The sequence below is a fragment of the Astatotilapia calliptera genome, chromosome 4 (assembly GCF_964374335.1).
Source record: "Astatotilapia calliptera chromosome 4, fAstCal68.1, whole genome shotgun sequence".
NCBI lineage: Eukaryota > Metazoa > Chordata > Actinopteri > Cichliformes > Cichlidae > Astatotilapia > Astatotilapia calliptera.
In genome coordinates this window covers 971,962-1,035,570 of record NC_137425.1, presented here as the reverse complement: position 1 = coordinate 1,035,570, position 63,609 = coordinate 971,962, and the positions used below count along the sequence as shown (strand labels likewise).

The 63,609-nt window shown below is 45.8% G+C and overlaps 4 protein-coding genes across 6 annotated transcripts; 2 read left to right on the top strand and 2 right to left on the bottom strand.

Annotated features, from left to right (window-relative positions):
- Positions 1–5,673: 5,673 nt before the first annotated feature.
- prf1.3 (perforin 1.3) lies at positions 5,674–21,149 on the bottom strand. Its single transcript, XM_080300658.1, has 9 exons — positions 21,082–21,149; positions 20,895–20,983; positions 13,162–13,400; positions 13,029–13,070; positions 11,166–11,258; positions 9,949–10,085; positions 9,311–9,809; positions 8,250–8,620; positions 5,674–7,969 (listed from the first exon to the last, which is right to left on the bottom strand). The coding sequence occupies exons 1-9, from the start codon at positions 21,147–21,149 to the stop codon at positions 7,723–7,725; spliced, it is 1,785 nt and encodes a 594-aa protein (XP_080156784.1). The 3' UTR covers positions 5,674–7,722.
- Positions 21,150–23,235: 2,086 nt separating this feature from the next.
- Positions 23,236–34,900, top strand: LOC113020136 (uncharacterized). 2 transcript variants are annotated; one of them, XM_026163852.2, is made up of 5 exons: positions 23,236–24,669; positions 27,380–27,676; positions 27,872–28,231; positions 28,741–28,958; positions 29,048–34,900. In XM_026163852.2, the coding sequence occupies exons 1-5, from the start codon at positions 24,426–24,428 to the stop codon at positions 29,285–29,287; spliced, it is 1,359 nt and encodes a 452-aa protein (XP_026019637.1). In that variant the 5' UTR covers positions 23,236–24,425; the 3' UTR covers positions 29,288–34,900. The 2 variants fall into 2 exon arrangements, with proteins under 2 accessions (XP_026019637.1, XP_026019636.1); XM_026163851.2 differs by having other exon boundaries at positions 23,237–24,798.
- A 1,767-nt stretch (positions 34,901–36,667) lies between these two features.
- Positions 36,668–49,305, top strand: LOC113020135 (uncharacterized). Of its 2 annotated transcripts, none has more exons than XM_026163849.2 (3): positions 36,668–36,876; positions 38,190–38,894; positions 45,213–49,305. In XM_026163849.2, the coding sequence occupies exons 2-3, from the start codon at positions 38,430–38,432 to the stop codon at positions 46,335–46,337; spliced, it is 1,590 nt and encodes a 529-aa protein (XP_026019634.1). In that variant the 5' UTR covers positions 36,668–36,876; positions 38,190–38,429; the 3' UTR covers positions 46,338–49,305. The 2 variants fall into 2 exon arrangements, with proteins under 2 accessions (XP_026019634.1, XP_026019635.1); XM_026163850.2 differs by lacking the exon at positions 36,668–36,876 and adding an exon at positions 36,998–37,488.
- A 580-nt stretch (positions 49,306–49,885) lies between these two features.
- Positions 49,886–54,627, bottom strand: LOC113020137 (keratin, type I cytoskeletal 13-like). The gene is made up of 8 exons (XM_026163854.2): positions 54,035–54,627; positions 53,205–53,287; positions 52,087–52,243; positions 51,854–52,015; positions 51,649–51,774; positions 51,032–51,106; positions 50,801–50,946; positions 49,886–50,233 (listed from the first exon to the last, which is right to left on the bottom strand). The coding sequence occupies exons 1-8, from the start codon at positions 54,497–54,499 to the stop codon at positions 50,161–50,163; spliced, it is 1,287 nt and encodes a 428-aa protein (XP_026019639.2). The 5' UTR covers positions 54,500–54,627; the 3' UTR covers positions 49,886–50,160.
- Positions 54,628–63,609: the final 8,982 nt, after the last annotated feature.

Sequence of the window (63,609 nt, the reverse complement as noted above, 5' to 3'; positions counted from 1 at the left end):
TCCTCACTTGTCAAATCGTTATTTAAATGTTCGGTGCTCAATGGGAAAAAGGAGCTCTTTGTGTGATCGGAGAGGAGGAGGAGGGAGGTCTGTTTGACATGATGGTAAAAGGACTCTGGTGTCATCACAGATTCACCTTGCCGTCTCGCCCGCCCCGCAGGTGAACAGTGTGACCCATTATTGAATCAGCCTGACCTCAGTAACACTGCTGATCAGTTTCTGGGCTCAGTCACTCATGTCGGGTCACAGTGAATGAAAATAAAAGTCATCTGTACAAATCATTGGAAGATTACCCAGGATACGCTCACTGATGGGTGACTGCAGGCAATGAGGGTGTCGTTCCACAGCGAGCCCTCACTCGCCACAGCCTCAAAGCACCGAGGCGGCATCGGCCAGAATATTCACATCCATGCTTCAAAATTTGACTTGAAGTGAGGTGACATCACAGCGGCATAGCTGGACTGGCCATCGGGCATACTGGGCAAATGCTATGATAGTGAACTTTATTTTACTCATAAGGTTAGTTAGTAGAGTTGCCAACCGTCCCCTAAAAAACGGAATTGTCTCGTATTTCATTCAGAGAAAATATTACGCGTTTCTTATTGAGGTGAAAAGGAACAGTTTGTCCCGGACTTCAGCTACAATGGAAAAGACACAAAGCTGGAGTTATTCTGTGTCTTTGCTGCACAGCTGCCTCTTCTTCTCTCATTCTCCCCCCTCTCTCTCCTGTTTCTACTTCAATCATGAAACTGATCAATGATCAGCTGATCGGCTTTTCTCTCTTGTTTGTTTATCGCTCACTTTGCGCCAGAAAGAGGAAACCAGCAGATGTCGAGCTAAACAACAGCAGCACGTTTAAGCTTGATCAGCTGTTGTTAGAATTTATTTAATATTAATTTCTAGTATCAGCTGATGTTTGCTGGAGCCACAGCTGTAAAGCTGCTGGTCATGATGTCGGTTTGGATATGTGGTGAGAGGGAAACATGAAGATGAAACCAGGAGATGTCCTTACTGAACCATCAGAGCTGAGATGGAGAAACAGGTTTACCTTTTAGGTGACATGGATGAGTTGAAGTTATGAACTGTTTCTGAGAGACAAATAACACCAGGATCCTTTTCTAAGTAGCTGACAGCTGGTAACTGTGCAGGGGCGGGTCTAGCAAAGTGCTGCCAGGGGGGCATGTAGGGCATTAACAGGGAGAGGGGGGCACAAAGAAATACTTTTCTTTCTTATTCTCATTTAAACTGCTTTTAACAAATAATTATCTGAATCTTTTATCTGATGTACAACGTATAGAAATCATACATATACCAACAAGACAGTACATCACTGTCACAACAGCGTTTGTTTTCATTCAAAGGCTTTTCCTGTAATACCTGGGGGGCCGGTCTCTAGTCAAAATGCCTGGGCCGATTTTCTGTCCCAGTCCAGCCCTGCACAGCGGCCAGCGGGACACTGGTGTGGCTCGGCCATCGCCAAATCCCTCGCTGTGGCTGCTGATGTCTCCAGATTTCTGAAGCAGACAGTTTGCGGTTTGCTTCCTCTACCTTGAGCCTTTGTTGGAAAATAATTTCAAAATAAAAGCTGATCAGAATGTTTGAATGCTTTTAAAGGTTCTTCTTCCCCTCAGTAGCTTTTCCTTCTCACTGTGTCTTTTATTATTATTTTTATTCTTTATCATTGTTACTTCTTTTATACTAACCATATATTTAATTGTTAGATTGCTTTTACGTCAGCTGTGTTTAAATGTGCTACAGAAATGATCTGAGCTCACCGACTCCTTCATGAACTTTGCTGGTCGTCCAGCTTTCATTTGGATTTAAAGCTGTTTTGTTGCTTCTCTTAAAATTTTACATCTTTTGATATTTTAATCTTGTGACAAAGTGGATGAGCAGCTGCAATGCTCTCCATTTGTCCCATATGTGTTTACCTTTTATTTGCACATTATACACATTATTCTGTTTCTATGTATTTGCTATGATTTGCTATTTGTCATGTAACATTGCTGCACTCACTATCCCGGGTTTGTTTGCGGAAGCATTCTGTTGCCGGCAAATTAAACATTCGGCAAATTAAGGTAAATACTCAGTTACACGCTTCTTTATATTTTATTGTGTTACAGATTAAGTCATTTGTTCATACTTTGTTCTGTCTTCTCAGTCTTCACGTGGGTCAGGTGTGGGGAAACGCCTGCTTAGCATTTCCTCATTTTAAAGTCCTGATGATGTCACACATGACATCAGCAGGTCAAACCAAGTGGAGATGCTTCCTTTTGTTTGTGTCCAGGTCTGAAGGGATTTGTTGAATCTTTTTCTTTTCATTAATACTGCCATTTAGTTGTGTAAACGTGAATATTAGAAGTGTGAGGTTTTGTGTCTTTTTTAATCATCTGTGTAGAGTTTTAGATCCCTCAGTGTGAGTGAGGGGTACTGGCTGGAAATTGATGGCCCTATTTAAAGCCAGTCTCTACCAGACTCAGATGAGAGAGGAGAGGTGAGCTGTGTTAACAGAGCCATGGTCTGTTGAGTTTTGTTAATTAAGTTACTTTGGGGGGAAGTTTTGTTAAGTTGCACATTAAATTGAGTTCACTGTAAATAAATTGCTCACCTCTGGAAACCTGAAATGTCTGCTAGTCTGCTTTCCTACCACCTTCCTTGACGTTCGAGTCTGACTACTTCACAAATCTACTTCTGAACTTTTTCAGTAACCACTGTCCAAAGTGGAGTTTGTATATTTTAAAAGCATGAACAAAAGAAAAAGGATGAAAAATATAAAAAGTCAGGGAGGAGCTGCATTAAATGTGGTTTTCAGGGAAATCTGTGAAACAATAGTAGAAAAGCAGTGATGCGAACCCTGCAGCCCATTCAGAATGTATTAAATCAAGACTACGACAACTTCTAACCTGAGGATGTCCTTCTCTACCTCTGAAGCAGGCCTTCCTCATCCTCCCAGCTGCCTCTTGAGCCTTCAGATATCTACAGTTTTAATAATGCCCTGTAACTGTAAACATCTGAAACAGGGTCATTGCTGTGAGGCAGGAGAGGGCATGCAGACGTGTTCTAACGACGAAGATCTCAGACGTCTGACGTACGTTCACTCGCACCACCGTTAAATGTAAACGAGGGTCTCTGAACCTCCTGACTCAGTCGGCCAGAGGTCAACGCTGTGAGTCAGAGCTGAGTCACGAGTCCATGCCGCTCTGACCAATCAGAGCACAGAGAGACGGAGCTGGAGGGCCTTACAGAGCTGATGGTAAAAACCAGCTGGGGTCTTCTAAAAGATAACCGAACATTTGGAGGTCTGCCAGTTTAAAGTCTTTTAAAATGAATCGAGCTTCTCAGACGCATGATACTCAATCTGTCCATGTTAGCATGCATGCAACTGCTAGCTAACATTAGCTGAGGGTTGGATTTGAACCTCCAAATCAAAGAACTCCTTCACGAATCAAATGTTCACAAAAATCAAATCTGATGGTCTTTGTTTGAGAAAACTGTCTTTGTTCTGGCTAATGTTGGCTAACAGAGTACTTAATACCCAAGATAGCAGCTAGCTGGCTAATACTGTCTCTGTGTGAAGCTACATCAGTGTTAGCGTTTGTCTAAATTTTTCAGGGGTTGGGTCTATAACCTGGTGTTTTGAGTTTATTTTGTATTTTTGTTTTTCTTATGTTAGATTGCTTTAATGTTAAGTTTTTGTGTTATTTAGTTAGGGTTTATTCAAGCGATTTATTCTAGTTTGTGTTTCTTCCATGTCTCATGTTTATGAGTCTTTTCCTGTCTTCTGTGTAAGTCTCTCGTGTCCTCTGTGTTTAATGTTTAATTATGCTGTCGTCTCCCTTATCTGTCCCCATGTCTCTCCTTGTGTTTCTCCCCAGTCTGTCATGTCTGCGTGTTTCCATGTTCTACTGTCAAGCTTGTGTTGTCATGTCTACGTTTCATAATGTTTCCTGTTTTATTTTGAAAGTCCTGTGTTTCCATGTTCAGCATGTTTAGTTTTACTTCCCTTGTGGCATCAGGTTCATTTGTGCCAGCTGTGTTTCCCAGGTGTTTCCCTCATCACCCTTCTGTGTATTTAAGTCCGCTGTCTCCCTCTGTTCGGCGTCGGGTCGTTTGTTTTTCTAGCCTCGTGTACTTCGAGTCACAGGATTATTGTCGAGCTTGGGTTCAGGTTCACATTTTTCATGGTTAATCGTGGCTTCCTCAGTTTAGGTTATAATGTAGTTTGGACGTTGCCTTTTGTTTCTACGTTCCTCTATCAGCCGTAGTTCTGCCCGTCGTGTTTTCCTGCTTTTGGGTCAGCACCACAAGCACAGTTTATGTTTATGTTGTCAATTTGTGATTAGTAAACTGTATTTTGTCATGAAAGGACCAAAGATTTTCAGGGCACAAAAACAAATTTAATACCACAGTAAACATGTTCAGTTGCCGTGGTTTTCCATCGCTCGGGCAACGTTGCTTCCCCAGAAAGGAAAACGACTCTGAAAGTTTACTTTGTCTTTATAATCGAGATTAAAATCTGAGCACTTAATAAATCTTAGATCATCTTTGCTGATGAAACACTGACACTGGAGTCACACTGATTCATACCTGTTTTGATCATAATTGATTGATCATCTATTAACTGTTGAACCAGTGATGGCAATGAGGCTGAAAAGACGATAATATACATTTGACCGTGCAGGTCAACTGTATATGCAGGCCTCCATGCAGGTCTGGTGTTTATGACGGAGGTTTGTCTCTGTCATCACTGTGGAGGGGTTTTGGTTCACTCGTCCATGCTGCGTTGCTTCAGCTTATTCAGCTTTGCAGCATTCGTGTACGCACAGCCTCTCGCCAGGTTGCATGCAGTTCATGGACCTCTGTCTTGCTGATGACCCAGTTTTCTCCAAGTTCTCTCAGTGACTGCAAGACGCCCAAACCCTGATCCCTCCACCGCCGTGCTGACAGCTATTGTGAGGTGTTTGGTTTCCTCCAAACGTGGTGCTGTGCATTATAAACAAACAGCTCCACTTTGGTCTCATTTCTTCTTCCTTCAGGTGCAGCTCTGCAAAGTGAAGCCGTAATTTTTTTTTTTGCTTTCTCCTGCAACCCAAACAGTCCATCCTCGTTCAGCCTTAGTCTAATTGTGCTGTCATGAACTTTAACCTGCTGACTGTAGAGTCTGGTTTTGGGGTTTTCTGCACACTTAGGAAGATTGTGGAATTGTGTTTACACACCTGAATGTTCCAGACCTTCAAAATGCCAAAAATTTCAGCTTTTACAGAGACGATCACACTGATGGTGATCAGTTAATCAATGCAATTGATTAGCAGCACCTGGCTGCTGCTCATCCTCTTAATTCTTGTGGAAGCAGTAAGGATGGACGCTTTCACAGGACTGCGCAGGCAGTCAGCAGGTCCCTCGGGTCAGGAGAGGTGGGGCCGGTTATTCTCAGTTTCTGTTTCATTTTGCAGTTTTCTCTGGTCTGAGTTTCAGCTCTGTAAATAAGCGACTCACCTGGCAGAGTCACCTCACCTGCCTGACTTCCCTTCACTGATATTTGACTAAGACTACATAAAGCAAGTCGCCTTTCATGGTTTTAAATTAATACGTAACACAGTTTCACAATGAAATGCAGAAATTTCCTTCAGCAACACTGGAAATGATGAGTCAGAAACCAGAATTCAAACAGGATTAATCTGCTTGGAAATTTAATACGAGCTCAGCAAAAACAAATAAATGTCCTGCTCAAGGTCAAATATCAGGACTTACAGAAGACTAAAATAGTTAAAAATGGCAGCCAACAGAAAAAAGCAGAAATAAAGTTTCTCCTAATCTGTAGTTCTGATGCTTATCAGATAAAGACGGACTGAAAGCTTCCGTCAGCACTGGGAAGTCTGAGGGATCTTCCAGGAAGGGGGACGCTACTTTCCAGACATCTGATTGGCCAGTGGGTATAGGTTTTGTTCCTGCAGGTCTCTAATCTCAAGCATAACCGACAAACAGACTTCTAAATTCATAACATGACAGGTTGGTGTAATTTCAGCTGATCAGTTATTGTCATTTATTGGTGACGTACTACACTGTCATTGCAAACATGTTGGATTTGTGTTTGTTCCTGTTCTGCTGAGGAGTCTTCAGCAGTGAGTAAGCGACAGTTTACCGCAGCCTGTGTGTCACACTGTCAGCAGTGTGTGTTCGGACTGTTTAACAGTCAGGACTGCTGACAGCGGCTGAAATATTCACCATTTCATTACATCTGTCATCACTGTTTGAGCTCTGTGAGCTTTAAAGTGGAGTTAACACTCTGTAAAATACTCCATCCTGTACTTCTGTCAGTCATTCAGAGGATAAAAAACTTTCTGCACATTTAGAAGGTTTTACTTATGCAGCTGATTCATAAAACCAATTACAACCAAAGGAAATCCACCAAATATCAGCCTGAAGCTCCAACCGTGGGAAGCTTCCCAGCAAACATGGTAGGAACAGCGATGGTATCGTCCCAGTAAAAACTGGTCTCTGTATCACTGCGAGAACCGAAGCACAGATGAATGATTGTGATCAGAACCTGTTTTTATATTTGAACCACACTTTGAGGCCATTAAGCTTACCTTACATCTAAATTCTATCCTACTTGTTGCCATGGTAAACTGACCATGTCTGGACTGTCACAGGTCAAAGGTTATTTGATGTCCAGCAGATGGTGAAATTCCTTCTTTGTCATCAGCACATTTTTCATTTTGGAACCTTTTTCAACCCTGACTGGACAGCAAGAGAAGCTGGGCAGCTGTTCATCGATGTGTTTGCTGGGTTGTATCGATGAAGCTCATTTGGATTTGAAGTTTTGTTGGTGTTCGGGTCATTTTACAACAACCTGCTGGTGAGTTTCCATGATGTGAGCTCATTCTGCTTTGGAGACTTTTGAGAAGTTTAACATCTGGATGCTACGCAGAGGAATAGCTGAAGATTCCCAAACAGCAAACGTTTTGAAGTTCAGTAACCATCAGCTGATCTTTTCTCTGTGTCTGATGTTGGTTCCAAAAGGAAAACTGGGCAGATGTTGAAGATGTTACGTCCTGGACATCTTAGTTGAATGTCCACCTTGAACATAGCTTGATGTCCTTCAGGAATGTTGCTATAGGTTTTTCTCGAGTGCCTTCTGGACATCCTTCTCTGCCTTCGGATTCTGATCTGATATCTTTATTTAATGTCTGCTGAATGTCCTTCTTGGACTTTCTAACAACAGGAAATCTGTGTTAAGTTGTTGTTTTTTAATTTAAACCTTCTTGATTGAGAGAATTGAGCAAAATTCCAACCTTTGGGGATGTTTGTCCCCCCACTGATCTGACAGACTACACACTGCTTAGGTCATATAACAGGTTTCATATCAATGATATCGGGGACAGAGGATGATTCCTGTGACAGTCCAGATATGTTAAATTCACCATACAAATGAGACATTTTACTCATACATCACCATAACTGGTTTCAGTCTTTTCCTCTGGTGATACTGGTCTGCCTGAGATGGCTTTTTGTGGCCAAATTACTCATCAATCAAATTGTATTGGGTTTAAAGAGACAGAAACATGCATTTTATTTCTACATTACAATGAACAAATCAAAGGTTTTGTCCCATCTGTGGGTTGGTGTTGGCGACCGGTATTGAGATAACATCAACATTTCATGCTTGCTTGGATTTTCTTAAATTATTTTGTAATCCATGCACTGCTTTTTCCTCCAGTTTCAGTAACCCTGGTGGTTCTTTGCATATCCCATCACGTCCTGGTAGGTAGGCGAGGGGATGTAGCGCTCGCACAGCGACCCCTCCAGGCTGGGACCGCACACGACAGACAGGCGGACCAGCACTGAGCCGTGCTTCAGCTTGAACTTCTTGTTGATGTTTCGACCCATCGTGGGGATGACAGACACTTTCCCCAGCAGGTCATCGTCCCAGATGCTGTCCCGATCCCAAACCTCGAAAACAACGGGTCTGTGGAGGAAACACAGAAGCACTACATCAGAGATCACCTGATTCTACTTGTGCTTCTCTAAGCTACTGTTTAGGAAATCTTTTATTTTGGTTCTTGAATACCTCACGCTCTTTTTGATTTGGACATTTTAACATGCACATCTATGAGGACTGACTCACTGCTGGAACCTCAAGTGAATGCTAGAGAAACTGCAGGTTTTGGTTTACAGCCCAAAGAGTGGCTGTAAGTCTCAGATCTTGCAGAAACTGAAATTGATTAGTAATAATTAGTGTTGCTCACTTTCGTTCTTTGAGGTTGATGCTTCCAAAAGTAAAGAGGTAGTTCCACTGGGGGAAGTTGTTGTTCCAGATCACTGGCGTCGTGCCTCCTTGGTTGTTGTAGAAAACTTTAACATATCCGTCTGTCTTGCTGAAATAGTCGCCCCACAGTGCCTCAGCTCGGACCACCGTCACGTTCATCTGAGCTACACCTGCCGCGGCAGGACAGCAATGGGAGTCAACCATTCGATGACCTTGACACTGGCACGCGCAGTTCTGCTTCCGGTGGCCAATCTTGCAGTCGACGGGGCAGTGGAGCGGCTTGGCGCTTGTGAGAATGTAGTCACTGATGGCGTCTCGCAGGCTGGCCTTTAGGATGGGATTGTCTCTTATCTAACAAAGAGAATAGAGCTTTTAAATAATCTGGTTGAGGCTGAAAGTAACAGATTAAGAGTAAAACCAAAAGACTGAATGAGGCTCAGACTGATGCTAAAAGGCAGCTAAACTGATGCAAGTTATATTTGGTTAAAAAAAAACAACGATGCTCTTAAGTTTCTACTTGATATCTTTAAACTGTACACGTGTCTGTATGCAGACAGAACAAATGTGACCTGAATATTGTGACAGTTTGTGTAAACATTGCTTTGGCCTTTAAAATGTGAGCAGAATATAATGCTTGGGGATTTAACTAGCTATTAAAATCTGTTATTAAAACTATAACCATATTTGTATAAATCGCACATGAAAAACGTAAGCATTAAAAAAACGCCACTTTAATAAGAAAAACTCAAGAGTTGGTTGGGCTTTTCTTCACATGATGCATAGATATATTTTAGAGCAGCAGCACCCTCCAGTTGCTGAAGTAGTTGTGAACATGGCATAAGGAGGAGGTTAGGGTGGAGAGATGGGTCACCCAAACAAACTTTCATTTTTAATTCACAGTCAGCAGTCAGATTTCTTTTAACCGTGACTTTTATGACTCAAACTGCCATGGTTACCCAAACCCTAACCAAAACCATCTGAAGACATTTAAAGGGAAATAATAACTTTATCAGCTCAGTTTACCCTTCATTTGTTCCTCACCAATAAGTGCAGAGGGCTGATCTGGTAGGAAACCACTCCTGGGACACTCTTCAGAGACGCAAGCCATTTCTTATACCCCTCAGACCCTCTGGGATTGAACAGGATGTCCGTTATACCCCCATCTCCGCCCAGCACCTGGGTCTTCCTGTCGGAGAAGGCCGTACTGAAGGTTGAAGCGGTTTTAAGGCTCTTGCTCTTCCGGCGGCAGAACTCACTGGAGGCGTGAACAGGGATGCCCTTAATGGTTGCGCTGGCTTCGGCAGACAGACAGGTGCTGACAGCCTGGATTGACAGTCCAGACATGGAGGTTTGGCAGGTCCGGATTGCGGTCATGGAGTGAACCCGACCCCCGAGTTGAACTCTGCGGATAAAGTGGGTCCCGTAGATGGAGATAAACTGACGGAAGGCGGAGGTGTTTTTGTGATCATAGGTGGAGGGAAGGTTCTTCAGGGAGACCTCAAACTCTTTGCTCAGTGGGGGACGGGAGTGAAGACGGAAGCTGACGGTAAAGAAGGTAAGGGTTGACTGAGGCATGCAAGAATACAGCCACACAGGAGCACAGAGGAGGGACACCTTTTCAGGACCGACACAAGCAGTCACCTGGATAGGTGACGTCAGGACGAGAGAATCAAACTCACGTGTAGTATTTGCATTTGAATTCGTGGCTAGTGAAGCTAAACTTATCACTCCGGCTGCGAGACTCTGCAAACGTTGATGACATGGAGTGAGATCCTCCGATGGCGACACCAGCAATTCCCTTAATGCCGAGGCCCACCTGAGAAGAGGTATACCAGAAACATGAGACATGGTACTCAGAGAGTGTTGCAATCAACATCAACAAGAGAATTTAGCATAAGCAAGGATCGTGTTTAACTTCCAGGGAAGAGCAAAGCGAAGAGTTTGATGTGGTCCCTTTGATCTGATTTACGTGTTGATTCCATGTTTTATTTCAAAATCATAGTCCAATATTTCTGTTAACCATGACCGCAGTGCTGGACTGAGACCTTTAGAATTTACTGAGCTCAGAGATCACGTGAGCGGTAGACTCGGAGTTTGTATTCCAGGACAAAGTGAGTGTATTTTGTTCAAAAATGGACCAATATCTATTTCCTAAAGCTTGTCTTACACCATTACCCCCCCCCCCCACCATAGAATAGATTAAAATTAAAGTGCTCAGTTTGTGATTAATTTGAAAGCTGTTGAAAAAATTAAACTGAGCATTTTGTTAAGAGATTGATGCTGACACGAGTGTTTTATTATAACATAAAAATATAATACTAATAAAAAAAGTGTTGCAGCTCTCTCTTTATTATTATTAATCGCCTAATTCAGTCAGTCAACTGTATGGTTTCCCTGTCAACCGATACAACCAATGTAAAACTAGGAAATCAGTAATTATCATAATAATCTTTATTTCATTTAAAAGTTAAATATATGCCAAACGTTAATACAAGTGTCCATAAAACACTTAAAATTAAAAAATAATTAAGGACTGCTGAAAATATGAGAGAGTGTTATTAAAAAGTTTTGGGATTATATATTATTTTGAATTTGGAAACTTAAACGTTTACAGGATTATAATTTTCTTAAACAGTGTGAATTAGGATGACTGGGACATGAAGTTGAAGCAGCATTTCATCTGATTAATGTAAATCAAATTACTTTAGGGTGGGGTAAATATTCATAGGTGTGTTATCAGTGTTATGTCCTGTCCACCCTGTTACCTGTGGGGGTTTTCCCCCAGGCTCAGGTCGCCCCCTGCTGGACATTAATAGAATGCAAGCTTAATGGGCTTCTGTCCATCTTTTATATGCAGTTTGTGTGTGTTATTTGCTGAAGTCAGAAACTCTTCAACCTTCCAGCTGACTCCCAGCGATGAACTCCTCTCCTTCATCACTGACTGGCTGGACTCAAAGAGCTTGCTGCTGAGGCTGTGCTCGCACTGCACCTGAGGACAGAGAGCACGCTGGGTGATGCTGTTCACATCGACATAAACACCATGTTTACTCTTCAAAGAGGAGAAAGGGGGGTTGGCTAGAACTTCTGTTATGTTATAACTTCTTCAAGTTAGAGAGACAAGTGACTGTAAAGTGGAAACAGCTTGCAGGACAGAAACAACTGGATTACACTGCTAACACATCTGTACAGACACATGCTAACACAAAGCTAGCAAAGAAAACACAGTGAACATAAGAATAAATGCATGCAGACCCGAGCACAGCAGCCAGAGCCTGAAGGTCAACAGGTAACAAAGGCAGTGATGATCAGCCTGCAGCTTCTGTTTCTACCTGTTTAAGTGTTCACTGTAAAATCACCATGGCAACCTCTTTGAAGTCTCTTTGGGCTGATGTTCATCTTTGCTTTGTGCTTTCAGCTTTGAGCTCATATGTAAAAACTAAAAGAAAGCTTGTACACGTGTCCTCATTAGCATTGGGATTTGTGTTGGTCTGCGGGGCAACAGAAGCTGCTGGTTGGCAATTGTTGATTAGCTCCCACGGAGACGCCGAAGGAACTGAACAAGGTGGCCATGGATTTAGGATTCAGTGGGGCAGGAAGGATGCTTAACAGGGTCAGGACCTTTCATGTACTCCATGGTGAGGATGTTGAAAGATTATAAAGAATGACTTCATCAGTGATGTACTGAAATGGTTGATGACACGGGGTGGCGATGAAGATGGTGTCAGTTGTGTCATCACCTGTAAAGGTCAAACTGAGGCTGGTGATGATTTTAGCACTGTGTGTCCAGTAAGAACTCCAGCAGGCAAAGCAGAAACAGCTGGAGAAAGAAAAGAAACACTCAGCAACCTGCACTTTGTGAAACTCCGTGGCCACGGAATATGAACCACCTCCAAGGAACTTGGTAAGGCACAGGGAAGAATCAGATCTTACTCTGAGCACATCCCAAGGACATCAGCAGACGCTGAACCAAAGTCGAGACAATAGTGATGTTTTACATGTGCTTCACATCAGCTCCCTGACAACGTTTAGTGCAGCCACAAGCCGAGGAGGAAGCATCTGAAGGCATTTTCAAAACGTTACGATTTGAACGGCGTTCCGATGTCTGATGAGAATCTTCTGGGGCATTTGCGTATGGAGGCCAAAGCCAGCAGAGGTGACTGTTTGTACTTTGAGAAGCAGTTCCTGCATATGGATCCTGAACGTGGTTATGATGTGGCAAACGATTATTGCATTACTTTGGTAAGGAGCTCCGGAGTGCTGCTGGCTGGACAGAAAGACCTTTGCTGCCGTCAGTGCTTAAGATGAAGAACCCGAATTTCTGCAGAAGTTGACACCAAATGCAATAAGAGCAGAAATGTGAAAGCTGAGGAAATAAGAATATTTAGAGACATTAACCTAAACTTTGTTTGGTTTTATTGCTTTCATTTAAACATCTATCGATTTAGAAAATAATTAAGAATGAAATCTGTAAGATTACAACAACAAAAAGGAAGTGTCATCAGACTCTGTGTTGTGTCATATTTTTGTGTTAGCACATGTCGTACATTTTAATTACTTTTTTAACCCTGTTGGAATTATTGTGCGAATTATTTTGAAATATTTAAAACAAAGTTTAAAGAATGAAGTCAGTCATGCAAGCGCATGTTGACAGTGCGAGAATGACATCAAATAGATGTGAATATTATTTTTTCTTTCAAGAAGTCAGTTTTAATAGTTCACATAAGCTGTCTGCATAAATAAAACGTGTGAATGTGCTGACCTTGATGCGCCAGTCGAGCACTGAAACGGGCAGCTTCTGGATCTGTGGGAGGAGGACAGCATTTCTCTGTGAGTGAGCAGAAACAGCAGCGGCACGACTGAAACTGCTGAAAGAGCTTTGGGAGGGGAGGCACCTGGTTGAGGAGGCGGTTGTGGCACACGGTGCAGTTCCCCTGAGCACCCCCCACCATGTAGTCCTTCACGTTGACCACAAGGGCCCCGCTGGTCTGCAGCTTCACCACATCGAAACCCTCGCCGACCAGATTGTGACCCGGCACGAAGGGGACCTTCTGACACTCGGTGAACGAGCTGGTCTGACACCCCAGACAGAGAGGGAGGAAGACGAGGAGGAGGAAGGAGGACAGCATCGCAGCTGGGAGGAAGAAGAAAGTCAATCGCTTACATGTTTCAGATCAGCAAGCACATTTCAACATTAGACAAAGACAACCCGGGCTGGACGGGTCGATCATAATTCATGCTGCAGAATAATTCCAAGTCAACAGGAACCCGGAACACTTAAGGTCAGAGGTCGTCATTCCACAATAAAAAAAGAGAATGCCAGCCCACATGAAGGGTTTGGCCTAGAAGACTGAGATGCTTCGTGTTGGAAAACCCTCCAAGAGTGGGCTAAAAATCCCCCACAGTGACGTGAAAAACTCACTGAAGGAATAACTGACTGCAGCCGCTGCTGCCGCGGGGGGAACAGCCATCGGGGTTGGGGGGCAGTTTGCACACAGGGCAGGTAGGTTTGATATGTTTGTTCCCTTAATGAATGAAATCGTCTTTTAAAACTGCATTTTGTGTTTACTTTGTTATCATTGTTCAATATTACGATGAGTTTGAAGATGTGAAACATAAAAGTGTGAAAAACATACGAAAAATAGGAAATCGAGACTTTCTCACACCATCGTTTCTGCGTGTGTGATCAGCTACGTGTGCAGATGACACACATATATAATCATTTATTCTATGAGAGCAGGATATGACATCACGTAAAACACGATTCAGATACAAAATCAGCAATTTCATTGATCTCTGACATCTGTGTCGATCTATATATAAATAGATCGTATATATATGTGAATGAAATCATTTTATATTTCAGAATTTACATTTTTCATGAGAAAATATTAAAAAAATAATGTTTCTATTTGTTTTAAATGTAAAGTTTTAAACAACATTTAAACATTTTATTTGAATTCATTTTTGTATTTCTGTCTATATCCTGTGTTTTCTGTCACATAAAAGCCAATTTGACATTTTATAACTTTGACATATACGATGCAGATTTTTTAAAAGAAAACAAGTAAAACTAATTCTGTGTTTTTTAGATATTTAAAGTTACATTAGCGTTAAAAACATAAGAAATGAGAAAGGCGGCTGACCTGCTGATGATGGCGATCAGTGAAGTCTGCTGTGCGAGGAGCAGCGTTTAAACCCAGACGTGGCTGCGTGATCACACCTCCACACAGTGAAGAAAGCGTCGCACTTCTTCAGTGTTTGACGTGTTCGACAAAATATCCGTTTGCAGTTTCAGCTTTTCTGGGCTGAAGTGTTTGGTGGTGGACGACCGATCACACTGCCAGAACCACCCAAAGAACCTTTGACTTTGGGACACAGTCTAACCATCGTCCCCTCCTTTGTAAACTTCTGCCTTTTCCATTCTTTTGGGAATCTAATATTTCTGTTAAGCCTACAAGGTGTAAAGTTTTTAGTGAAACATGCGTCTGAACCATATCCGTCCTTTGCCTTTGATCATCGCTGAAAGATTTCTGCCTCACTAACCTCCTGAACGTGACGCTTCTACAGTTATTAGTTAGAAAATACTTTGAGATTTGTTCAAGTCATCAGCTGTGGAGTCTCAACCTGCAATAATCATAACATTTATACTCACTTTATTAATTCCCTTCTTACTGGATGATTAATAATTCAATTAAATGACTGAAACATTGCGACCTTTGACCTTTCTGTTTTTCTCATAACTAATCATCATTAGAGTGAGTACCTCTGCAGTTTGCAGGTCAGGTGTGTTAAAGCCCAAAGGTCAGCTCCATCTCAGACTCCACAGGCCTCAGTCAAAGGTTAAAGGTTAAAGTTCATGGCAACACAATTAGAAACAGACTGAACAACACAGCTTGTTAGTAAGAGCTCTTCACACACGGCAGCCTTATAGGAGTGAAGGAGACCAGGAGGCTGTGTGTGTGTGTGTGTGTGTGTGTGTGTGTGTGTGTGTGTGTGTGTGTGTACGTGTGTACATGTGTGTGTGTGTACGTGTGTGTGTGTGTGTGTACGTGTGTGTGTGTGTGTGTACGTGTGTGTACGTGTGTACATGTGTGTGTGTGTGTACGTGTGTGTACGTGTGTGTGTGTGTGTGTGTGTACGTGTGTGTACGTGTGTGTGTGTGTGTGTGTGTGTGTGTATGTGTGTACGTGTGTGTACATGTGTGTGTGTGTGTGTGTGTGTGTGTACGTGTGTGTACGTGTGTGTGTGTGTTTGTGTACGTGTGTGTGTGTGTACATGTGTGTGTGTGTACGTGTGTACATGTGTGTGTGTGTGTGTACGTGTGTGTACATGTGTGTGTACGTGTGTACATGTGTGTGTGTGTGTGTGTACGTGTGTGTACGTGTGTGTGTGTGTGTGTGTGTACGTGTGTGTGTGTGTGTGTGTGTGTACATGTGTGTGTGTGTACGTGTGTGTGTGTGTGTACATGTGTGTGTGTACGTGTGTACATGTGTGTGTGTGTGTGTGTGTGTGTACATGTGTGTGTGTGTGTGTGTACATGTGTGTGTGTGTGTGTGTACATGTGTGTGTACGTGTGTGTACGTGTGTGTGTGTGTACGTGTGTACATGTGTGTGTGTGTGTGTGTACGTGTGTGTACGTGTGTGTGTGTGTGTGTGTGTACGTGTGTGTGTGTGTGTGTGTACATGTGTGTGTGTGTACGTGTGTGTGTGTGTGTGTGTGTACGTGTGTGTGTACGTGTGTGTGTGTGTGTACGTGTGTGTGTGTGTGTGTGTGTGTGTGTGTGTGTGTACGTGTGTGTGTGTGTGTGTGTGTGTGTGTGTGTGTGTACATGTGTGTGTGTGTGTGTGTGTGTGTGTGTACGTGTGTGTGTACGTGTGTGTGTGTGTGTACGTGTGTGTGTGTGTGTGTACGTGTGTGTGTACGTGTGTGTGTGTGTGTACGTGTGTGTGTGTGTGTGTGTGTACGTGTGTGTGTGTGTGTGTGTGTACGTGTGTGTGTACGTGTGTGTGTGTGTGTACGTGTGTGTGTGTGTGTGTGTGTGTGTGTGTGTGTGTACGTGTGTGTGTGTGTGTGTGTGTGTGTGTGTGTACGTGTGTGTGTACGTGTGTGTGTGTGTGTACGTGTGTGTGTGTGTGTGTGTGTGTGTGTGTGTGTGTACGTGTGTGTGTGTGTGTGTGTGTGTGTACATGTGTGTGTACGTGTGTGTGTGTGTGTGTGTGTGTGTACGTGTGTGTGTGTGTGTGTGTGTGTGTGTGTACGTGTGTGTACGTGTGTGTGTGTGTGTGTGTGTGTGTGTGTGTACGTGTGTGTGTGTGTGTGTGTGTGTGTGTACATGTGTGTGTGTGTACGTGTGTACATGTGTGTGTGTGTGTGTGTGTGTGTACGTGTGTGTGTGTGTGTGTGTGTGTGTGTGTGTACGTGTGTGTACGTGTGTGTGTGTGTGTGTGTACGTGTGTACATGTGTGTGTGTGTGTGTGTACGTGTGTGTACGTGTGTGTACGTGTGTGTGTGTGTACGTGTGTGTACGTGTGTGTGTGTGTGTACATGTGTGTGTGTGTACGTGTGTGTACATGTGTGTGTGTGTGTGTGTGTGTACATGTGTGTGTGTGTACGTGTGTGTGTGTGTGTACATGTGTGTGTGTACGTGTGTGTACATGTGTGTGTGTGTGTGTGTGTGTACATGTGTGTGTGTGTACGTGTGTACATGTGTGTGTGTGTGTGTGTGTACGTGTGTGTACGTGTGTGTGTACGTGTGTGTGTGTGTGTGTGTGTGTGTGTGTGTGTGTGTGTGTGTGTACGTGTGTGTGTGTGTATGTATGCACAGACTCAGCAGAAAAGTTGCAGTTGTAGTCAAACTGTTGTCACGACTGTGAAACCACAAAAACAACTTCCTGAAGAAGTGATGACAGTTTCTACACCAATTCACAACAACAGTCACCTCAGTGTCAATGGCAGAGAGAAACCCACCAATCAGACGATTCCACCCGAGCAGCACTCAGTGACAGTGGGGAGGAAGAACTCCCTTTTAACAGGAACAATCTGGAGATGTTAATTAATTAAATTATTTATTTGTTTTTTTAAATGTAAAGATTAATTTAAAAACTAATTAAATTAATAATATTTATGAAACATCCAACAGGACTTCAAACAACTTCAGAAACAAAAATGTAAAAACATTACAAAAATTACAATTTAACACTGCATCAAAAATATGAAAACACCTTTAAAAAACAAAAACAAATACATGGTGGGCAACATGGAAAAAGCCAAAGAGACACTTTTAAATAAAAGAGCAAATGAAAAGTGGGATTTTTTACAAGAATATTAAAGTTTTATTTTTTAAAACTTCACCATGTTTGAGTTAAATCACAGCTGCTAAACATCCTCCCGTCCTCCTACGATAAAGCTTTAAAGATGAGAAGAAACATGAAAGGAAGAAAGAAATTTAAAAAATGTAAAAAACAGACGGAGAAACGTGTAAAATTCTGAATTCAGAAAAAGTAAAAATACTCCAAAGATTACAGTTTTAGGTCCTTTGAAGACTTCCTCCTCCTGATGTCTCTCTGCTGTCTCTTCTGCCCCCTGCTGGTCTGTTGTCACATTGCAGCAGACTTTCACCTTGGAGGAGGCTGAAGGGCAGTGTGTGTGTGTGTGTGTGTGTGTGTGTGTGTGTGTGTGTGTGTGTGTGTGTGTGTGTGTGTGTGTGTGTGTGTGTGTGTGTGTGTGTGTTCTTCCATCTCTGTGAGGACAGCAGCTCCGTAAATGACTTCAAATGACTCATCGTCCCTGTAAGGACTAAAAATGAAACCAGTCCTCACAAAGACAGCCTGACGAGCGCGCACACACAGAGTGGGGTTTCCATCCCTTCCTGTGGCCTTCTCTGCACTGATCGTTCCTCTTTTATCTTTTGTTTCACTTCCACAGTTCATGTGTCTGGCAAAGCCAGAAATTTAAAAGCCAGAAATGAAACTGAGTGCGTGAGCTTTGGTCCCAGAGCTCAACTGAGTTTCCTCTCCTTATACTACAGCACTATTTGACAGTCTGAGAGGAGCAAACACAGCCTCACAGTTCATTAACCAGATGTGTTTTTTATGTTTTAAAATGTTTAAAGATGTTTGAATAGACTTGGAAGAAAAGGTTTTATTATTCCTTTTACTCCTAAAACCATCATAACACTGTAACTTATTTTAATATTTAAAGTAAGTATTAATTAGTCGGACCAGATGTCAGCTCTTCCTCATCATTTTAACCCTTCAACAGAATCATCCAGTCGACTGGTTGTAAAATTACAAAACAATTCTCATGTTTTGGGAACAATTTGAGTTTCCTCCCTGGTGTAAACAGTAACGGAGTTACAGCCATTAAAAATGGCCGAGCACCGAGCCAATGGTAACAAAGGCTAACCTCTAAACTTGTTTGGCTCCTGCACTTCATTTTTTCCCGTCTCTGAACATCCGTCACCCGGCGGCTGGTTTCTCCACGCTTCCTCGCGGCCATGAGTCAAAGTTTCGTCTTTCTCTCAGAGTTCATGGCTGATGTGGAGCGAGGGGCCCGCTCCATTTTACGAGGCCTATGTGCGCTCGGCTCCTGTAGTTACAGGGATTTTACTGCGTGTGCCTTGGACACCGGCCCGGGAACGCTCATCTCAGAGTCAGAAATGATCCGGAGAGAAAAGAGGCCCAAACAGCCTGGCTCCTCCGGGTTTCCGGCTGCTAATGGAGACAATTAAAGGCAAGAGTTCATATGTGAACGCGGCCGGGCAGATAAAGCTGGAGGAAGGAGTCTCCACGAGCCGACCCCGTCCCACCGAGTCCTCTGAGACAAGGCCACTCGTTCACTCTGACCTCGCTCACCATCAGCTACACTATGAATTATGGGATGTCATTATGTCCTCTCTTTTCATAAAGGATGCTCCAGTGTTACCTACCCTAAGGAGGTAATGAAAGAAGCACTGAAGCTCCTTATTCAGTAAAAAAGGGAAAGAAATGTGTCAATAGTCCCAAAGTTTCCTACTTATGTCATGATTCTATTTACCGTCCTTTTGCTTCCTTCTTTCTCTCATGCTTTTCATCTGTCCTTCCATCCTTCCTTCTTCCTGCCCTTCCTTTCTTTTTCTCCTTTCTTGATTCCTTCCTTCTTTAATTCTGCTTTCTGTCCTTTTTTTCTTCTTTGCTAACGTTTCTTCTCTCCTTCCGTCCCTACATCTGTCCTTTCCTTCTCCTTTCTTTCTTCTTTCTTTCATTCGTTCCGTCTCTTTCCTTCCCCTTTTCCTCACTTCCTTTCTACTTTTACTCCTTTCTTTCCTCCCTAATTCTTCCTTCTTTTCCTGTTTTCTAACTTCTTTCCCTTAATCCTTGATTTCCGTCATTCCATTTTCTTATCCTTGTTTCTCTCTTTCTTCCTTCCATCCTTCTTTTCCTCCTTCTGTCCTTCCCTCATTAAACCCACTCTCATTAGGCTGCAGATACTTCAGGAAGTAACTAAACTCAAAGGCAGGAAAAAGTGGGATTACATGGACCGTGAAGTGTTGGTGGGCGCGTTCTTCAATTCTAACTTCCATTCTCAGTTTGTTAGGAATAAATCTGACGAAGCTCCGCCTCCTGAAGTCTGACGCTTGTGGCTTTAATGAAGCTAAAGTCTGCCGGTCAGAGGGTTAATTCTCCCTCTGTTGTGTCTGCAGGCGGAGCTGGCGTGCTTGCCTCCTGCACAAACACAAGCGTATCAGATGAAGCACATCTGTCACAGCTGGCATTATGCTGACAAAGAGGAAATTGATTTTTTGTTCCCATCACAGGAGAAAGCAGCAGATGGGTTTGCTTTGAGAAGGACTTATGAATTATTGGTGAGCGCCATCCTCCACCAGCGATCTGAGGAGGTTTCTGTGGTCTCAGAGTGAAGAAGAAACCAGCAGCTCAGAAACAACCTCCATGTTTCTGTGTTAAAGTGATGTTTATAGTTTCATAGACTAACTGTTAATTCAGACTTAAAACCCAATCAGTGGAATAAAAACGTCTCTAAACATTTTGAATTAAAAAAATTTGAATTTCGGTTAATTAATTCTGACTTTAAGCCCTGCTTTGAATTCGTGAGGCTAGTTTTAAGTTAACGTCTGTTTATGGTGCTGATGTTTGTATTCCAAAACAAATTTAACATAAATTAAGTTGTTTGAATTATTATTTATGTTAAGATTTTGAATTAACTATTATCAAAAACAATTTAAAGAAACTGTTTAAAAATTTGACCTTTCACTTTGTTTCTTCCATAATTCTAATTTTAAAAGTTTAATTAAAAAAACAACTAATTTTGACTTCCCCGTCAGTTAGACTGAAGCAGCATTTTTTAACAATAACTTAAGAATTAATTAAAAAATATACTTTTTCTTATGCTCGAAAAATCTCGTCACGAATGAGCTTCCATACTGTGGCTCTGCTACGATGGGGCTCGCGACGTGTTTAAGAGCATTTTCGTGGATCTGAGGCCGGAAGTGAAAGTGCTTCTTCCTGCTCAGATTAAACTGAAGCTCCGACATTAACGCGGCCTTTTCCTCCTTTATGTAAGTGACGCGGTAAACAACACAAATAAGGAGGAAATGATGAAACCACTTCCCGCGGCTCTCCGTCTCACCAACCGAGCCGCCCCTGCCTCTGCAGCCGGCGGAGGGGAGCCCCGCGGCGGCCTGGAGCTCCTGGAGGCCGGGTCGGTAGGACGGAGAGCTGCGGGAGGGGGACAGGTGCAGCTCGGCCTCTCACGACAACAAAGCCGCAGATGATCGACGGGAAGGCCCCGCCCTCTTCTCAAGCAACGATTTTACGTGATTGCCGTAGTAACTCTAGAAGAGGCGCACGAGACTTTAGGGGGCGTGTCGCTTCTCTGCGGCATGCGCTCAATCAGAGAGAGGTGGGGAAGGGGATGGGGGGGGGACTTATGTTGTAAGTGACGTAATCCCGAAATAAAGGCGCAAAAGCAGCATCCCTGCAGGTCCCTGACACCAGAGCAGGGCCCGCCTGTGGGAGCTGGCCTCACCCAGACCTGCAGACACAGATCACATCTCCCAGCAGCCAATGACAGTTAAATACACCCATCTGCATCAGGTCGTCATGAAAGCATCTGATCCTGAGTCTGTTCTGTTTCAAATCCGTGTTAAGTGTAAAAATCTGTCAGTTGTCTGAGTCAAACCGAGCCTCAGATGTGAGCGGTGAAGTGAGTCACTCCACCTCCTCCCAGCCCTCCAACACACAAATATCCACTGCTTCTGCCTTTAACAGTGAAAATGATATCGACATCGGATCAAAGTCCTGGTTATCTAACACATCGATACACAACAAAGATTCTTCCATCTCTGACGGCACATTAAAGATACCTCAGCAGCACACTTGGATCAGGCTTCAGGTGACTCTGAGTCAAAGCTTTATGAACTCTGTGAAACACGTGTTTGAAAGTGGCTTCGTTGGTCGACAGAAAAGAAAGATGGCTCTTCAATGGGAGTGAGCGTGTCTCTGGTGGACGGGCAGCTCTGTGTACAGAGCTCATGAGCCTACATAAGACTTGTTTTTACTGCACAAACAAAGGCTGACTCATTTCCAATGCAAACCTGCGACGCATGTGGCTCAGAAAACCGACAGAAACCAGGCTCCTGAACACAGCAGGAACCCGGCACGACCTCAGCCTGAACACCTGCAGAGGCACCGAGCTCCTCTGATTTTACTAACTCCTAATTTAAGATGTTTGGGGTGGGGCTCAGGAGGTTGGGGGTTCACTCCCTGCGTCCTCCAACCTGCATGTCGAAGCACCCTTAGGCAAGATACAGAACCCAGAGTTTCCCCGATGCATCCATCAGAGAGTGTGTGTGTCTGTATGTGTTTGTCTTGATGCTTCCTCTCAGAGGTCGATTTGAGTCTAACGAATAAACTTTAACAGTCGTATAAAGGTGCTCTACTTCACCATGGTAACACTGCAGGTGTGAGGCTATGTGCTGTCTCACAGAGCGTGGATCGTGGCCTGCGTGAGGGGACAGTTTGCACATTAACACCATGAAAACGAGCTGCTGGCTCATTGTTAGTCAGTGCTGCTGGTTTCAGTTCTGCAGCTGTGCTGTTTATAATGTGTCAGCTGACACTGAGGGACACGCTCAGCAGCAACTTCCTGTTCTGTCTCACCTGGATTACTGAGCATGTGGCGGGAAAATTCCTGTTGGTGTGCAACACTCAGAGATGGCAGCGTTTCAAAGCTAGCACTGCTCAGCAGTTTCAGTCTTCATGGTTATTATTTGTGGATGAGTACACGGTGAGACCTATCCCACTATCCCAGCTGCCAAACAGCAACGGGCGGGAACGCCCCACGGAGGTCGCCCATCTGCACCCTGCAGAAAAAGTTCATGACACATCGGGTTGACCCAGACTGCAGCTACTGCGGTTGGTCTGCAGCATCGCTTCCTAAGGAGCATTTCACCCACTGTTTGAGTTTATCTGTGAATAACAATCAGCACAGAGAACCACAATTACAGCTTCAACGTGAGGAGTCACTAATACCAAAGCAACTTCAGGCAACTGTTGTTGTGATTTGGTGCTAATAAGTAATCCTGAAGTGACTTGAACAGAGAGACTGACGAAGCTGTCGGGAACGTGCAAACTGGAAAACCATGAGGGACAAATATGTTTGACCTGAGAAACCAGAGAGCAAGGACCCAGGAGCAGAGGAAGTCCTATCATTTTATTTTCCATCATCTGATATCGCTTCTAAATCAGCGAGAGAAGACCACACTAACACAGAATGCTAAGCATGAGCAGAAATACCAACAGTGATGCAAAGATTCCCCACAGAAGCCTGAATCCACCTTTGTATAACGTTGGGATGCTAGCATTAATTAGCATATGTCTGTGTGATGCTCCCTGTGGATCAAGCAGCTTGCACACCTAGCATGCTAGCATAAGTTGATAACTCCACCCTCACTTCGGGCTAGAGGTCTGCGCGGGAATGTTTTTTTAGTCCCGCTCCCGCCCGCTCCCGCAAGGTTTTGTACCGCACCCGACCGCTCCCGCTGTATATTCAGTCTTTGTTCACCCGCTGCCCGCTTAGAATAATTTTCTACCCGACCCGACCGTTCCCGCTAAATTTAGATCTGGTTTCCAAAATCTCACATTTAAATGGGGTACCACCAAAAAATAGAGATAACAGATAAAACTGCAGGTTGTGCAATGATTGTATTTATTTTTCTTAAACAAGATGCATTTATCTGTCAACATGCAACATTTATCTTTTAACATGGAAAACGTGTTGCAAAAATAAAATAAATAAAAACGAATACAGCATTGTGGCCTACTGCAAAAAGCACTGATCCATGCGCTCAGTGCGTGTAACAGGCGTGAGCACTGGCTGTACCAGTGCTCAATTAGAATGAGGAAATCACAGATATGCTGTTCCGAAAAAATGTTGGGAACGCTATATTTTCAGACCGCCCGCTCCCGTTCAAATTACACCAGAGTTACCGACCGCTACCGCATTTTATTTGGAAATTTATTCCCGCGCCGCAAGAAATCTGGTCGGGTCCCGCGGCTCCCGCGGGACAGCCGCGGGAATGCAGACCTCTACTTCGGGCTCCAAGATCCAGCTCGGTGACGGAGGCGAGGCTTCAAAGGACGGAGCTCACCGGCAACAGTAGCCTGTGGCCATCTTTTATATACAGTGTGTGCTGCGGCTCCACTAAATGCATAAGGTCACAGAGTTTAGGATTCACATTAATTAATAATGGTGCTTTTGTGTGCTGGAACATGTCTATGAGCAGCTGCAGCAGATGCTGAGGCTGGTCCCGGGTCAGCTGCAGGCTGCAGTCTGATGTTTGGGAATGACTGATGTTATTTTCTCACAGCCAAAATGGCGTGACTGACTGCAAGGGCGCGAGCGTGGGCCAAGACATGTGGGCGGGAAAATGCTGCTGCGCCTCTACTCGGGTCTTTCCGGCCTCCTCCGGAGCGGCTGAACACGCGCGACTCACAGAGCAGCAGCAACCGCAGCAGCAGCGCCGAAGAGCCGCTGGAGGAGCTCCGCGACCCGCCGCCGATTTTAACCCAGATTTCCGTCGGGAACTCGGGAAGGCGGTGGGCTGGGGGCTCGGGCACAGAAGAATGAGAGAGCCCTCTCACCGCAGGGCGCGCAAACATGAACGGGGCCGTGTATATGTCGTTCTTCCAGGGCCAGCTGGAGTCCGTGCTCGAGCAGGTCGTTCAGCTCGCTGTCCAGGAAATAAGCAAGACGGTGGGCTCCAGCCTGAACGGCCTCCTGCTGGAGACGGCCGTGAAGGAGCAGGAAAACCGCCGGCTCGGGCTCCAGCTCCAGGCGCGGGAGAAACGGGGCCGAGCCTCCGCTTCAGACGACGGAGGAGGAGGAGGCTCCCCGGTGGCTGGTAAGAACAAAGCCGGGGAGAGGGCGGATAGCGGGCGGGCGAAACCCGAGCAGCAGCCCGGGGGACAGGGCACGGGGCCTGGCGTGCCCACCGACACACGCCGTCTGGAGCAGAGAGGACGAGTCGTGGGTAGGCACCCGTTACACAACACACACACACACACACACGTTTCACTTCCTATTAATCCCGTTTTCCAAAAGCAAACAAACAAATATGCCTGCTGGCCAGCAGGAGGCGCTGTGAGGCAGCCCTCGTGCTCCACACTGTTTCACTTTAGTTCTGACAAATTCAACGTAATTATGACGTCATCCATAACTGAACAATCAGCTTCCAAACAATAACGCCGTCCGACACAGTGTTCGGCCTCAGGTGGACGACAAACGACGTGTCGGACGCCACCTCGGCGTCCTTCCAGGTCGACTTACGGTGACCTCGCCCGGACGTCAGCCTTTAACAAGAAACCGTAAAGCACCGTGTGGTGGGACGCCTGAGCGCCCGCTGAGCCCTGATCCAGGAGCCTGCAGTGTTCGGTGGACACGAGTTACTTGATGATTTGTGAACGATTCCACGTGTTTTAGTGGTTTTTTCGTGACATTCGGAAGCTCGCTGGATTTGACATGTATTTCACGGGCTCGAACTGGTTTCCATGGAAACACTGCGACCAGTCTGAGAGCAGCTGGCTGTGGCGTTTGGAGGCGATGCTACGTGTTAGCACGTGCAGGTGTGATGTCATCTTTTCGATGAAAAAAGGTGACGCCTGCAGGTGATTGGACGAGAACTCTCGTGTGCTGGGGGAGCATTTCCATTGGTTCTAATGTGTCTGTGACACAGGTGAAGCTGGACGCAGTGACCCTGCAGAGAAATGTGGACTTCGCGTGTAATCGTCCGTCTGAGCGTCACGTCAGAGACGGTAACGCTGCAGCTTCACGAGGAGAAGTCGAGGAACTCGAGTGTGAACGTGGCAGGCCTGAAAATAAAAAGCGAGGTGTGCAGCCGAGGATTGTAAAACAAGCCACGCCCTCCCGCAGGAAAGGAGTTGTGCTGGTGAGGAGGAGGGGGGCATGCAGAAGACCGCAGGAGAAAGGGAGGAGGACATGCTGACTATCAACCTGACGCAGTGACTTGAGTGATGCCTCAGTGACGTTTCATGGATGTCGGGTCAGATTCATCAGCCAGAGCACGACCGCTCCGGGCCACGGGTGTCCGCAAGTGTGGCGTTCCTCATTTGTGGAGGTGGGAGGAGCCTGCCGGAGAATCATGTGGAAAGAAAAGACTTCACAGCACGAAGCTGATTCGGCCGGTGGCACGATTTCAGTACTCTTCCACACAGGTGATGACCGCACAGGTGCCCGTCCTGTCGGGTCATGATCACCCTGCAGGAAGCGGCTCGGCTGGAGTCAGAAGGAGGTCATTACAGACTGGCGTCTCACGCCTACGTGCTCGTTTCAGGCTGAATGTGTCGGCACATTGTCTGTTGGCGCTCTGACAGAGTCCAGCTGCGTTGGTTCACTCTGAGGTTAAACTCGTAACTGTCACGCTGCTCTGAAATCCTCCTCGGTCAGTGTTTCTCTGTGGATGATTCACCATGACGCTGAAGTCGGACCCGAGTGGACTCGTGGATGCAGAAACTGAACCCACCCCCGCACGGTATGTTCGCCTTACTCGCCATTACAGTCAGGTCCCTGCGGCAGGATCCTCCTGAACGCTCGCTCAGACAGACCCAAAGAGCTCTGAGCTCTGCTCATGCCGTCTTTGCAGGTTTTAAACTGTGAGCACTTTGATTCAATAACATGATTTTTTCCAGATGTTTACATAATGATCTCACTGCACAGCAGGTTGGAAAAATGTCTGACGAGCAAACGTCCGCCCGCTGTTCAGCAGCTGCTGTGTTTAAGGATGAGAAACATTTAATTTATCACACGAGCGGGAAAGACGTCAGGAGTGTGAGGGACTCCACTTTATCCTGAAATTCCCACAAAGACTCAAGGAAAAAACAGGAAATGATTTGAATCGGAGTAACCCCACGATGAGCGCCCGCTGTGCTGAGGTCTTCACGCCACACACACACTCTGTCTCTCACTGCACTGCAGCAGCGTCCACATGCAGGGACATGTGAGCAGGAGATAAAAGACGCTCTCTCGCATGCATGCACACATCTGTCGACTGCAGCACACAAACACGCTGCTGAGCCCCACCCACGCCGAGATTACTAGGTCACCGTCATGCATCACCAGAGTTCAGGATATCAGCGATGGCGGCGTCAGAAAGCATCAGTTCACTTCCTAACGTCCTCATACACACCCCACAGGTCAAAGGTCAAACTGCTGTGTGTGGATAGAAAGGATGACGATGCTGAAGGGAAAAGCTTTGACGGTCAGACGATGCTTGACAGCTGGTGAACCCGGTGAAAGCCTGAGTTTCACAGAGTGTCACTGAAGTATCCCCAAATCGTAGCGTGCTGAAAATCCTCTGATCCGCGACGGCTGCTCGGCTGCTAGCAGCTTTAATGAAAGTCGGTGTCACTGTGACAGAACCATCAGCCAACCAATCAATCGATCAATCAAAGTTTCAGAAAATAGTTGTTTTAGTTGTGTGAAGCTCTGCCCTGCTGGGCGCTGTTCAGCTGGCCCTGCAACCTGTTTCATCATGAACTGTGATTTCACAGCCAGTCTCTCCAATAATTAGCCCCGCCCCCATCTCTGTTCCACAGACCAGCTGAAGTCCGTCATGGAGCACGTCCTGGACTTCGCCGTGCGTGAGCTGACGAAGATCGTGGAGGCGTCATTCGACGACCTGCTTCTGGAGATCACCAAGATGGAGCGAGAGCAGCAGCTGCTGGAGAAGAGGCTGGGAAAGGGCGCTGAACGAGGAGGCGGGGACAAAGGGAAAGGCGGCGGTAGGGGGAGGAGGGGCTCAGAGAACGACTCTGTGTCCCCGAGCGGCTCAGAAGACGCCCGTGAGGAGGTCGCTGTGGTCACTGCGTCCAAAGAGACGCCGCAGACACACGGTGAGTGATCAGCTGGAAGGAACGGAGTGTCGTACTCTGACCGGCTGGTTGGTTGTGATTGGCTGTCAGTGAGCCTGACTGGGTGTGGCTGGTGTCCTGTTTTGTGTTTCCACAGGTGAGTCAGATCAGGTGTGTGGAGTGACTGTTATTTTAGCTGAAGCTAACCTTCCTCCTCCCCCTCTTTACCCCCCCCAGTCCCGGAGCGTCCCCCCGTCCTGTCTGTCTCTCAGGACTGGGTTCCCATCCTGGACAAAGTCTTCGGTCAGAAGTGGTGCAGCGACGTCTGGAACGTCAAAGAGGTTGGCGGGGGTGGAGGAGGAGGAAGTGGGCGGGGGTTAGGAGAGAGTGTGACTCATATTGTCCCCGCCCCCACCCCGGCAGTGACCCTGGAGCCCTCCCCCTCCTCCCCACAGCAGGACCCCCGCTGGACTCCTTTGGAGGACATGGAGGTGTTTTCTCCCGATGAAGATGAAGCTGCGGGCAGTCTGATAAGCGCTGCCGCCGCTGTCAGACCTCCACCCGGACCTCCACCCGGACCCCCCCTCAGCCCCACATGTGAGGCACCTGCAGTTTATCCTCAGTGCTTCAGGAAACAATGTAACATTAACAGGTTTATGTGTGATTAAATAAGAAGGAAATACTCAGTAGTAACATTTTAACATCTGAGAGCGTGACAGTGAAGTTTACGCTTCCTAAAGCAGCGTGAATGGAAACAACTGGATCCTATAAAAAGAGCAACATTAATGATCAGTTATATGTACTAATATGTATTTTTCCAGTATGTATATGTTTTCATACATATATGTATGAGTATTGCATGGCTGCGTTTTAGTTTTGGGTGCGACCTGTCCAGGTGTGCCCTGCCTCTCACCCTGTCACAGCCGTGATAGGCTCCACCCCCCCATGACCCTGATAAGGAGAAGTGGGCGAAACAGGATGCATGATTTTTAGTTTCATGAATAAAAAGTCAGAAAACTTAGTGTTTGTAAAAATATCTGATGATGTTTTTATTGACACTGAGAGGAATCTGAAACCGTGACCTTTGACCTCGCTCCCTCCTTCAGGTCAACGGTCCTCAGCCTCCATGCTTCATCGCCTCCTCACGCTCCCCTCCCAGCTGCTTGATGACGATGAGGAAGCCACCGCCAAGGAGACGCTCGGCTGTCTGGCGTTTGACGGCTCCATCAGGCCGCAAGACGCCGTCGAGCCGCCTGCTCAGACTGGCAGAGAGGAGGAGGAGGAGGAGGGAGAGGAGGAAGACGAGGAGGATAAAGGGATGAAGGTGAGGAGCGCACAAGAGGGCAGGAAGCAGACAAAGGTTGATTTTTAATTTGTTTAGATGGCGAGCTGACATCTCTTCCTGTCTTTCAGCGGAAGCGGCGGCGGGTTTGGTCTGAGTGCGAGGAGTGCGGCCGCAGGTTCAGTCGGATAGCCCTCCTGAAGGCTCACCGCCAGACTCACAGCGCTGGAAACGCCGCCACATCATCGCCTTCATCGCCGCCCGCCGGAGCTGCCTCGCCACTCCGCTGCTCCGACTGCGGCAAAAGGTTCTCCTCGGCAACACGTCTCCACAGCCACATCCGGACTCAGCATCACAGCGACCAATCCTGATCTGGGACCAGACGGTACGCAGGCGAGAGCAGCGGGACGTTTTATTCTGTTACACAGACAGTTTGGAAGGCCACAGGAAGTAACTGCAAAACTGACCTCTAATCAGAGCGGCCTGCTCTCATTGGTACCCCCGGAGCAGGATCCCGGGTTCTGAACGATCCGGCTCAGCGACAGGAAACGTTAGAGCGAAAACGTTCTGCCAAAGTTTTTTTTTTTCTAACTTTGATGTTTGTTTCTTCAAATATTTAAAATTCCTGAAAGTTTTCAGGTCTCTAACTTTTTTATTTCTCAACCAGAAAAACTTTAGACAAAACAGAACACAGTCGCGGGCTGCGTCTGAAGTTCGTTTCGATTATTTTCAGATTATTTTTTTAATTCAGTAATTTTTCTGAAATTTGAGCTCAAAACAGAAAGAAATCTAAAATTGTCACGTTTACTAACGTTTGGTCTGGAACAAACTGCTGAAACTGTTTGATTTCAGTTTGACAGGAAGACGAGCGAGGAAAAATCTGACATTTATTTGAAGTTTATTAGAACAATTTCAAAATTAAAGCCTCAAATTCAGGAGGAAGATCGGTGTAAAGTCTGCATGTCTTTGGGTTTATACGGAGGCCAATTCGCACATTTGAGAACCTGGAAACGTTTTTTGGAGGTGACTCGACAGCGTGAATCTGAACCAGTGCAGAAACTTTTGAGGCGGAGGAGGTCAAAGGTCAGGGGTAACTGAGGGAAAACACGCACACATCCTCCTCCTGTAAATTGTAGGCTTGTTTTGGCTTCTTTGCTCGCTGCCTGCTGGTTTGTGTCTGTGCGGCGTGCACACGTTTTCTACTCGTTTGGTTTTGAAGTGCCCTTTTTTAGGTTTCTCTTTGGATTATCGTCGAGTCCATGTCTGTGGTTTTATCAGCGTTCCTCGATCAACTCCGAGGACGAAAACACACAGGGAAGGAACAACTTCCTGTCCATCGGAGGGGTCTTCAGTTCCAATGCGAAGCTCAGCGGTGAGCTCCTTCCTCCTTCCATCTCACCAACACAAAATATGTCACACTTGCAGAATTTCTTTGTTTTCTCATATTTTGTTGTTCAGACATAATTGAACTCCATGAAGCTACGAGTCGCCTCAGCATTAGCATTTTACCCACAGCTCAGACTGGTTAAACCAGCTGAGCTCACAGCAGTCATATTATGGGGTGAGGTGAAGCTAGCAGCTACAGCCGCCTGTGTCACCAACCACCTATCTGAGGCCACGCCCCTAATAATGCAACCTTTAAACAGGTGAGTTGTGAAAACATTCTGCCCCGTACAGGTTCTACAAAGGAGGAAATGATCCACAGAGACCAACGTGTTTATTTTAACATGGGAGTCTAGGGGGGCTGACTCACTGCTGCCTCTGCTGGGCGTCAGAGGAACTGCAGTCAGTTTTTATCATGAAGGCTGGATTATGAGATTGAAACTTTGACTTATGGTAAATGGCCTGTATTTATATAGCGCTTTTACTAGTCCCTAAGGACCCCAAAGCGCTTTATATATCCTGTCATCCACACATTCACACACTGGTGATGGCAGCTACATTGTAGCCACAGCCACCCTGGGGCGCACTGACAGAGGCGAGGCTGCCGGACACTGGCGCCACCGGGCCCTCTGACCACCACCAGTAGGCAACGGGTGAAGCGTCTTGCCCAAGGACACAACGATCGAGACTGTCCAAGCCGGGGCTCGAACCGGCAACCTTCCGATTACAAGGCGAACTCCCAACTCTTGAGCCACGATCGCCCCCCCTTATTCTTCATTAATTCAGGATTTTGTAGGCTGTGAAACATTTTGATTTTATAAAGGCAAAATCTTCACTTTTCTTGCACAACTGGGCTTCCGTAGGTCATCAGCTGGAACTGATTCTAAGAATTGACCTTTGGTAAGTCTGCTGTGTCCTCTACGGAAGCCCATTCCTACCAAAAAACATAACATTGGGTTTCACTTTGAGTGGCAATTTTTTTTCCCCCTGAATTAAATTTTTTTGCTTTAACATTTGCATTCTTACATTTTTCATTATGAATTTCAAATTTTTCACTCTGCCAAATAGTTAAATGCAACGTAAACATCTGTTTTAAGTCTTTTAGTGTTCGCCAAGTCAAACTCTGAATAAGAAAATCTAAAGATTTATTCTGCGTGTCGTTTTCATGTTTTGCTGGAGGAAGAGGATGGAGGGAGGAAGGATCAGGTGACAGGAAGTTATTCATCCTGAGAGTTAGTTTTTATCTCTGAGAAACGTCAGCACGAACAATCACAGAATCCGTTGTTTCACGCTGTGTAAATGTGTGAACCTTTTTTTTCAACTCTGAAGCAATACGACGGCGAGCTCTGCAGAGCTCCGTGGTTCAATTTGAACAAGGACCAGAAATGCACAAAATGAAACCGTCTGCGAGCTGGGGCCGTCTGACCGTTGGAGGATCCAGAACTCTGGTCACCTCAGGCGAAAATCAGACTTTTTTTTTTTTTTTTTTTTACTGTCCTGTCTCTGCTTCACCGACCGCTTCGTCTCGTTTTCGTACCTCATTTTTCAAGTGTTTCTTTGACTTCCTGTTTCCATGAGACCTCATTACCTCAGCTGAAGCGCAGCGGCGAAATCTCACCTGATCAACGAGCAGATTTTAGTTTTTTCCCCAGGCCTGGTCTGACATAAAAACCACTCGACATGAGATGTTTCTTTGTTTTTTAGGACTTTATTCTTTGAAGGTTTGATTCATACGGAATCCAAAATCTGACAAAAAATGTTTGGTTTTTTTGGTTTTTTGATATCAAGTTGAGTAAATAACTGTTTACATTAGTGAAGAATTTAAACGTGTATGTAAACACAGTAAAAATGAAATTCTTTTTATTGTCAAACAGAAGTTTAATTTTCTGTCAGGACTGTGGCTGCTCCGTGTGTACAAAATCAGGTGAAAAGAAAAGCTCGCTTTTGTGGTTTTTACGCACCGGCGGCAGAAGGATCGGACGTTCCGTTAAAGTTCAGAAAATCCTAATCCTGAGCTCAATTTGGCCGATCTCTCTTTAAGGCTTCCTCCTTGTGCGCCTCCTGCAGCCGTCCCTCGCTCTCTCCTGTTCTTCAGCTGACGGATTAACCAGTTTGCCCTATCCCAGCATCCTTCTCTGCAGCAGCCTTTCCATCAACTGTGTTGGCCAATAGGAACGTGGCAGAGCGCCCTCTGGTGGACAGACTCCAACATTGGCACTCCTGACGTGGCTGTGCGGCGTTTCTTTGGTCTCTACTTTAGTTTTCATGTATCAGGGGTGGTTAAAGCTGTAGACAGATGAGGAATGCCAAACACCGGGCGGCGGATAAATCAGGACGTAAAAGCTTTTTTCAGCTGCTCCGTGAATCCTCGGGTCTCCGTGGCCTTCCTGACAGAAGCCCAGAGCTCTCCTTTTACTTCAGATGTGTGAAGCGCTAAATTTGCACTGTTATTATTTTATTTAATATGATTTTAGGGTTCTGGACCTCTAAACTGTGCATATATGAACAAAGCTACAAAACTGCTTTGTTCAAATTTCTACATTTCAGTAAAAACTGAGAACTTGTTGGACTTTTGAAAACCTCGTGTGGCTGCTTGTGCTGACAGAATTAACCGAACCCAGAACCTAAAGTCCAGACTGTATTCTTCCCATCGGTCGGGCCGGATCGCTCCATTCGTCAGATTTTACTTCCTGAGAGTTGAAGCCTGAAGCAGCTTCACTCGGCATAATGGGACAGAACTCTGGGAAAACTGGGCGGAGGTGCCAGAGGAGATGACCTGAATGAGAGATGGTAAATGGTAAATGGCCTGTATTTGTATAGCGCTTTTCTAGTCCCTAAGGACCCCAAAGCGCTTTACACAACCTGTCATCCACCCATTCACACACACATTCACACACTGATCACAGGTTTATGATGACGTCAGGCCTTTTTTTCTATATGTCACACAGCTGCCATCACAGGCCATAAATAGACTGTATGTAAAAGATGTGCATAAACAGTGGTCAGCGCATTTATGAAGAGTTGAGCTGACGGATTTTACCGTCTCAGCTTTCAGAAAGCAGACGTGATGCAAGACGATGGATTTCTGCACCGACTTCCGTACTTCCTGTCCCTCCGTGACTGATGGGACCAAAATCTCCAAAATAAACTTCCTGTTTTCTTCAGTCAGACCTGAACCATAAACACATCAGAACAGGGTTTGCTGAGCTCAGATCAGCTGAGCAGGATGCTCATTTTCCCATTCGGACCAGAGGAGCCGCCTCCTGCTGGACACTAGAGAACAGCCTTATGTCCATCTTTTATGTACAGTGTGTAGGAGCAAGCTTCGTCTGTTTGACCTTAATGCTGCCCTGAAGAGTCGGACCACTGATCGTTGGAGATATCATGTGACCTGTTTAACCAATGACAACTCCTCCTGTCCTTGTTTACACAGAGGAATGCATCTGCCTAGAAACAAACATGATATTAGAAATAACTTTGAAGAGGAGTGGCGTAACACTTTGTGTTTAAAAACCTGGATATCAACATAAATGCGTGATAATACTGTCATCATTTGTTTATGTGCTGTTTGAGGCCCATGTTGGAGCTCCATTAAATCTGATCTAATCTCAACGCAAAATGCAAACTCTTTCCAGATGGTGAAAATTGAGTGAAACCCTGATCTCTTAAGTTATAATTAATGAGTAACATTTCCCTGCTGGTGGTCTTTATTCATTTGTTATGTTTGCAGCTGACCAGATGCATTTCTCTTCCAGAAGAGGTCCGTGGCTGTAACGCATCGTCGTATCATTTCTAGTACTGAAACATTCATGCAATCTCATTGCAGAGCTCTTTTTTTTTCTTTTCTTTTTTGTTAGCAGTGAAAAGTGGTTGTGTGGTACTCGTACTTCAGTCCTTTGTAGTTAAAACTTTGGGTGTGAGCAAAAAACTAATAAAGATCCTTAAAAGTTGGCGAGGAGTTCCTCAGGGAACAGACGTGTGAATGAGGGGCGAACGGGTTTGTTTTCTTTTGTTTTTTTCATGTTAATATTTCCAGTTGGAGGTTTTCCTGTAAGTCAGGCTCTTTGTGAAGACATGGGGGAACTTCATTCGGGGGTGGGTTTGTTTTAAACTTTAAATATGGATTTCTACTTCCTGTTTAACCTTGATGAACGCTGTATGTCAAAGAACAGTTCATCTCATTTTTTGGATGTGATGCAATACTTTTTATAAAATGTTCCCTGTTTTTTTTATTTTATTGGTTTTTTTTTTTAATGGACATCAGCCAAATGGTAGATTGAATGCTTCAGGATTTATTTTTGTTTTTTTAAAGGTCAGACTTGATGTGACCTTTGACCTTGTGTGACCAGTGTCAGTTCTGAGTGAGTTATCAGACTCTGATGTGTTGGTTGTTTACTTTGTGCCTGGTTTTATCAGTGCTGCATGGGCTGAATGTCATTAAACACCAACTTACAACGGTCTGCCATGATGATGATGATGATGAAGGCTACGGTGGCTGTTTTAAAAAAAAAAAAAAAAAAATGTATTGCCTGTTTTAGTCGAGCAGAATGGGTACTTTGTAGTGTTAACATTCAAAGGAAACAAATAAATGTTCATAACTACCGGCTGGAACGCTGACTGTTCTTTAACCTCCTAAGACCCGAACTCTTCCACGGCAGCATTTTTGATTTCTCTTTGATATTTGGGCATATTGGGGGCTGATGAATGTAAAAGCAAAGAATTACCAGATTTTTTTTTTCCTTATTTTTGTTTTTAAGAAAAATAAGAGCCACATATGAGGGTATTCGTTTAAAATTTTGATAGAACAGTAGCAGCATAATGTCCTCGTAAGTGGATATCAGGCCCTTGTAGAGCAAAATTGAGTATTTTGGTCTAAATAACCCCATATGTCCACATATGTGGACGCAGGTCCTAGGAGGTTAATGTTATTTCACAAATGTTCAGCAACTTGACCTGGTTGCTTCAACATTTAAACAAAATGCTGTTTAAACAGATAAAATAAAATAAAAACCCTCAGAGACAAATGCTGTCTTGAAATATTCGTAGTCCACGTATGTATGAGGTTAAAGTGTTTCCAAATTTAGACTCAAATACAAAATGTTCATAAAGGCTAAAAATACCAAACTTTGACACAAAGCTTCTATAAGCTGCATCGCCTTGTCACAAGGGGGCGCCACAGTGGGTAATGGTAAATGGTAAATGGCCTGTATTTGTACAGCGCTTTTCTAGTCCCTAAGGACCCCAAAGCGCTTTACACAACCTGTCATCCACCCATCCACACACTGGTGATGGCAGCTACATTGTAGCCACAGCCACCCTGGGGCGCACTGACAGAGGCGAGGCTGCCGGACACTGGCGCCACCGGGCCCTCTGACCACCACCAGTAGGCAACGGGTGAAGTGTCTTGCCCAAGGACACAACGACCGAGGCTGTCCAAGCCGGGGCTCGAACCGGCAACCTTCCGATTACAAGGCGAACTCCCAACTCTTGAGCCACAATCGCCCCCCAACAGGTGGTAGGTCCACCTGTTTGATTTAAAGTGACCCCTGAAGGGGATTTGGGTCTGTGGAATCAAACCACACTCACTTTCACTTTGCCCTGAAACAAACACCTTGCCACCCCCTTCTCAGCCAGTATTCACCTGATTGGCAGGTTTAAACAGCAGGTGGGTAGGGTCTCTTAAGATGACCATATAAGGACAGCCAATCTGTGTGACTGTGATCAACATTAACAATGAAAAAAAAAAGTTCTGCATTAATACAAGGTGTATCAGAAACAGTCATCTGATTTCAAAAGGCTTTGAATAAATTTCAAGTTTTACATACACCAACTGGCAACTATGCGAATGACAGCTGTTTCATACACCTTGAACTTGTTTCTGTAAAATTCTGAACTGGTAGCAGGACAGATGGCGTGCTCTTATTTTTGATATTTTTTGCAGGAAAAAAGTATTTTATTTGAAAGATATTTTCAAAGACGCCCACCTGCTTTTGTTCAGCTAGCTGACCCCAGTTTTAGCAGCTGATACCCGCCTTAATAAAAAAAAAAGACGCCGACCCCATGGACACGTGCTGACGTCACTCGCCTGCACTTGACTGCCTTGACCCGGCTCAGCGGGCGCGTGCTGTTCCCTATTGATTCATATTAACACACCGGCGCGTGCGGATGGAAACAAGCCGAGATCAAAGGGAGCGCGAGGGGACGACGGTGTCTGTGTTGCAACAATGTAGCAAGCGCATACCCGCCCCGCGCGCGCACACACCGAGAGCTGTACCCACCTACTACCGTTGTCATAGTTACCTACATACCCGACTGAACGGGTATGTGCACGAGCGAGAAGGGAGGGAGGGAAGGAAGGAAAGGGGGGGAGAAGCGAGAGAGGAAGGAGGGAGGAAAGGAAGGTAAGAAGGAGGGAGGGAGCGGAATTAGTCAGTGATAGAGGGGAGGAGAGGAGGCGAGGCGGCGGGTGTTCTGCCGAGGTGGACGTGGCGGGTCCGGCGGAGTGAGCTACGAGTGACGGGCAGCGGAGCCGAACCAAGGTGGACAGCCAGCCGGCCATGAAGCGGACCACCCGCAGGTAACGTCCGGCCGTTATCAGCCGCTTGCTCGGCGTCGCCGCGTCGCTCCGCTCGGTTTCCTGCTGTTTTACCGCGCCGCCGGACGCTCGATGACCGCCGTGCCGCCGCTCGGGCTCCGTAGTTTATTGGCTCCTTTTGTGTTGCGATGTCAGCCGCTCGCCGTAGCGCCGGAACCCCGTGGAGGGGGCCAGGCTAACCGCTGCCCCCGCTGCGCCCTCTCCCCGCCTCACTCTCACTTTCTCCCCCTGCTAGCAGTAGCAGCAGCAGCGCGCTAGTTTAGCAGGCTGCAGACGATAAACAAGATGGCCACTGGCTAGCTGCTAGCTAGCTAGCTAGCCAGCCAGCCAGCCAGCCAGATAGACATGGCAGCCTGCCCGTCTTTGTAGGGCTGTGAGGCGGCTGCGGAGCGTGTCCTTCCGCTGGCAGCCGTGGGTTTGTGTGTGCGAACCACAGTAAAAGTTGTGCAGAGTTGGCGAAGAATGTGGAGGTATTAGAGCGAGAGCGGAGAGGAGCAACCTCCGGGGAGAACCACCGCCAGCAGCCCGGGAGGCAGGCAGTGCGGCGGCTGCGTGGCGAGTGGAGGGGCCACCTGAGTGCTCGCGGGGTGACAGGTAATATGGAAGGGAGGAGCAGGTAATGTTCACCTGAGCGGCAGGGAGGCTAGGAAGCTGCAGCACTGTGCACAGAGCGGCTGTTCTACTTTACCTGAAAACTTTTCAGCGCATGTGTGTGGGAGGCCGCTGCATACACACAGCTGCAGCAGCTGACTGTCTCTTCTAATGACATCCTGCTCCTGCAAACAGCGCACCTCTGCAGGCCGACCTGTGCCCCATTTACATCTGCCACCACATCAGCTTTGTCTGCATGATGGCGGTGACCGGCTGACTGCAGTCTTACTGTTGTCATGCACCAGTGCAGAAACGGAACCGCAGCAGCTGTTTATAGGGATGTTCCCAAGAGTCATCTCTAACATTGGCGCTGGTATCTGCTCCCCTGAAAGTGTAAAAATTTTTGCTGTAAAGTTATTCAGACTGAGTTTTTCAGGCGTGCTCATGCTGCAGGTGCAGCCTCAAAACCTCAGTAGAGTCTCACCAGTCGCCACACATTAGGCGCCAGGGCCGGACACTAACGGTGGTGGCCTCAAGCCCCTGGGGGGCGGGGGGAATCCCAGGGAATCCTGGTTTCAAACTATGCTTGCATACCTGGCTTTCATGCTCAGAGGTGCTGCAGTGTTGGGGGTTTCCTCATGTCACTCTGATTGGCTTTAGCTGCTGTTGTCATGGTAAGCAACTCCTCTGTCTTCTCTCTACAGGCTCGTGATGGTCAGCCGTACCTGCTGACATCTGGCTGATCTTTCACTACGTCATCGTTTTCCAGAGGACGCTCTCAGGGACTCCCAACCCCCCCCCCCCCCCCCCCCCAGCCCCTCCTCCTGTGAGGGCCAGCAGACTTCACCAGCAGGAGGGGAGTGGAGGAGGAGGAGGACTTTTACCAGCGATACCTCAGGTGTTGAAACGGAGCAGGTGAGGAGGATTAGCTCCGCCCCCTCACCATGACAGACTTGGAGAGTGAGTGCCTGAGCCTGGGCCTGCCCCCCGAATGCGGCTCGCCTCCCCTGCCGCTGGACTCCTCCCTGCAGGTGGACTGCGGTGCCGGGCCCGTCGGCTCAACCCCGACGCCCACTCTGGCCCTCCTCTCCTCCGACTGTCCCACGCCCACGCTCAGTTCACTGGCGGCGGAGATCGCAGAGCCGCTGGTGATGCTGCCGTGCGTGAAGAGCGAGCCGGAGGACTGTGACCTGGAGCCCATCAGGACCGTGGACCTGTCAGAGATCCAGCCGCTGTCCACCGCCGAGCTGGGCCAGGACCAGATCAAGATGGAGATCAGTGGCCTCGACTACATCAAGTCTGAGCACCACGGGAACCACCACCTGGGGCCGTTTCACCACAGTGACGTAACAGAGCTGGACTACAAGTTGCACTACGAGCCGAGCTCAGTGTTCGACTACATCTCCCAGGTAAAACGCCAGAGGCCGGCAGCTGAGAGCGACGACGCTGTTATTGTGTTATTATCGTTATTGTCATTCGTGCTTTTTCAAAGTATCTTCATAAATTGGGTATAAAGTTTTTCACATTCTGTGAATAAAAGCGCCCACCAGAGTCCATTTAAAGTTCTGCTGATGTAACAGAAACCCTGAGGTTGTTTATCCTGTCAGAGCAGCGTAAAAGGCTCAGTCCAACTCAGACGCCGTCAACGCCAAGCTGTTTTTTTTTTTTTGTTTTTTTTTTACTTCTGTTGTGTTTGAAAGGTCTGAATATATTATATAAAGATGTGGCGTGTGTTTTGTTGTTGGTGGTATCTTTGTAGAAGTTTTGCGATCCATCCGAGGTGCGCTGTGAGTGTGCGTCCACTTCATGTTGTTAGTGCGATGGACGCTCTCACCTTTATGGACATCTGAGGTGATGTCGGGTGCTTCACGATTGCAGCTGCTGCCTTGTTTTCCTCGGCCTTCGTGCGGCTGTTATGCTGCAGGTTGTCATGTTTTGTCGGACGGTGCAATCAGTTACGCTCTTTGCGAGTGCTTCACCTTCCGCTGTGGCTTTTGGTTGCGTCCTGTTTGTTTATCTGACTTTAATCTGGTGTGCAGGGGACAGCTGTGATTGGCTCATGTAGGAAGAATGAATTGTCACTATTGGTTGATCGTGTTTAATTAAGTACAGGGAGACAAAATCACGGCAGAGATTAAAATTCAGTAAATTTGCAACCCTGAGAATTTTGCCAAAGCAGGAGGAGCCCAGGGGTCAGCTCAGGGCTCAGGTGTGTGGTTGGCAGGTAACTCGTCGCACACCTGAGGGTCAGAGGAGTGTGAGGAGGCCCTGTGAGTAAACCAAAGCATACAGAGGTTATTAAAAGTGGTAAGAGCAACACAACGAAGTGATAACTGTGACTTGAATAACTGAGTTTAATTTTTGCCATATTTGAGAAGTTGTAGTGTTTTTAGACGTGCTCTCCCTTTATGAGACTCTGGACCTGATCTGACGACAGCTGTACTAAGAGAAGCTCCTGTGATGACGTTCACAGAACTCTGGTGATTTATCCCCAAAGTTGAAACCTGTTAGGACAGCGGTCCCCAACCCCCAGGCCTTGGACCCATCATTTGGTACCGGGCCGTGCGAGTTGAGGCTTAGGTGTGAAATGTCTGGTTTTCAGGGTTTTTATCGGTTTTCAGCGTTATTTTGTTATCGTTTTATCGTTTACTCGGTTTTCCTGGGTCTTTTCACGTGTGTTATGAATAAATCTTCTTTTTTTCGGTGCCGGTACTAGTTTTATTTTGTTGTATTTATCCGCGACACCTTAAAGGCCGGTCCGTGAAAATATTGTCGGGCATAAACCGGTCCGTGGCGCAAAAAAAGTTGGAGACCGCTGTGTAAGGAGATCAGAGCATTTTGGAGATGACTTGGAGTCAGAGCTGTTTGTATATGAAGGAAAGGGCCTCAGTGCTTCCTTTATGACAGGGATGGGGGGACTCCAGGCCTCGAGGGCCGGTGTCCTCGATCCAACACAGCTCATTTAAATCTCCTGAAGTTGTAATGAACTAATCATGTGATTCAGGTGTGTTGACCCAGGGAGTGATCTAAAACCTGCAGGACACCGGCCCTCGAGGCCTGGAGTTGGACACCCCTGCTTTATGAGCTCCTTTAGTGTAGTAAACACTTGAGGGTTCATTTATGAAAGGAGATATTTCCATTGCATAATTCATAGCAACACTGTCAGACTGAATTGAACCACAATTAATGATAATCTGGGTTTTTATTATCTGACTTTTTACTACAACCCTCATTTACAAACACTCTTTCCTGTGCCTAATCACCTTGTCTAACATTCCCACTCTCGCACTCTGGGTTCAGTATCTTGCCCGAGGGCACTTCAGCCCACTGACCTTCTGATTGGTTGTCTCCCTACTAGAGCTGGGCGATAGAACGATAACGATATGTATCGCGATATAACTTTTACTCGATAGAGAAATTAAGCTATCGCGATAGACCTCGCCGCTCTTGTCCTCAGCCGATCCAAATTCAGTAGCGCAGAGCTGAACCAATCACAGCCGCAGCGTCACGTCGCGTGACTTGCTACGCACAGCACAAGTGCCAAGCCGCACGTGTGTTTGTTTGGGAAGCAGCCAGCGCATAATGGAGGAAATGAGTGTGCCGACTAGAAAAATCAACCGAGCGTGACCGAAGAGAAAACAGATGATGGTTCCAATGCCGGAGAGATTGTCGAACGGAAGAGCCATAGAAGTTCCGTAGTGTGAAGGTATTTCGGCTATTTCAAGTCTGACAAAAAACAGAGTAGCGTGCACTGTAAATTGTGCCGAAAGCAAGTCTGGAAATACAATAAACTGGTGCATGCGTCACACTGTGCCACGTTATTGTTTCAGTGAAATGAATTTCTACAATACTGTTAATTCTACTCTCTGCAGTGTTTAAATGCTTACATATACACACAGTTACTGTCCCTCCACACATACGACTCGGTTCTGCTTCTATGCCCCAGCTTTGTTTACTTTTTCCCACCGAGGCTTCTAGACTTCTGATTGGCCAACATTTCTGCACGGTTAGGAATCTAGCGCCACCTGCTGCTTTGGCATGTTCATAGCAGCGTTTTCCTTCATTTCTGCCTTTATGTGTGGACGGGATTATTTTTTAAAACGAAAACGGAAAATCTCCGTTTTCAAAAATACCCGTGTACGTGTGGACGTAGCCTCAGTCTCTGACTGGAAGCGCTAATTCGTCATTCGGCTTTTGTCAGACTAAAGTAACTGTTAAAACTGTTTGAAAAGCTAAGCTATACAACAAGGAGAGATTGAGAATTTCCTTTTAGTTCTCAGTTTATTTGATATTGACAAAAGTTAGTCAGTTTTGTCTGTTCTTCTGTAAAACAAACTAAGATTTATTTTTAGAATTAATATTTTGTTTCTAAGTGGAATTGACAATTTAGTCTGTTTCATTTGTTCTATTTTGAAACTTAAACGCTTTAGCGGCTGCCTTTTGTGTAGTTTGCAATATTTGCCTTTATTTATCTGAAAAAGTCTCATGTTCCTTAAGTACATCTACCCTGTTGAACTTATTATGGGAAATAAATATTTAAAAACAAGCTGCTGATTATTTCACATTTTACTTGTGAGCAACGGCACATTTAAATCTTACAAATATAGTTATTTGGCTTATATCGTGATAGATATCGTTATCGCCTGAAATGAAAAAAACATATCGTGATATGAAAAAATCTCATATCGCCCAGCTCTACTCCCTACCAATCAGAAGGCTGTGGCTCTTGGTCAAAGTGCATAATAGGTTCTCTGCAGTTTAGTAGTGTCTGCTGTTGTGTTGCTGTCTTACATGGTTGTTGTGACTTTTCTCTTTTGTGAGTCGGGTCAGCGATGGAGGAAATCGTAGATGACCCACAACATGAAGTGGCTTCCCTCCGCTGGTGTCCTTCACTGTGTTCATGATGATGTTTTTATGATGAAGGTTCCTTCTTCGTGTAGATGGTTCCACATTTAAGCTGCTCAGTAAGAAAATGCTGTTTTCCTCGGATCAGGAAGAACCTCAGTGAGCCGCTGCAGGTCTGTTGCTGTGGCATGGAGGGAGCTGAGGTTATACCAAACTGTCGTCTAACTGTTGTTAGACGAAGCTGGGAGCCGTCGCTGCGAGGAGCTCCGAGAGGACTCTCAGCTTCTCCTCATCATCGGGCTCACGACTGCAAATCCTTTTAAAGCAAACACCTGAGCTGATCCCACTCCTGTTTATCTCATTTAAACAGCTCAGAGGGACAAACCACACACTGCATCATTCTGAACACTTATTTGAATATGAAGTAGGGGCGATATGGCCTAAAATCCATATCGCGATATAATTTGAAGCATGTGCGGTAACGATATATATCACGATATATTCTTTTCTTCACTATAAGGACTTAAAATCCTTTAATGTTCTCAAAAATCGAGAGTGTGCCTTATGTATGAATTCTGGTTGTGCTTACTGACCTCGAACCGATTTTGGCAGAAATCTGTTAAAAAATGTTTTTGTACAACTTTGGTAAGCCGCACAGCTTGATGGATCGTCAGAGCATTACGGCTGCCGTAGGGAGGAGCTTCGCGGAGCAATCTGGGTCCAAAACTCCGTCCTCTTCAGGTCCCAAAGTCAAACGAACACTGAGAGTTAAAAACGTCTAAATTCTTTCATCTTTAATTAAATCATCAGCGTTGCTGCTTTAGCAGGTGTAACAATTAAGTTTAACATCCATGAAAACAGAATTTATTAAATTTAAAGGAGTTAGAAGTTAACAGGAAGTTAGCTCGCTAGTTTCCACCTAAACATTTCATATCATGTTCTGACTGAGAGATTTCTGAAAAAAATCAAACGTACAGCTCTGCTATCACTTCCAACATAAATGAAGACAGAAAACTAAACAGCAGTGGCGTTTGCAGGGTTACTGAAGTTGGGCTAGCTGGTATATAATGTTGTGCTACGTGATTGCTAGCGACACAGCTATGTTAGCATAACATTAGCACAGTGAAGCTGGAGGATGAACACCAACTTTTTTTCCACTCGATAAAAGTTAACGTGAGGGATTCTGGTGGTCAGGGACAAATGCAGTCGCATAGCAGGATGCTGTACACGGGCCAAACTTCAGTCAGGAGAACAACTGAGATTATTCATCCACAATACGAGGTTAGTCATTAATATACTGAAACAACATGGGAACAGAGCAGCTGCGAGAGAATTCAACATTAATGAATCGATGTTACGGAAGTGGAGGAAGCGCAGTTTTTGGCTTTCCCCATATTTCAAATGTGCTTCATCTCTTTGCTATGACTGTCGCCCGCCATCATTTGCAGATGATAATGGTTGTAACCGCTGCGATGCTTTTGACCAAAACAAGCGCAGCTTGATGACATCATCAACATGTGCTATCGCGATAGAGCGGTATAGTCAAAATTTCTATCGTTGGCCAAATTTATATTGTTTATATCGCCCACCCCTGATATGAAGCAGAGTCTGAGCTTTAGCCCTGAGGCTAGCCATCAGTTTAGTAATCGGGTATTCTATTGATTGAGTAATTGGATACTTTTGTCTTTGAAAATGCAGTGTTATCTATAAAAAACATTTCATTTTGTATTTATCTGCTATGTTTCTTTTAAAGAAAACATCTTCGTAAGAAATTACAAGTACAGTGATGTTAAAATAAGATGCATGCCTTAGTTTTGGCTGTGTGTGTGTGAGCGCCTTTAAAGAAGCACATGGTGGCTGCAATGAAGGAAGTCGAGCGTGTCGGCATTCTCGCTATCGAAGCAAAAACTGTTAGTTTGAATAATCGAGTTATTTGATGAATCGTGGTGAGGCTGCTGCGTCATTGTCCGAGGTCTGAAAGCAGATCAGGGCTGAAACTCTCAGACAGCCTTTCATGGAGGTCGGTCACACAAGACTCTCTCAGTGTGTTTTTATCACAGCCATGTGAAATTTGTCCTTTTAAACAGCTGAATTCACAATAAAGTCATTCTCACACTGTGTGGGCCACGCCTCTGTGAACTCAGGTGTTTTTAAGCCTGAGTGGCACAGGCGTATAAAATCCAGCACCTGCAAACTGGAAGTGCACAAAGAGCCGTCCATGGAGGTATCTCAGGCCCGCGATGTGAACGTCCCACACACACTGACGTCTTGTAGGAAGTCTTCCAAGATCTAGTGGGGGTTCATAAAAGCTGCAGGTCTGTGTGGACAGAAAGGGTGTGATTGAATCCCCGCCCACATTAATGCTGTCTAGTACTGACAGTGATGCTTCCTCTGTAGTCTTTTATCATGCAGTTTACTGTAGAGTCAGTTGAGCAATAGCAACAAAGAGCAGAGAAATGCAAAGATTTGTCTGAGAACAGAGTGCAGACACGCAGCAGTGTGAAAACAGCAGAACAGCATCAAACATGAGTGCATGAACATCTGCTGCATCAGCAGCTGAAGGTCACAGTTCTTGTCTTCCTTGAGGTTTTGTCGCTGAGAGCAGACCAGAAATCAGAGGCTGATTTGCTGTTCTTTATCATTTAGCCTGGAGAAACGGTTTGTTGCTTTATAAGAAATCATCACTGTTTGAAGAAAATAAGAACAACCCAGGTTTCTCTTCAGCTCTGTAGCCAGGCTGACAAACAGAGCTCTGTTGAGCCAACCATCCCTTTAACGTTTAACGTTCATAACTTCTTCACTAATAAAATGTTGGTCAGCAGACCTGATGTGCTCGATGCTCAGGTTGAGCAGATGTGACTGCAGCTGTTTTCTTGTTGTAGGTCACTGACACTCTGGAGTACATCAAGTCGGACCACCACGTGGACCTACAGTGTTACTACACCACCGATCTGAGCGCGCTCAAGTCGGAGTACCCCGAGACCAACGCCATGTCCGCCCACCTGCAGCACAACGGCCTCGAGTCCATCCACATGGCCGAGCTGCGCACGGAGCTCAACAAGCTGCGCCCCGACTCCCTGCACTTGGACAGCATCGGCAAACCGGACGCTGAGTTCGGAGGGGGGGCGCTGTACGAGCTGCAGCCCACACACGTGGGGAAGTCCTCCACAGAGGCGATGATGGCGGCAGGAAGGGCAGGAGGGAGTCTGGTGGTCACGACTAAAACACAGAGCCCAACGGTGAGGAAACCTCGCAACATGCAGGGTGAAAAACCATTCTCCTGCACGCAGTGCGGGAAAAACTTCAGCACGCTGGGAAACCTGAAAACGCACCAGCGCATACACACGGGCGAGCGGCCGTACACCTGCTCACAGTGCGGCAAGAGCTTTGGCCAAGCGGGCAACCTCAAGCGGCATCAGCTCATCCACACAGGCCAGAAGCCGTACGTCTGCGCCCACTGCCCCAAAGGCTTCACCAAAGCCGACGACCTGCGCTCACACCAGCGGCTGCACACCGGCGAGCGCCCGTTCATCTGCACCACCTGCGGCAAGAGCTTCAGCCAGTCCAAGGAGCTGAAGGCGCACCACCTGAGCCACACGGGCGAGCGTCCGTACTGCTGCCAGCACTGCGGCAAGAGCTTCACCAAGGAGACGAGCTACCGCAACCACGTCCAGATCCACACCGGCGAGAAGCCCTTCACCTGCTCGCAGTGCGGAAAGACTTTCAGCAACTCGGGCGTCTTAAAAACCCACGAGAAGATCCACACGGGCGAGCGGCCGTTCGGCTGCACGCAGTGCGGGAAGAGCTTCGGCCGTCTCGGCCACCTGAAGGCGCACCAGCAGATCCACACGGGCGAGCGGCCGTACGCCTGCCCCCAGTGCGGGAAGACTTTCAGCCAGTCGGGCCACCTCAAAGCACACGAGCAGATCCACAAGCGAGAGCGAGCGGACACGGCGAGCACCAGCAGTGACGGCGGCAGCAGCGCCGTGGGCAGTGACAGTAGCTAACTGCAAACCCTTTAACCTCCGGAAAAACAAAGTATTATTCCTTTTTTTTTTTTATAAATACGATATATAAAGCTTTTCCTCATGAGTTTTTCTTACATTTTCATACCTTTTGTGCTCTTTTTGCATTTTATCTGTGGGCAGGGCGGACTGACGCATTTGCTCTTATGCAAGTGTCTGTGTGTGCATACACGTTATATACCGTGTGTCTGGGGTGGCGGGTGGGTGGGGCTGTAGATAATCTTTAAACTGGACTGACTGTAGAGTACCAGGACTTATTTTTGGAGACCTTAACAAGCACAAATACTTAAGAGACCAACAGTTTGAGTACTTCATTTTTGTATTTCCTGTTTTTTACTGACTCAGACCAGCAGTTCCTGACAGACCGTGACCCCGTTTACCGAAAACTGCACACTCACGGCACTGACACGCCATCTCGGTACGCTCTAAAGGAACACGAAAGGGTCCAAAATCCCAGCCTCCCATTCTACAGCGCGCTAGAATCGGGCTTCGTAGTCCAGTCACTCTGTGTTGTCGCTGATAACTGATGGAAGCTTTATCCTTCCTCTGTAACTTAAATCTATGTGACCCGAACAATATCGGCTGCAGTTCTGATTCATTCAGGTTTCTGTGAAATATCTCACGAGTCTGCTGTGCTCTCCACCGTCCCTGCAAAGAGATCAGCCTGGAGAAATAGTTTGCTGCTTTATAAGAAAGCCCTCCGCAAAGCCAGAACATCTTACTATTCATCACTGATTGAAGTAAATAAGAACAACCCCAGGTTTCTCTTCAGCTCTGTAGCCAGGCTGACAAACAGTCAGAGCTCTGTTGAGCCAACAATCCCTTTAACGTTAACCAGTAATGACTTCATGAACTTCTTCACAAATAAATTTTTATCATTAGAGAAAAAATTACCAGTAATCATCCCACAGATGTAATATTATCTACAGCTACTCTTAGTACCATTGATGTTAAGTTAGACTCTTTTTCTCCAATTGATGTTTCTGAGTTAACTTCAATAATTACTTCCTCCAAACCATCAACGTGTCTTTTAGACCCCATTCCTACAAAACTGCTCAAAGAAGTCCTGCCATTAATTAATTCTTCGATCTTAAATATGATCAACCTATCTCTAATAATCGGCTATGTACCACAGGCCTTCAAGCTGGCTGTAGTTAAACCTTTACTCAAAAAGCATCTCTAGACCCAGCAGTCTTAGCTAATTATAGGCCAATCTCCAACCTTCCTTTCATATCAAACATTCTTGAAAGAGTAGTTGTCAAACAGCTAACAGATCATCTGCAGAGGTTTATTTGAAGAGTCAAAGGAGCTTGCAAAGAAAAGCGTCTGGACTTCTTTAAGTTGCTTGAAGACGTTTCACCTGTGCTGCAGTGGTTTGTATCATATCTATCTAATAGACTCCAGTTTGTGCATGTAAATGGAGAGTCCTCTTCACACACTGAGGTTAATTATGGAGTTCCACAGGGTTCAGTGCTAGGACCAATTCTGTTTACATTATACATGCTTCCCTTAGGCAGTATCATTAGAAGACATAGCATACATTTACACTGCTATGCAGATGACACCCAGCTCTATCTGTCCATGAAGCCAGATAACACACACCAATGAGTTAAACTGCAGGAATGTCTTAAAGACATAAAGACCTGGATGGCCGCTAACTTTCTGCTTCTTAATTCAGATCAAACTGAGGTTATTGTACTCGGCCCTGAAAAGCTTAGAAATATGGTCTCTAACCAGATTCTTACTCTGGATGGCATTACCTTGGCCTCCAGTAACACTGTGAGGAACCTTGGAGTCATTTTTGACCAGGACATGTCCTTCAACGCACATATTAAACAAATATGTAAGACTGCTTTCTTCCATTTGTGCAACATCTCTAAAGTTAGAAATATAGAAGCTGATCACAAACTTAGTTACTGATCAGAGCTCAGATTTTTTTTTACAGGAACTGTAACTTTTTACAGTGTTGCTGTTGTAGTAAAACCTACAAACTAGCTGGAATGGTTTGGTCTACACTAGGCTTTTATTTTGAAACTCGGTGGAATCTCTGTGCCTATTCTGTCCAGCCGGGGGATTGTTAGGTTTTTTTTTTTTTTTTGTTTGTTTTCTTTCTCTTATACTTGTCAGCCGGAAGTGACTTGAATGCGTGGCGTTCACTGACAGCAGAGCGATCAGCGGTCCCGCTCGTGGAAAGGGAAGCTCGCTGTTCTTCCAGTTTTGATTTTTCTCATTGATTCTCGAGGGTAACCTTGTGGGCGATAAACGGGTGTAGTGGGTCATGAGGTTGAGCCACAGCTGCAACATGAAGCCCCTAACAGAGCCTTCAGTATTCTCATAAGTGTACGACGTTCGTGTCTGCGAGCTCGCGTGAATCTGACCTTGGACCGACTCTGTTACAGCGTTGTAGTTTTTATGTGAAAAGAAGAAACGTCGCATTTCTCGGTGAACGGGGTCTGACCTCTTCAGGTTCGTCCATTTGTGTTTTTGGCAGTCAAAGTACTTAAACTCAGGTGAGAGTACTTCCTGCCAGTTTACTAGTATTTTACTTGCAGGTGTGGGTACTCGCAGGATGTGGATGTACTGTTAAACTCTTTGATCTTTTCCACGTTTTTATTGAGCAGTATTGATTGATCGGGACACGGCAGGCGTCTTTTTGTTGCTGATGATAATCACGTGACGGTTTATTATTATTATTATTATTATTATTTTAAATAATTTGTTAAAGTCAGTTTTTACCGTTGTTGGGCTCCAGAGGACCAAAATTCATCATCAGCACAAAGGAGCCCAACCCCCCCCTCCCCTCCCGTCTAGATCGCTCACTGTGTACAAATCTATTGATTATGTCATTCCTACAAAATAAAATGTAATAAAAGTTAAAAAAAGAGAAACAGAAGGTGGAGGCAATTGAGCATCTTGTACTGGAAGAAAGTTAATAAAGAAACTAATGATACATGTTGCAGTTTCCGTCTGTTTCTGCTGGAATGTGTCGGCTTGTTTTCAGAAACAGGAAGTCTGCCGTCCTCACAGAGTCATGAAGGGGGGGGGGTTTATCTATTGAGACCAAACAGGTTGTATGGAAACAAACTCAAAAGCTTTAACATGGGAGTCTATGGGGACTGACTCACTGCTGCCTCTGCTGGACACCAGAGGAACTGCAGGTAGGAGCTGCTGTTGTTCGGTCTCTAACGCCGAAACATGTCCAGCAAAAATGCTGAGAACTAGTTTTTGAAACATCCTGCAGGTATCCACCTTCTCAGAGTAAGAGCTGTGCCATAAAAATATGGATGATTGTGAATAATAAGCTGGAGTAGTTCATCTTACTGTGATCGATTTCTTTAACAGCTGATGCAAAGATGTATATGTTTTGAATTTCTGTTCATGACGCAGAAGAAACAGTTGCTATGAGGTGAAAAGGATGTGAAGGTGTGTTTTAAAAATACTTTTTACTGCCTTTGGTTGATATTTGAGAATAAAGACGTTTCGTTTGAGTAACGCGGAAGTTTGTGAGCACAGACATTCATTTCAGACACTTTTTGGGTTTTGTTGCGTTTTATTTGTTGAAGCGGAACACAGAAGACCTGCAAGCACAGCAGTAAAGTTTCACCAGCATAAGCCAAGAAAATGCTTCCCCTCACAAACCCTCCATCTTTAGACCGCCTGTGGTTTCCTGTGAAGCAGGAAACTGGTATGATGTGAAGGTGAGAAGCGATCTTCAGGTGGAGGTGTGCACTCGCCCAGCATGAAGGACGGTGAAGAAAGGTGGAGATCCGACTCCAACCCCGGGCAGGCAGACACGTGATTGGCCTCAGATGGTTTCCTCCACAACCTTTGTGATGATTGTTTTGGTTGTGGTGGAGGTAGAGGAGGAGAGCGAAGATCTGCGTGGGAAATGAGACAAAGCTGGTCAGAGATGCTCGTCTGAAAAGCAGAACCCGCTCACACGTTTACAGGTAGGTGCTGTAGTGCAACTCCCAAGTTTCCAACATCAGTTGACCAAAATGAGCAGAAGCCAAAACATCTACAAACTGAAGTAAAAACGAGTGCCAGACGGTGGTTTTGTGTAATGCCAGTTTGCACCACAAGAGGGCACAAAGAGGCAGTGCAACTTCCTGTGACCAGCAGGACAGGAAGAACATGAATGTGAGTTTGGACACTTAGATAAACACTCTTTTTCTTCTAAGCTAACGAGGAGCTTAAATTCTGCATATTCAGAAAACTGTGGTGAACAGTTTACTTCTATTTTACAGAGGGGAATTACACAATGTACCATTAAAGGTACATTGATCAGGACGTTCCAGATTGAACTAATGTTAGCAGCCGATGGTAACACTAAAACTAAGGATATTTCCTCTGTATATTTAAGTTTTCCAAGTAACCTCTGTAAGGAGAAGGAGGAGAGAGCAGGGCCACAGAGAGCCGAGGCCGTCCTGGTGAGCTCTTCTTACCCGCCTCCCTCTCCGTCGAGCAGCCTCCTGTACTCGGCGATCTCCAGCTCTAGTCTGGTCTTGATGTCCAGGAGAATCTGGTACTCCTGTCCCTGCCTCTCCAGGTCTGCTCTGAGCTGCACCAGCTGCTCCTCCAGACTGCTCACCTGCACAGGTGAACCCGGTGTGAGTGTAAAAGCTGAAAGCAGCTGACGGAACATTTGGATGCGACCCCATGAGAGCAGAACTCACCCTCATCTGGAATCCTTCCATCTTCATGCCGTAGCTGCCCTGGACTTCGGCGAGTTGGGCTTCAAGGGACATTTTCTGTAAAAACATGAGCAGGTCAGAGACAGAAGCTCTACCTGTGGATGAGGTCGTGACATTGGGCTACATTTCAGCCACCTCTCTGCGACTCAGGATTTTAGGAATCAGAGGAAACGAGGCCACGATGTGAAGATGTAACTGAACCAGCCTGATGTTACTCCCCAGGGAGGATTTTCTAAAACCCAGAACTTAGGACCCTCACAATTCCTGTTCTTTGACTTTGTCCTTTGACATTTTGAATGAGGACCCCTCTGTGCCCTCTTCTAACTCCCTCTGTCCAGCAGCCTCCGGCACTAACATTAGAGAGACTGGTGGCTGCTGTATTCTTGTTTATTTTCAGGGATCAGAACTGACCCTGAGCTGGCTTTCCTCTGGCTAATGTTAGCTAACAGTATGTTACCTGCTCATAGGGCTCGATGCTTGGACCACTGATGTTCAAGCTCATCATTAACCGTTTGACATTTTTAATGAGTTGCTCTCATTAGATAAAGTTATTATTAAAAATGTATTGATGTAATTATGAGTTAAATGGTTCATCTCACCATGCTGAGCTGAGACTGGAGCTCAATCTCCAGAGCCTGAAGCTGACTCTTCACTTCCTTTACTTCCACGGTTGATGTCTTCAGTGTCATTTCTGTGGCTGCCACCTCCTTGGTGAGGACCTCCGACTGAAAGAAGAAAAAGAGGAAGTAATGAACAAAAACGAGCTGCTGCAGGTTTCTGTTGAATAGCAGAAAGCTGACGTACCTTGGCCTGGAACCAGCCCTCTGCGTCTTTGAGCGCTTTGGCGGCGACGGTTTCGTAGTGCTCTCTGATCTCCTCCATGACTTTGTTGAGGTCCTGCTGAGGAGCAGCGTCCACCTCCACATTCACCTGACCGCTCATCTGAGTGCGCATGGACACCAGGTCCTAAAGGACAGGGAGGCGGGGCTAAGGATACCAGTATGTTTTAACATTGCGTGTGAGACGGATCTGCTTACCTCCTCGTGGTTCTTCTTCATGCTTGCCAGATCGTCCGTCAGGGCTTCGATCTGCATGTTCAGGTCAGTCTTGGCCACGTCCACCTCTCCCAACAACGCCTTCAGCCCGGCGATGTCGGCCTCGACCGACTGACGCATCCCCAGCTCGTTCTCGTACCTGTTAAAGTTAAAGACACAGAAAATAATGGGTTAGTTCTCCATCCATCCATCCATTCGCTTCCGCTTATCCTTTTCAGGGTCGCGGGGGGCGCTGGAGCCTATCCCAGCTGTCATAGGGCGAGAGGCGGGGTACACCCTGGACAGGTCGCCAGTCTGTCACAGGGCCAACACACAGGGACAGACAACCATTCACACCTAGTGACAATCTGGATTATCCAATTAACCTATCCCCACAAGCTGCATGTCTTTGGACGGTGGGAGGAAGCCGGAGTACCCGGAGGGAACCCACGCAAACACGGGGAGAACATGCAAACTCCACACAGAAAGACCTGATGGTGGAATTGAACTCAGGACCTTCTTGCTGTGCGGCAACAGTGCTAACCACCGTGCCACCGTGCTGCCCTTAGTGCTGGGTTAGTTCTGATGAATAAAATCCAAACAACAATTCTGTGAATAACTTTTATCAGCATTTGGTGTTTGTGCTGATTTCGAGACAAAAACCAGAACTCTATTTTTTTCTTTTAGTAATCTTGAGGCTCGTTTCTACGGATTAAACAGTTAAATGTTCAAATAAACTTTAATAAAGAGAAATGAATCTTAGACTTTCTGAGAAACATCTGCTAAAATCATCTTTAAATTCTAACAAATGAGCTCCAATGAGTTCTCATGTTTATCTAATCTAAGTCTAATTTTTGCTCTTGCTGGACGATGTTTGGGGGATTTTTCTGGATGAGAGAAAATCAAAAAATCAGACTGAGGAGTTTGTCTGTTCTTGATGTTTTTCTACCAGCAGACAGCAGAGGGGGCTGAAGAGAGGCAATATCACAGTAGGGAGGTTTTCACTGTCAGGACGTCTATTTCAGAGCATTTTTCTGTCAGAAGAAAACAGCAGCAAGAAAGTACAAAGAACACATGAAGAGAAATAAAAGGTAAAAAAAGAAAAAAAAGGAGCCACTGACTTCAACCTGAAGTCGTCTGATGCGAGCCGGGCGTTGTCGATGCTCAACATGACGGTACCTTTGGCGATGATGGCATCCTGGATCTGAAAACCAGCACAGAGCCACAAAAAAAGGGAAATCAATCAATGGTAGATTATCAATAATGCTAATCAGATGATGCCATTCAGTAAAGAAGGGTTAATAAATCAAACATTACAGAGAATAACAACAAAGCCAATCAGATCTCTTCACGTCGTAACACGCCCATCAGTCGCAGCAGCTTCTTTAATGTGAAAAACCAAAGCTCGTGTTTCCTGTTGGAGCCAAACGAAGACCAAAAACAAGTGACTGGTTTACAGGTGACATCAGTCTTGGAGGGCGTGGCTGCTTCACTCGGAGCACTCTCACACAGGTGTGGTTCACCTCAGATCTCCATCCCCTCACTGGGAGCCTCCCACCAGATTACTGACACTACTCTTCTTTCCAGCCTCTCGGTCAAAAGCTGCTGTGATTACAAAGGTTTTCTATTCTTTCTCAAAATCACCAGAAGGTTCGAGTGCTTTTTTTAAATTGTAAAAGTATGAATGAAGCCCCAGCAGTGCAAACATCTTTCTGGACTGCACTGTGAGTGGATTTGTTAAAAACAAGAAAAATCAAATGTAGGTTTTCTCCAACTTTAAATATGAGTTTTTCAGGCACAACAAAACATTGTTCACTTGAGCTTCCATGCAATTTCAAACTTTATTTTTATGTCTTTTCATAAAACATTATGTGATTTCATAAATGTAAACTTTAAAATGTGGACCAATAGGAGCGGAGACCCCTGAACACCATCTGCCCCGTTTCCTCACCTTGGCATGCAGCTCGGCGATGGTGGCGTAGAAGGCGCTGTAGTCCCTGGCGGCCGGGCCAGCCTTCGTCTCCACGAACTGCTTGATCTTCAGCTCCAGCTCGCCGTTGGCCTTCTCCAGCGACGCCACTTTGGTGAGATAGTTGGCGAGACGGTCGTTCAGGTTCTGCATGGTGAACTTCTCGTTGCCGATGACGTTGTCGTCCATCCCTGCTCCTCCGCCAAAGCCACCCCCAAATCCTCCACCTGCAGCAAATCCTCCACCTGCACCAAATCCTCCACCTGCACTGAAAGCTGCACCAGCTCCTCCACCGAGGCCGCCACCAACGGCGAAGGTTCTCCCGGCCTGTGAAACCCTGACACTACCGCCTCCTCCAGCAACGCTGTATGAGCTCATGCTTCTGGATGAACGGCTGCTGCCAAAGCCTCCACCGATGGAGCCTCGTGAGAGCATCATGGTAGTCATAGTGATGGAGCAGAAAAGAGGAGGTGCTTGTCAGTCTGTCTTCTCCGGTGGAAGGAGCAGGAGAGAAGTGAGGAGAGAGTGAGGAGGTCGCTGCTTTTAAAGCTTCTCAGGTGGGCTGAACTGCAGGTACAGGGGCAGGGTTAGGGGGGAGGGTCGGGGAGGGCAGGGCTGGAGGGGAGGGCCGCGGTCCACAATGTCCTACCTCCAGCTTGAATTCTTTTCTCCGACTTCATTCGGCACTTTTGCACACCATGACATATATTTACACACATATTTTTGTCCTTTTATATTTTTATGTATATTCATGTTTAGCCCTATATCTGTAGCTCAATATGTATCTATTGATATCTCTGTTTCTACACTTCATGTTATATGAATGCTTGGCGTTTGTTGTATGTGTGCTGCTGTGACCGCTCAGTGTCCCTCTGGGATCAATAAAGTCTCTCTGATTCTGATTCATGAGACACAAACGGGAGAGACGTTTTCCGTGTGAGGCACGGCAGAGCTCAGAGGCTTCATGTTTCCATGTTATCTGTCTGAACACGACAGCAGCTGAGACCAAATCTTCGTCCTGACCCGGCTGCTCTGACAGATCCTCAGCTGATCTGCAGAGACACAGAGAGCACATTCCTCCATTATTAACTTCTCTCGTTGTTTGAGGGGAATTTTTGCTTCTTTCCCGTTACACTCGTTACATCCATCAACACACACAGCTGCCCCTCCCTAAGCCTGCAGTTCCTCTGACATCCACTAGAAGCTCCAGCAGTGAGTCAGTCCTATAGACTCTCATTTTAAAAAGTTAATTTCATCCATTTTCTTCTGCTTCTCTGGGGTTGAGTCCTGGGGACAGGAAGACAGGACAAGGACAACTATATGCTTTAGCAAAAAGGAAAGTTTGAAGCCTGATCTTGAAAGTAGAGATAGTGTCTGTCTCCTGAATCCAAACTGGAAGCTGGTTCCACAGAAGAGGGGCCTGAAAACTGAAGGCTCTGCCTCCCATTCTACTTTTAAATACTCTAGGAACAACAAGTAGGCCTGCAGAGCGAGAGTGAAGTGCTCTAATAGGGTGATATGGTACTACAAGGTCATTAAGATAAGATGGGGCCTGATTATTTAAGAGCTTGTATGTGAGGAGCAGGATTTTGAATTCTGGATTTAACAGGAAGCCAAAACAGGAGAAATCTGCTCTCTTTCTAGTCCCTGTCAGGACTCTTGCTGCAGCATTTTGGATTAGCTGAAGGCTTTTCAGGGAGTTTTTAGGACTTACAGTCCTAAAAACTGGACGAATTACAGTCGTCCAGCCTGGAAGTAATAAATGCATGAACTAGTTTTTCAGCTTCAAAGCTGCCGTCGAGTCTGTATTGAAGTAAACACAGTTGGGTTGAAATGGGCGTGTGTGGAAAAGCATTTTACGCATAAAAACATGGTTTAGAGGAAAACATGCAGAGTGCATTAATATGTTCATGTTTTCACCACTTTACAGTCACATCTGCAGAAACCCATCAGATTCTGTTTTTCAAAGGTATGAAGGTGTGATTACATCAGTGCCTCTGGCCTGCATGCTATAACTTTATATAACATGAAGTGAATATCGTGTTCTATCACTCAGCACAAAGAGTCTTCAGTTTGATGATGACAGCAGCTGGAATGCCCTCTGGCACCCAGCGCTCATCTATCACCTGTCAGCGTCCTATTTAAGGTGCTCACTGTGGGAAAACGCCCCCGGCTTAGCGTCTGTTTGTAGGATCGTCATGGAGAGCAGCATCTTAGTGACTTTCTTTTGTCACATAGAAGCGCTCTTTGTTGTATAAACTCTGTGTGAAGTTAACCTCTGCAGCTCAGCCTCCACCTCACAGCAAGCAACATTTCGTCCTCGCTGGAAAACGTCTCCAAACGCATCACGGAGGCAGAGCAGAGAATCTCAGATGTAGGAAGATGGGGTGACTGACCTCGCGGGAAGACTGGCTGAAGCTGAGGAGAAGATTAAGATCATGGCAGGGGCGATTTTAGCCCATTTTTGGGGGGTGCTTCTCCCCCAAAAATGAATCAAAGCACCCGAAAGACTTCTTATTTTTTTGACAATATTTGCTGAAGAAGGAGTCCTATCAGGCTTGGTTAGCCTGTGGGACTCCGGAGGCAGCCGACAGGTATCGACAGGCCAAGCGGAATGCGGCTCGGGCAGTGGCTGAAGCAAAAACTCGGGTGTGGGAGGAGTTCGGAGAGGCCATAGAAAAAGACTTTCGGACCGCCTCGAAGAGATTCTGGCAAACCGTCAGGCGTCTCAGGAGGGGAAAGCGGTGCTCTACCTGCACTGTGTATAGTGCTGGCGGAGCGCTGCTGACGTCGACTGAGAAAATTGTCAGGCGGTGGAAGGAATACTTCGAGGACCTCCTTAATCCCACTGACACGTCTTCCGAGGAGGAAGCAGAGTCTGGGGATGAGGGGAATAACCCGCCAATTTCCGGGGGCGAGGTCACTGAGGCAGTTAAACAACTCCTTGGTGGCAGAGCCCCTGGTGTTGATGAGGTCCGCCCCGAGTTCCTGAAGGCTCTGGACATTGTAGGGCTGTCCTTGTTGACACGCCTCTGCAATGTTGCGTGGAGATCAGGGGCAGTACCTCTGGACTGGCAGACCGGGGTGGTGGTCCCCATCTTTAAGAAAGGGGACCGGAGGGTGTGTTCCAACTACAGGGGGATCACACTCCTCAGCCTCCCTGGGAAAGTCTATGCCAGGGTGCTGGAAAGGAGAGTTCGTCCGTTAGTCGAACCTCGGATACAGGAGGAACAATGTGGTTTTCGTCCTGGTCGCGGAACACTGGACCAGCTCTTTATCCTCTCCAGGATACTTGAGGGTGCATGGGAGTTTGCCCAACCAGTCTACATGTGTTTTGTGGACTTGGAGAAGGCATTCGACCGTGTCTCTCGGGGTGTCCTGTGGGAGGTGTTGCGGGAGTATGGGGTGTCTGGCCTATTGCTACGGGCCATTCGATCCCTATACAACCGTTGCAAGAGCTTGGTTCGCATTGCCGGCAATAAGTCGGACTCGTTCCCGGTGGGTGATGGGCTTCGCCAGGGCTGCCCTTTGTCTCCGGTTCTGTTCATAATTTTTATGGACAGGATTTCTAGGCGCAGCCAAGTGGCGGAGGGCTTTCGCTTTGGTGGCCTCAGAATCTCATCTCTGATTTTTGCAGATGTGGTTCTGTTGGCTTCATCGGGTGAGGGCCTCCAGCTCGCACTGGAACGGTTCGCAGCCGAGTGTGAAGCAGCGGGAATGAGGATCAGCACCTCCAAATCTGAGGCCATGGTTCTCAGCCGGAAAAGGGTGGAGTGCCCACTCCGGGTCGGGGATGAGTTCCTGCCACAAGTGGAGGAGTTCAAGTATCTCGGGGTCTTGTTCGCGAGTGATGGGAGAAGGGAGCCGGAGATCGACAGACGGATTGGGGCTGCAGCTGCAGTAATGCAGACGCTGCACCGGTCCGTCGTGGTGAAGAGGGAGCTGAGTGTAAAAGCGAAGCTCTCAATTTACCGGTCGATCTACGTCCCTACCCTCACCTATGGCCACGAGCTGTGGGTAGTGACCGAAAGAACGAGATCGCGGATACAAGCGGCAGAAATGAGCTTCCTCCGAAGGGTGGCTGGCCTCTCCCTTAGAGATAGGGTGAGAAGTTCGGCCATCCAGGAGGGGCTCAGAGTAGAGCAGCTGCTGCTCCACATCGAAAGGAGCCAGCTGAGGTGGTTCGGGCATATGACAAGGATGCCCCCTGGGCGCCTCCTGGGTGAGGTGTTCCAGGCATGTCCCACCGGGAGGAGGCCCCGGGGCAGACCCAGGACACGCTGGAGAGATTATATCTCTCGGCTGGCCTGGGAACGCCTTGGTGTTCCCCCGGATAAGCTGGAGGAGGTGGCTGGGGAGAGGGAGGTCTGGGCCTCTTTGCTTAGGCTGCTGCCCCCGCGACCCGGCCCCGGACAAAGCGGATGAAGATGGATGGATGGATGGATTTGCTGTTTGTGGGACACACTACTAAAAATACAAAAAGCATACAGTACTTAATTGAGATGGAACATTTTAACAACAAAAGTATAGATACCCCCCCCTCCCAAAATGGTTTGTTCCAGCTCTCCCCTGCTCTGGCTCTGGCGCCGTTGCTGCCAGAGCGATGGCGGCTGAGACGCAGCAGAGGGAGGTGGAAGAGCCTGGCTTAAAACAGGACATGTTAGCTGCCTTTAACCTTGCGTTACTCTTTGTACAGTTGGTAGGAGTCAGACCATGTTTCTTTTAGCTGAAAAACATGACACCAGGTAACCTGCAGTGTGGGAAACGTGTTTCCCCACGATGTTTGCTGCCCTACAATCCGTCCTGCTCTGTAGTGAAATCAGTGATATTTGACCGCCCTGTTGCTCCCATTGAAATGTATACAGCCTATTTAAAATCTAAAACGTAACATTGTCTGTAGCCTGCTGTTGTTACCACTGTCCTGTTTGAAAAGGAATGAGAGAAGCTGCTTATTTTGTCATATGTGCCGATATTAAACCCAAGGTACTAACTAGCTAACTGACTGGATTCCCATTAACCTTATAACTGCTGTTGTGTGTGTGTGTGTGTGTGTGTGTGTGTGTGTGTGTGTGTGTGTGTGTGTGTGTGTGTGTGTGTGTGTGTGTGTGTGTGTGTACAGAGACAGTCAGGTTCATAATGGATATGAGGAAGTTTTTTCAAAAAAAGGAGCCACGTCAGGTAAAAGTGTAAAAACAAATCATCCGTCAATAAAGATTAATGTTGGATCAGTTTCAATATTTATATCTTTTATTAGATGTTCATGTGGTTTGGTTATTTGCCTTTTGGTTGAAAGTACACTGAGAGGACTTTTTGTTGGTGATCTTAATAGTATTTTTTAATCTAATTGAATCCAATCTATTTGTGTATGATTGTCAGTCCAAAGAGGGAACGTGAGGAGAAAGTACAAGGTCAGGAAGAACCAGGTGAGGACACAGACAGGGAGCAGTGACAGGCAGAAACTGTTAATCCGGCAAAGGAAAAAAAACAAAACAAACTAATTTTACTCACAATCTGGAAGTTGTGTTGTATTAAAGCTGCTGTACAGAGTCTGCAAAACAAACTGAGTTGTCAGCCCTGGCACTGCATCACCATACTGAGCTTCAGTCAGAGGAAGTCACGGTTGCCAAAAACTTTTTGAAGCTCGAGAGTGAGGCTGGTGCCATCCCAGATATGTTAACATTGTACAATCTTCTGGATAATCAGATCTTCCCCACACTGAAAACTGCTATTCAGGTTGCCCTAACAAACCCAGTTAGCAGCTGTAGCTGTGAGAGGTCCTTTAGTGTCGAGTCAGCTCCATACCTGGCTGAGAAGGACCATGGGTCAAAGCCGACTCCAGCACCTGGCTGTGATGTCAGTTGAGAAAGATGCTTGAGAGACTTGACCACCAAAATGTGACAGATTTACCAACCTCAAGCTGAGGCGACGTAGGATAAAAGAAAATAAAAGATCTGCAGAGCCATGTTAGTATCTGCAGTAAAGATCTTTTCATACATTGTACCAGAGGCCAAGGTGTCTCCATTTATCTAATTTTTTAATAATATTTTGTACATTTCAAGCACTCTTCTATTTTTGGAGTGTATTTTTATATATCTGTATTATATTATACGAACACTTTAAAAGTGAATCTCTGTCCAAAAAATGCTCTCAGTTCACTTTTTACTCACTGTGAGCATCATTTTCATCATCAGTTTTTATTTTTTAAATTCCAATCCATTCTTCTTTGGCAGCATTTAAATAACCTTGATCAGATTTGATGGTTTTGTTACAGACTTTTCAAAAAGGTGTTTTGCTTTTCTTGCACAAATGTGGGTTTAAATTGTGTTAAAATGTACAAAGCAGTGATGTCATGTTTTGTGACGAGGACCCAGGCACAGAGAGACTTGATGAATTTAAGAATCTTATGATTTAATAAAGAAATTTGCAGACTTGCACAGAGATTGTAAAATTATGATGACTGATAACGGAGACGAAGACAACAGACGATGAGGACAGGGAGGAACAGAGGGAACTCGGGACAACTGGAGACATTTAAAGATGCAGGGACTGACAGAGACGGGGAAAACGTCTCATCGTGATGAGTAAAGTTGATCTTGCCTGGCTGAGCAGCTCTCTGGGTGCTCAGCACCCCCAAAGCTCTGATCCTAGAATCGCCCCTGGATCATGACAAAAAGCTTGGATGATTTAGAGAACCGCAGCAGGCGCGACGACATCCGCATTATTAATCTGAAAGAAGGCGCAGAGGGTGAGAGTCCTATTCAGCTTTTTGAAGCCTGGCTGGGGAACAGCTCCACGGGTAAAGCCCGCATTAAAATTGACTCACCCCAGGCCGGTGATTATTAAGCTCCACAACTCCAGAGACAAACCACAGATCATGGCAGCAGTGAGAGCGGCCCCGGAACTTCACTACGACGGACAGCGGATCTTTATACACCAGAAGTTTTCCTACGCGATCCGTGAGAAACGTTAACCTTAATTGACAAGGTCATCCGCTTCAGAATGCGCTACCCAGCGACGCTTGTGCTGAATCACAATGGCACTGAACACAAGTTTGATTCGCCTAAAGATGCACAAAGTTTCATCAATGCGCTGGAAGACAACTGATACTTGTCCCGTACAAACTGTGGCACTGTTGGATTTAACTTACAACATGACATTGGTTCAGCTCGCCATAAGTCCACAGTGTTTAATGCAGCTTGAGGGAAAAGAGACAGTTTAAAGGTAAAATAGAAATTTGTTTATTCTTTGTACCTAAAGTGGCTTTAGGGCCAATATCTAGTATACAGTACTGATTGTTTACTCAGTCTTTAATTTTGTTTCACAACTGACAGTAACCCGATTTGATTCAGGTTTGGGAAGCGGGGGTGTCTTCTTTTCTTTTTCTCCCGTGGAGTGAAACTTCTTTTGGCTACACTGGTCTTGTAATACCACCCAGTGGGTGGCTTTTTCGTTTTGTTTGTTTTGTTTCTGGCTTGTGATATTTTGACGTTTATCCTAATTCCTATATTCTCATGCAGTTTGTTGTGTGTGTAAGGGTTCCTTTGCCATTCGTTTATGATGGTGTTGTTCACGGCCAGTCCAGACCATGGGTTAAATCTTTTACAGTGTGTTTATTATGATGGGTCTTTTTTGTTTGCTTCGGGTTGACAATCTTTGTCCAATGACTGACAACTTTTACAATGAGTAACATAAACTCTCAATGTCAAGGGAATTAATCACGTTATTAAGAGACGCAAAATATTTTCCTCACTCAAAAAAGATGGAGTGCAGATTGCATTACTGCAAGAGACTCACCTCACAGATTCTGAACACACTCAAGCGTGATTGGGTGGGACAAATTTACTATTCCTCTTTTAACTCTAAAAGTAGAGGCGTTGCAATATTGATCCATAAAAATCTACCGATTACTCTAAATACTATTGTAAGGGATGCAGACAACGATTTATTCTGATTACTGGGCTTTTATATGGGGAACAGATTCTATTAGGAAGTGTTTATGCACCAAATACTTTTAATAGATTGTTTTATTCAAACCTTCTGGCAGAAACCTCCTCTGTGTGTCCCAATCACGTAATAATTGGTGGGGATTTTAACTGTGGTCTGAGTCCTGAAACTGATTATAATCCACCAAAATCTCAACCACCTTCAAAAATGGCAAAGGCTACAATGGACTTATGCTCAGATCTCGGCCTTTTTGATGCCTGGAGAGTTTGTAATCCACATGTGAAAGCTACGAATACTTTGGAAACGAAGTTGGAGACACTAACACGCAAGGTAGAAGAGCTGGAGAATAATAGCCAAAGAAATAATATTCGCTTGGTGGGCCTCCTTGAAGGAGACGAGGGCAAAGATATGTGTGGATTCCTAACTAAGTGGATCCCAGAGGTGCTTGGGATTCAGTCTTTCCCAGAACCCATAGTGATTGAGCGAGCCCACAGAATCGGGAGACCCCGGGATGTTTCAAAGTCAACAATAAATCCAACACAACGAAGGTTGTTTGACCCGGTAAAAAAACAGCTGTTAACACTTCGCATCCCGGACCTCCGTTTTGGCTTCATCTACCCAGCAAGGATGTTGATAACCTTTCAAGGGGACCGACATATTTTTGTTAATCCATCTGAGGCAAGTTCATATGTACAACAGCTCAAGCCAAATGGACAAGAGAACGTTACGACCTGAAAGGCAAATGCTCACTTACCAGTAAAGCTTCTGTTGTCATGATTGTAATGTTGGATTTAAGGGTAATTTCCTTCCAGGCCATATAGTCAGTGAATAACAAATATACTTTGAGTATAGAAGAGTCATGGCCTGATTTAATTCTTTTTCATTGTGGTGGTAATTTACTGTTGTTATTTTATAATATCTGACCATCCATTCTTAGTTAACTTTTCTACTTTATTAGTTTTATTATTAGAGAGCGGCTTTGTTTTCTTTTGTTTGTTTGCTTGTTTGTTCTGGCTGCTCCTCTGCAAGGTATGGATGGATCGGCCGTGAACATTAGCCAGGCCTGTTTAAACTGGGATGGATCGGGTGCACACCAGTATGAATCACAAACGTACTTTGGTTTAGTTTGTCTTGGTGTTCTAATGTTACGCGCTGTGCACCTGTTTTCTTTTGCACTATTGTGTTGCTTTGTTTAGGGTTTTTTTGTTTTTTTTATCTTCAGGGCAGACTTGTACTTGTCTACATCTTTCCTATTATAAATGCCGACAGCTCCAGATCTGAACATAACCTCCTGGAATATTCGAGGGATGAATAAACTGGTTAAACTGAAACTTTATCAGTGTTGATAAATCAACTGGAGTCGATTCAGCTCATAAGCAGTCTAGAAAGGAAGTACTACCATTTATGACTGAACTCAATTAGTTGATGCTTGGAGAAACATGCACCCGGATATGATTACTTTCTCTTGCTACTCTAGCACTTATGGCACCTTTTCCAAAATTGACTATTTCTTACTTTCTGCATCTTTGGTACCCATGGTAACTAAATCCTGGTATGATAGTGTTGTCATATCAGGTCACTCCACCGTTTTGTTTCAACTAAATTTACCTAAC

Excerpts from the sequence above, each read along its gene's own strand:
- LOC113020135 (XM_026163849.2), top strand. The coding sequence starts at position 38,430 with ATGACAGACTTGGAGAGTGAGTGCCTGAGCCTGGGCCTGCCCCCCGAA. Across the intron at positions 38,895-45,212 it reads TGTTCGACTACATCTCCCAG|GTCACTGACACTCTGGAGTA; the intron begins GTAAAACGCCAG and ends TTCTTGTTGTAG.
- LOC113020136 (XM_026163851.2), top strand. The coding sequence starts at position 24,426 with ATGAACGGGGCCGTGTATATGTCGTTCTTCCAGGGCCAGCTGGAGTCC. Across the intron at positions 24,799-27,379 it reads GCAGAGAGGACGAGTCGTGG|ACCAGCTGAAGTCCGTCATG; the intron begins GTAGGCACCCGT and ends TCTGTTCCACAG. Across the intron at positions 28,959-29,047 it reads AGGAGGATAAAGGGATGAAG|CGGAAGCGGCGGCGGGTTTG; the intron begins GTGAGGAGCGCA and ends CCTGTCTTTCAG.
- prf1.3 (XM_080300658.1), bottom strand. The coding sequence starts at position 21,149 with ATGCCGCAGAGAAGCGACACGCCCCCTAAAGTCTCGTGCGCCTCTTCT. Across the intron at positions 13,401-20,894 it reads AGGCAGGGGCGGCTCGGTTG|CTGCGATGCTGTCCTCCTTC; the intron begins GTGAGACGGAGA and ends TCTTCCTCCCAG. Across the intron at positions 13,071-13,161 it reads ACAACCGCCTCCTCAACCAG|ATCCAGAAGCTGCCCGTTTC; the intron begins GTGCCTCCCCTC and ends CTCCTCCCACAG.
- LOC113020137 (XM_026163854.2), bottom strand. The coding sequence starts at position 54,499 with ATGACTACCATGATGCTCTCACGAGGCTCCATCGGTGGAGGCTTTGGC. Across the intron at positions 51,775-51,853 it reads AGGGCTGGTTCCAGGCCAAG|TCGGAGGTCCTCACCAAGGA; the intron begins GTACGTCAGCTT and ends TTCTTCTTTCAG. Across the intron at positions 50,947-51,031 it reads TGGAAGGATTCCAGATGAGG|GTGAGCAGTCTGGAGGAGCA; the intron begins GTGAGTTCTGCT and ends TCACCTGTGCAG.